This window comes from Mesoplodon bidens, assembly GCF_964165515.1.
Source record: "Mesoplodon bidens genome assembly, chromosome: 2".
NCBI lineage: Eukaryota > Metazoa > Chordata > Mammalia > Artiodactyla > Ziphiidae > Mesoplodon > Mesoplodon bidens.
The window spans coordinates 140,843,728-140,914,563 of NC_138177.1; the positions used below are offsets into that span (position 1 = coordinate 140,843,728).

A 70,836-nucleotide genomic window follows, 5' to 3' on the forward strand; every position below is an offset into this window, starting at 1 on the left:
CTATATGTATGTTCCTATTACCATTTTCTTAATTGTTATGGGTTTGTTTTTGTAGGTCCTTTTCTTCTCTTGTGTTTCCCACTTAGAGAAGTTCCTTTAGCATTTGTTGTAGAGCTGGTTTGGTGGTGCTGAATCCCCTTAGCTTTTGCTTGTCTGTAAAGCTTTTGATTTCTCCGTCGTAGCTGAATCCTTGCCAGGTAGAGTAATCTTGGTTGTAGGTTCTTCCCTTTCATCACTTTAAATATATCATGCCACTCCCTTCTGTCTTGTAGAGTTTCTGCTGAGAAATCAGCTGTTAACCTTATGGGAGTTCCCTTGTATGTTATTTGTCATTTTTCCCTGGCTGCTTTCAGTAATTTTCCTTTGTCTTTAATTTTTGTCAATTTGATTACTATGTGTCTCAGTTTGTTTCTCCTTGGTTTATCCTGCCTGAGACTCTCTGCACTTCCTGGACTTGGGTGGCTATTTCCTTTCCCATGTTAAGGAAGTTTTCAACTATAATCTCTTCAAATATTTTCTCGGGTCCTTTCTCTCTCTCTTCTCCTTCTGGGACCCCTATAATGTGAATGTTGGTGCATTAAATGTTGTCCCAGAGGTCTCTTATGCTGTCTTCATTTCTTTTCATTCTTTTTTCTTTATTCTGTTCTGTGGCAGTGAATTCCACCGTTCTGTCCTCCAGGTCACTTATCTGTTCTTCTGCCTCAGTTATTCTGCTATTGATTCCTTCTAGTGTATTTTTCATTTCAGTTATTGTATTGTTCCCCACTGTTTTTTTGTTCTTTAATTCTTCTAGGTGTTTATTCTTTAATTCTTCTAGATCTTTGTTAAACATTTCTTGCATCTTCTCGATCTTTGCCTCCATTCTTTTTCTGAGGTCCTGGATCATCTTCACTAACATTATTCTGAATTCTCTTTCTGGGAGGTTGCCTATCTCCACTTCATTTAGTTGTTTTTCTGGGGTTTTATCTTGTTCCTTCAACTGGTACAAAGTCCTCTGCCTTTTCATTTTGTCTATCTTTCTGTGAGTGTGGTTTTCCTTCCACAGGCTGCAGAATTGTAGTTCTTCTTGCTTCTGCTATCTGCCCTCTGGTGGATGAGACTACCTAAGAGGCTTGTGCAAGTTTCTTGGTGGGAGGGGCTGGTGGTGGGTAGAGCTGGGTGTTGCTCTGGTGGGCAGAGCTCAGTAAAACTTTAATCCACTTGACTGTTGATGGGTGGGGCTGGGTTCCCTCCCTGTTGGTTGTTTGGCCTGAGGCAACCCAACACTGGAGCCTACCCGGCTCTTTGGTGGGGCTAATGGTGGACTCCGGGAGGGCTCACGCCAAGGAGTACTTCCCAGAACTTCTGCTGCCAGTGTCCTTGTCCCCACTGTGAGCCACAGCCACACCTGCCTCGGCAGGAGACCCTCCAACACTAGCAGGTAGGTCTGGTTCAGTCTCCTATGGAGTCACTGTTTCTTCCCCGGGTCCCTGTGTGCACATTACTTTGTGTGTGCCCTCCAAGAGTGGAGTCTCTGTTTCCCCCCATCCTGTTGATTTGCAATCAAATCCTGCTAGCCTTCAAAGTCTGATTCTCTAGGATTTCCTCCTCCCGTTGCTGGACCCCCAGGTTGGGAAGCCTGACGTGGGGCTCAGAACTTTCACTCCAGTGGGTGGACTTCTGTGGTATCAGTGTTTTCCAGTTTGTGAGTCAACGACCCAGCAGTTATGGGATTTGATTTTATTGTGATTGCGCCCCTCCTACCATCTCACTGTGGCTTCTCCTTTGTCTTTGGATGTGGGGTATCTGTTTTGGTGAGTTCCAGTGTCTTCCTATTGATGATTGTTCAGCAGTTAGTTGTGATTCCGGTGCTCTCTCGCAAGAGGGAGTGAGCGCCCGTCCTTCTACTCTGCCATCTTCCCCCCTGCCCTCCAAGCCTATCACTTTCAATCTCAGGTAGAGAGTCTATCTGGGATAGAAGGAAAATTCATATTCCTCCAGCCGATCTAATCTGTCCTTGTCACCCACCCTTGCCTGACCTTCGTGACTCCCTGGGGCAGGGCAGAAAAAGGGAAGAACCACCTAGGTGTCTCCTTTTATGCAGGGGCAGAAAACCTCCAGGTCTTCAGGAAAGCAAAGTGAAGCTGGATCTAGATCCCTGGTCCCCCAGCTCCCATGCAGGGGCAGACAGGCAGCAGGTGGGGCTCAGTCTAACATCCTCTGCTGACTCTTAATGTGCTCAAAGGTCATTTTGAAGGTGGCAGGATTTTCTGCTTGACCTGTTAAGATCCTGGGAGAGAGAGAGGAGGAGGAGGAGGAGGGCGGGAAGGTAGGAAGGACTTTGGGAGCTGTCTTCTGGGACATTTTCCTGGCCTGCCGGGGGACAATTAGGTGCTGCTAAGGCTCCTGCCTCCCATCAGATCCTAGCTCTGAGAGCCTCAGGAGACTCTGCACTGCGAGCAGTGTGGGACATTTCCCAGAGAGGGTCATCATGGCCTGCAAGAAGGGGTGCTCAAAGTGGGCCCTTGTCAGCAGTGCCTGTGTGGCTCTGGTGTTCGCCATCGGGTTGATCCTGTACTTCTCGCTGCAGCAGAGCAACCTGCCAGGTAGGAGCTTCCCGGTCATGCCATCTGGTCGGCTTCCCCCATCCCTCACTCCTTGCCCCCAGAAGGTTCTGTCCCCATTGACAGCCCTGATGGCCTCCTCTCCCCTCCCTACCAAGACTCTCCTCCATCCACAGCTCTACCTGCCCCTCCCATCACCAACCCCACCAAGACTCGATTCCCAATCGACAGTCCCATTAACTTTCCCTTCCTTCTTTACCAGGCTTCGGTTACCTGAGGACCAACAAACCTTGGTCTTCAGCCCAGACCTCCTTCTGTGCCCCCAGATGAATATTCCTTCTTGGAGGGTCACGCAGGCATCTCATATTCAGCTGACTGAGCTGAACTTTCCCTCTCCAGTCTGCTCCCTCTCCCAGTGAAGGGACCTCCATCCACACAGGGTCCTGGGAGCAGCCTCCTCTCTTCCTCCTGCCTCATGCCTGTATCTTCAGTCCTGTGCCTCGAGGCTCTTCCTTCCCATCCTCTACCCTCCATCCCTGCCCACCATGACCTCTCAAGCCTCTGTCTCCTGCTGGACCCCTACAGCAGCCCTCCCCCTTCCACACAGTCTCTGCTGCCAGCCTGCTCACACCAGCCCATGCTTGGTCTGCCACCAAGGAGATATTTCCTTTTTTTTTTTTTTTAATTTTTGTTTATTTATTTATTTTTGGCTGTGTTGGGTCTTCATTGCTATGTGTGGGCTGTCTCTAGTTGTGGCGAACAGGGGTTACTCTTCGTTGCAGTGTATGGGCTTTTCATTGCAGTGTATGGGCTTCTCATTACAGTGGCTTCTCTTGCTGCGGAGCACAGGCTCTAGGCACACAGGCTTCAGTAGTTGCAGCACGTGGGCTCAGCAGTTGCGGCACACGGGCTTTGTTGCTCCACGGCATGTGGGATCTTCCCGGACCAGGGCTCAAACCCGTGTCCCCTGCATTGGCAGGCAGATTCTTAACCACTGTGTAAGGAGATCTTTCTAAACATAAACCTAGTTTGCTGTCTCCAGCACACACCCAACTCCTTTGCTGGCGCCCAAAGCAATTTACAACTGGATCATAGCCCTCTTCCAATCTTGCCCTATTCCATTTCTCTGCATTCTGTACCAGGCCAATGACCATTCCTTTAGGCAACCATATATTTCCTATGGTCAAACCTTTGCTTATACTGTTCTCTCTGTCTGAAATAACGTAGTCCCCTATTTTGGTCAAATTTACACACCCATCCTTCTAAGTCTCCCTTAAATGTTCCCTTATCAGTGAACTTCCCAACACCTGCAGGCTGGTTCAGAGCATCATTGTCCCCAGGACCCCACATATTTCTCTCTCTCCCAGCACTGATGAATCTGGGGTCCACTGTCTCTGCTAGATGGTGTGCTAGACACTCCCCAGGGCCCAAGGAGGGTTAGTAGGATGTACGGATGAGAGTCTTGGTCTGGGGCAAGAACTGATGCTGACAGTTCCCTTCGCCTTGATTCCAGGCTGTGAGCAGGATGTGGCCTGCCGCTCCGATGCAGACATGCTGGACTACCTGCTGAGCCTGGGTCAGATCAGCCAACACGACGGCCTGCTGGTCACCTGGTACCATGCTGCCAATAGCCAGAAGGAGATGAGGGCTGCCCTCAGCAGTAAGTCCAGTTGCCAGGACTGGGGCAGGCCGGGGCAGAGGTGGAGGCAATGGAGGGAGAGCAGAGGTGGGGCTAAGACAGCACTACCTATGAGGTGGCATTAGGATGGGTATCACCGCGTTCTTGCCATCCTCCACTTGAGAAAGTGGGGGCTCAGGGGTTAAGTGACTGGCTCAGGTTGTGCAGAGATATCTGGTTCCAAGGTCACATCCTGCCCCTCGCCCCAGGCCTTGTCAGGAGACAGCTTCCCTGCCAAGGAGGCCTTTGTCCTCAAAGTCTAAAGAGCCAGAAGATGTTTGAGTGCCAGCGCTACCAAAAACGAGCTGTGGAAGCCTGAGCAAGTTGTGTAACTCCTGAGCCTCTGATTCAGAATGATTACGGCAACCAGTCGGCAATCACTCCCTGTGGGGACACACACTCACATTCCACGTGGGTCTCCTGGGACTACCAGCAGCCTGTTTTGTGGGTGCCATTCGACAGAAGAAAAATGGAGGCTCAGAAAAGTTAGGTGACTTACCTAACTTCACTAAGGTCACACTGTTTGAAAATGGCTAAGCCAGCACTGGAGCACCCAGTGGTCAGCTCCCATGCTCTAAACCGCTGCATTATGCCTGGCCCAGTTCAAAAGGGAAGATCACTCTTCCAGGACTATGGGGAAGCTCATTAGATCATGTTCATGTATGTGCTTGTAAACTCTAAAGCAGTGATTATTCAAGATGAAAGGAAGGGTCCCCAAATTTGAGCATGCTTCAGAAAACACATTGCTAGCCCCGCCCCTGGAGTTTCAGATTCAATGGTTCTGGGGTGGGGCCTGAGAATTTGCATTTCTAATAAGTTCCCAGGTGACATTGATGTTGCTGGCCCCAGGATCACACTTTGAGAACCACTGCTCAACCAAAATCCCTCAATTTTAGGAAAGTGAGATCCAGAGGGTCTTGTCCAAGGTCACACAGTAGGTCTGAAGCAGAGCAAGACCTAGGTGCCAGGCCTCTGGCTCTTACTCCTGCAGAGTCACCAGCAGAGAGCCTGGGAATGAGCATCTGGGAAAGGTTTGCTGAATGAATGAATGAGTCCTTAGGGAGACTTCCTGGAGGAGGCAGGCTTGGCAGTCAGCAGAGGAGAGGCCACCACAGGCTGGGTGGAGCCAGTTTGCTGCTGCTTCAGGATCGGGAGGCTAATGGCCAGACTTGGGTGATAAGAGGCCAGAAAACTCCCTGGCAAGAGGGAGGGCTCTTATCTGGCAGATAAGGCCTGAGGGAAAGCAAAGAGGATCTGCCAGCCCCAGGCTCATCCCAGGTCAGCCCTGGGGCAATAGGTAAGGGATCAGGCCCCACCAAGTTGGGACCTTGGCCAAGCAGAAAGCTAAGGACCCCAACCAGGCAGTGCCCAAACAGCATGGAGCGTGCAGAGGCACCCCTTAGCATAGCTGCAGGGGTGTGGAGGACCCCAGGCCCAGTTTTCTCCCTGAGGGTCCTGCTAGGTCCCTGGGGTAGGCCTCCGGAAGGAGGGTGGCTCCACAACTGAGGTGGGGACCCTCGGGGGGAGCCAATAGTAGGCCAGGGTTAGGCCAGTGAAATCACCTTGAACGTGACTGGACACCATGTGGAGGGGAGGGGCAACAGCAAAGGCCTAGGAGGCAGACAGACTGGGTTCAAATTCTACCTTTTATCATTTACCAGAGGAGTGATTTGGGATAGGTGACTTCACCCATCTGCAGCTCAGTTTTTCCCTCTGCAAAATGTGGGCTAGTAGGGTGACCATATCATTTATCATCCAAACCAGGGCACTTTTGATAGTGAAAGAGGTCATTATTAATAATTATGCTGAAACAACAGGAATACACCAGACTATCCCAGGCAAACGGGGACATGTGCTCACCCTAGTTAAGTGAGCTGCTCCACGTAAATGATAATTAATACTTAGTGAATGCCTAACAAAGGGTATTTTATTATTTACTTCTAGTAAACGAGGGGACAGGAAGCACAGAGAGGTCCAGTAACCTGCCCAAGGTCACACAGCTTGAAAGTGTTAGAGCTGGGACTGGAAGCTAGCAGCCTTGGGTTCAGGATCTGCACACTCAACCACAGCGCCCTCCTGCCAGACGTGATGCATAGAGCTCCTGGTGGGTGGGGGAGGGGAAGGAGGGTCTGGTAACTTCCTGTGGGCTCCCTCTGGAGAGTATCACTCCTTCCCACGTGACTGCGCCCCTGAGGACCAGGACTCTTACTGTGGCTGTGGAAACCTGATCCTTTCCTCATCTCCTGTTCCTTCACACCCCCAACCAAGGAAGTTGGCCCCCCAGATTCAGCATCTGGAAGGCGCACAACAGGTGTAAACGACAAGGGAGAAGACTTCGGGAGGAAGCTGGATCCAGGTGTCGATCGCAAGGAGGCAGTTTAGGTCCATCAGCCTTTAGTCCACTTCACTGAGTGTTGGCTGGGCCCCTACTCTGCACCCAGCTCAGGAGGAGGTTTAGAAATGAGTGAGATGTGGCCCTGTGTTCAAGGGGCTCACAGTGTCTCAAGGAAGGCAGCTGGTGAAAGTCAAGCAAGGCAGCAGCATCGGAGGTTCACCGGGCCTCAGAGACCTGGGTTCCAGCCCTGGCTCCCTCCCAGCGTGCCCCCACCCTCCCCAGACCGGAACGGGCTCCCGTTAGATGGGGAAGGAGACCCCTCAGTATCCATTCTCTTGAACTACCCTCTTATCTGCCCAGCTGCCCCCCTCGGGCCTGGCTTCTCTGGGCCTTGATGGGCCCCAAACCCTTTGGACCCCTCCCTTTGCATTCCCAGGTAACCAAAAGTTAAGGAAAGAAAGGGCTTTGTGTTCAAGCCATAAAAATAAAGGCTACACCGGGCTTCCCTAGTGGCGCAGTGGTTGAGAGTCTGCCTGCCAATGCAGGGGACATGGGTTCATGCCCCAGTCCGGGAAGATCCCATGTGCCGCAGAGCGGCTGGGCCCGTGAGCCATGGCCACTGAGCCTGCACGTCAGGAGCCTGTGCTCCGCAGCGGGAGAGGCTCGCATATCGCAAAAAAAAATAATACATACATACATAAATAAATAAATAAATAAATAAAGGCTACCTTCATATAGCCCTTCACAGTTTACAACGTGCCTTTATGTCCATGTCCTGTAGTCACGGCCCAGGGAGGCTCATCCCCATCTTGCCAGTGAGGACTCCAGGGAGTCCAGAGCTCTGGGCAGGAGGTATAATATGAGGATGAAATGGGACAATGCAAAGCGCCTGGCTCAGTGCTGGGGACAGCCTGGCACTCAGCTTCCTCCCCCTCCTGGAAATCCAGACAGCTACATTTTAAAGAAATCTGCAAAAATTCTCTGCGACTTTGGGCAAGCTCTATCACCTTTCTGAACCTGCGCTGGTTGATCTAAACTTTTCTGTCACCCATTCATTCGGTCTTTTATCCTCCAACAAACATTTTTGAAGCTCCTTTTTTAGGCCTAGTATTGTCTTGGCACTGGGAATCCAAGTGATGGGCAACACAGACCCGGACCCTGCTCCCTGACACTTACACTCAGGAAAGCTGGTGCTAAATGAGTGGTTACGTGGGGGCTGAGCACCCAGAGGAGAAGCTGGCAACCTAACTTAGACTGGATGTGTGGCTTAGGGAGGGCCTCCTTGATATTTTAAGCCAACACCCACGGATGAGCTGGAGGTGGCCTAGTGAAGCTGCGGAGGGAAGTGTTGCCAAGACAACAGCCATGTGTAAGAGCCCAGAGAAGGGAAGACAAGATATTTGAGCATCCATACTCAAAGTGTGGGCCACGGACCAGCAGCATGGGCATCACGGGGGAGATTGTTAGACATCTTGGGCCCCACCCCAGACCTACTGAGCAGAACTTGCATTTTAACAGTTCCTGGGTGATTTGTGCACACAGTAATGCTGGAGAAACAGGAGTGGCTGGAAGCTAGAGATTGAGGGAGAGAGGGACTCGAGATGAGATGGGAAAGTTTGCCAGGCCTGGTCATGCAGGACCTCACAGACTACGGTAAGGCATTTAGCTTGGACTCTTAGGACAACGGGCAGGGACGTTTTGATTTTTTAACAGAAGTGACACGATCAGGTACGTGTTTGGAATACTCACTCTAGTGGCCATGTGCAGAATGGACTTGGAGGGGAGCAGGGCTCGAGTCACGAGGCTGCGAGTGTCAAACACAAGAGGCCCTCTGATGCCAACTATCTGTGGTGGGGCAGGAGCTGAGAGCAACCCCGCCTGCCCTCCACTCCATTCCTTAGACAGAGACCCTGGCCGGCTCTTCTGGCCTGCTTCTCACTGAAAGGCCTCAGCTTCCTCCTGGACTGATCTCTCGGAGCAGGCGTCACACAGCCACCTAATGGAGTTAACTGTGTGCATTTAAAAGATAAAAATAACGATGCTCAGTGCTGTAAGTGTGCCGGAGATGGGCCAGCTTACGTGTTTCTGGCAGGAACATGAGTCAGAAGAATTTTTCTAGACAGTAATTTGTTAGTATGGGCCTTAAAAACACCCTGCATGGCCCTGACTCAAATTCCTTGTCAGGATAAAAAATAATCAGAAAATCAGAATAAAACATGCATCGTTATTTGTTAGTAGCAAAAATTTAGAAACTACTAGGATGTCTCAGGAAAGGGAGAGTGGCTAACTAAAGCAGGGTGAGTGCCCTCAATCAGGGTTTTTGCAGGTTTTTTTTTTTTAATGAAACATAGAAAAGATTGTAAAAAAATGTGTCACTATTGAAAGAAAAAGATTAAAATTATAGATGCAGAGTATTCCCAACTGTGTAAAAACTACACCTAGATAAAAGTGGAAGAAAATACATCAAAAAATGAACTATGATGGAAATGCTTTCCTCAAGTCAGGATAAAAAATAATCAGAAAATCAGAATAAAATATGCATCATTATTTGTTAGTAGCAAAAATTTAGAAATGTGGGCAAATATTCCTCTTTCTGCTTTTCTGTATTTTCCAAATGTTCTATAATAAATGTGTAATACTTTGATGATGAGAAAAATTGCTTTAAAAAAGGAAATGATCTGGGAATTCCCTGGCGATCCAGTGGTTAGGACACGGCCCTCTCACTGCCGGGGCCCAGGTTCAATCCCTGGTCGGGGAACTAGGATCCCACAAGTTGTGCAGCAAAAAAAAAAAAAAAAAAAAAAAGGAACCAATCAAGATGGAGTTTGTCCTCTTGCACAGGTGACGCTATGGCCCTGGAGGCAGACGTCACGGTAGAAGGGCTCGGCACAGTCAACGAGACAGGGGTCCCCATCATGGCACACCCCCCAGCCATCTACAGTGACAACACCCTACAGCAGTGGCTGGAGGCCGTGCTGGCCTCTTCCCAGAAGGGTAAGGACCTCTCTCAGCCCCTCCCCAGCTGCCCAGCCCTCTGGTCCTCAGGCCGCATTTGCAGGGGTCCTTCCACTAGGAAGCTAGTCCAGTGCTCGTCAGGAGTTGCTCGTTGCCTTGGCTTTCCAGCCCACCGCTCTAGAGGCCTGGGCTCGGGGAAGATCAGTGAGATGAGGGATGAAAAAGTGCAGGGTAAGCTGCAAAGGGCCAAACATGTTTGGGCCCGAATCCGTGGAACTGGATACAACATGCTCAAAAGCCAAATTCCACCTTCCCCTCCCATGTCTCTTTGCCAGTTATAGTCAGAATCCAGGCATCACCCTAATGTCTCTCCCTCATCCCCCACATCCGCTCAGCTGCTGCACCTGCCAATTCTAACCCTGAACCCTACCCCCTGATCCAGTCCCAGTCACATCATCTTTCTCCTGGACCTCCTTCCTCACTGGCTTCCTGCTTCCAAACTCAGCCCCGACCTGAGTGAGCTTTCCAAAATGCCAATTGTCACGTCACTCCCCTGCTTTAACCCTCCATGGCTCCCCATTGTCCTCAGGACAAAGTGTGATCTCCTTGGCCTGTCTTTCAACATCCTGCTCTAACTTCTCAGCCTCATCTCCTGCTGTTCAGGCTCAGGTGGCTTAGGACCCCCTGAGCCTGCCTGTCCAAGAATCACAGTCCCTTTTCATCCGACGCTTGACAACCCCTGAACCTGCCCCAAGTCCCAAGCCCTTACCCGTCATCTGCTTCCTCCCCTTGGTGATGGGGGATGGGAGCTCATTCCTACAGAGGCAAGTCCTTTCTCTCCAGGTTAGCTCTGCCTGTTTGAAAGCCCTTCTTCACACTCAGCGAGAATCTGGTCCGTCTTCCCTCCCTGCCCCCAACACACATACCATACCTGCTGTTTCTGTCCCAGGAAGTCATGTCTTCTGTTTCCTTCTTCCTTGAGCATGAGGGACCAGTTCCCCAAGCCCTTGGCCCTCTCCCCACAGGCATCAAACTAGACTTCAAGAGCATCAAGGCCGTGGGCCCCTCCCTGGACCTCCTGCGGCGGCTGACCGAGGAGGGGAGAGTTCAGAGGCCTGTGTGGATCAATGCCGACATCCTGAGGGGCCCCAACATGGCCATCCCGATAGAAGTCAATGCTACACAGTGAGTGTTCGCCTCTCTGCCCCAGCTGTGTCCAATCCTCTTCCATCAACATCTGGCACAGTAGGTGCTCAGGGGACCTTTGCTGAGTTTGCTTCCAGCCACACCATGCAGTCTGACCTCTGAGCCTTCACACGTGCTATTCCCTCTGCCTCGAATGCCCTTCCCCCATTTCCTGATGAACCTTTGCCCAGTCATTACCTATCCCAGAAACTTCCCTGACATCCAAGGCCCCTGAGGGCCTTCACTCACACTTTCTCCTGACAGTCCTGATTTCGTTGGACTATCACCGTCAGATTACAGGTTTGTCACCCTTACTACAGTGTTTATTCCTGGAGGGCAAACAGGGCCTAGTCCAGTGACAAGGGCAGCACTTGGCCTGCTAGAAAAGTCTAAAGCACTGACTCCTTCCCTAACCCCCCATGAAATCCCAGCACTGCCACCAACCTGTATCACGTAACACCAGCTGCATGGTGTGCTCCAGTTTACAAAGGGCCACTTAAAAGGAGAGCATATATCTGAGTTGATCTTCACGTAGCAATGCCAGGTTAGGAGCATTTTTTCTCACTATTTTGCAGATGAGAAAGCTGACGATAATTGAGGCACAATCTGTTGAATGTTTATTATGTGTTACAGGCACTGTTTTAAGTACTCTAGTTGTAGAATACCACTTAACTCTTACTTGAGAATGAGGTAGGTAATATTATTTTCATTTTATTAATACAGGAAATATCTCACTGAAGCTAAATGACTTGCCTAAATCTAGTAATTGGCAGAGGAATGATTCAAAACCAGGCCTATCTGACTCTAACCTCCATGCTCTTTACCGTGCATCCATCCATCCGTCCATCTTTCCAGCCAGTCAGCCAACAAGCCATCCATCCAATATTTATCACGATTCTCAAACTGAGGTGCATTTGGAAAGCAGCAGTTTGAAAATGTAGTCACTGGCCCAAGATAAATAATGGTTCACCCTCTTGGAGCGAAGAAAATTACTCAATAATTTGGGGAGAGAGAGAGAGGGTAACATTATTTGCCTATTAAAATTTGCATCAAGGCAAAATTTGAATGAAATTTTTAAATAAAATATGAAAGTTCAGAGACTCTCACAGCTGGGAGAACCCACATTCCACACCTGGGGCTTTAGATTGCATCACCCCCGTCCATGTGGGTATGTTTACGAAGGCCTGTCCTGCCTGAAAGGATACCATCTTTGAGAATCAAAGGGGCTGGGTGAGCTGCCCAAGGTCACAGAATCAGGACCCAAACCCAGACCTCCCCGACACCAAAGTCCATGCCCTACTGGGGGACTTTGAGCAAGCCATTTCTGGTCTTTAGGACTGTGCCCTTATATCATAGATGCAAGAGATCCTGGGCTTTCCTGGTGGCGCAGTGGTTGAGAGTCCGCCTGCCGATGCAACGGACACGGGTTCGTGCCCTGGTCCGGGAAGATCCCACATGCCGCGGAGCGGCTGGGCCCGTGAGCCATGGCCGCTGAGCCTGTGCGTCCAGAGCCTGTGCTCCGCAACGGGAGAGGCCACAACAGTGAGAGGCCCGCGTACCGCCAAAAAAAAAAAAAAAAAAAAAACGACCAGCGTCTCTGATTCTCTGCAGGTTCCTGGCCTTGGTCCAGGAGAAGTATTCTAAGGCAACCCTGTCTCCAGGCTGGACCACCCTCTACCTGCCCCGGTTCCGAAACAGGACGTATACCCGAGCCATGGTAGAGAAGATGCAGGGGCTGGTGGAAGGACTGCCACAGAAAGTCACCTTCCCTGTGCGGGCTGTCATGGTGCGGGCTGCCTGGCCCCACTTCAGCTGGCTGCTGGACCAATCTGAGAGGTGAGGACTCCCAGGCCCCTGCCACAGCTCCCACACCCTCCAAACCCGCTCCCAGGCACTGATGCCCCCGGAAGATCCCAGAGGCTCATGGCTAGAAGCGTCTTATTGATCATCTGGTCCAACCTCTGCTGGTGCTCACATGCTCTACAATGTCCCTGCTTTCTGCTTGTATGCCTCTGGTAATGGGGAGCTCACTATCATCTGAGGCAGCCCGTCCATTGGCAGACAACTCTGCCCGTTGGAAAGTGTCTACACTGAGACACAATTTGCCTCCCACAGCTTTCTCCCATGGAAGCCAGCTGTTCCCTGGGGCTGCACAGATTGCACCTACAGCCTCTGCCCCAAGATAACTCTGTAGGGACTGAGGAAGCCCCATCCCCACCCCTGCACTCTGTCCCCAGCTGCCCAGCACCACCTTCCTCAGCCTCTCCCCACTGGAGGCCGCCCCCTTCCCCTCTTCATACCTGACCTCTAGCCCCACCCCCTGTGCCCATCTCTTCTGTCCTTGTCTCCTTCCTAAGACAGGACCCAGAAATAGACACTCCAAGTGAGCAGGCAGGGCAGTCCATCTCCCCTCCTCAGCCTCTACTCTCAGTCATCGTTCCTGAGGCCTCTGTGGCTTCTTCTGCCCCCAGGAAGCAGGGTAGTGTTCCCCCCCTGCCCAGCTCGGGTCCAGCTCTGAGTACAGGAGTGGGGCTGAGGGCTGCTGGGCCCAGGCAGGCACTGAGCTGGCTCTCTGGACCCCAGGTACAGCCTGACGCTGTGGCAGGCCACCTCGGACCCCGTGTCGGTGGACGATCTCCTCTACGTCCGGGATAACACTGCCACCCACCAAGTCTACTATGACCTCTTCGAGCCTCTCCTGTCACAGTTCAAGCAGCTCGCCAGTAGGGAGGGGTCTGGGCAGCGTGGGAAAGGGCGGTGGGGCTGGATTCTGCACAGGGCAGCACTTGGTAGACACGGCAGCAGAGTTAGGTGGGATGGGGCACTGGAAGGGGAAAATCCTAGGAGGGATAGGAGGAAGGAATTGTTTTAAGCATCAGTTGTATGCCAGACCCCAGTACGGTATGCTAAGCTTTATAGATCTGTGAAGCAGGGATTCCATTTTACAGATAGGGCAACTGAGATTCAGAACAGTTAGGTAATTTATACAAAGTCATTCAGCTTGAACATGGCACAGCTCCTACTGGAACCAGCAAATTCCAGACCCCATATGCTTCCCCTTGCAATACAGTTCCTCTAAGGTTTACTCTAGCATTTCAGAGAATGGCCCCTCCACTGTACCTGCTAATCAGTGATGCAGACACTACCTTGTCCAAACACCTCACTCCCCTGACTCCAAACCTAGGAGAGCCTGCAGTTAGTATCTCAAAGGGGACCCATCAGACCCAACATTCCTGCCTTGGGAGCCATCTTGGTGAGGGGGAGGAATACCAGCTTTGGGGCCAGACGGACCTGGCTCCATCAGGTTCCAATCCCAGCAACCCTGCTTACTGGCTGCAGGACCTTGGGCAAATCACCTGTAATCTATAAAACAGGGAATTACAGCTCCCAGGAAGCTTGCTGTGAGGCTTAGAGAGGATGTGCGGTGCACAGAAGGGCTCTGTGACCAGCGGCCTCTTCATCCTGGCCATTTGCCCCACAGTGAACGCCTCACGGAAGCAAAGCTACTACACGGGAGGCAGCCTGATCCCCCTTCTCCAACTCCCTGGGGGTGAGGGTCTGAGCGTGGAGTGGCTGGTTCCTGACATCCAGGGCAACAGGAGCACAGGGACAGTGCGACTCCCAGGTAAGGTCCACCTGCAGCCCCTGTGCTCCTAGCTCAACCACAAGAGTTTCCTACACTTGGGGAAGCTGCCTCAGATCTCCGTTACCATAGCAACACAGCTGCAAGGTAGGGAGTACAGTGCTGTCAAAAGTGCGGGGCTCCGGGCCTTCAGCACCTGTGAGCCCTCAGTCACATCACGCTGCAAGAGAGGCGGGCATGGGCCCCAGGGCTGAGCCACAGGCAAGGGCCCAGAGCCTAGCTAGCAACTCATTGTATCATTCTCACGAGCCCCGGGCACATTCATAAAGCAACCCTTCCACCTGGAACCCAGATCTGATCGACAGATCCCATTACCCCGCTGCGGCCTCCATTGCCTCTTCCAGACAGAGAAGGCATGATTCTGCTGAAAGTTGGCCTCCAGGAGCCTGCAGCTGGGGACCCCGTGCCCGTCGTACGTGACCCGGATGGCCGTGCCCTGACACTGGAGTTCTGCCTGCTGCAGCTGGCCACGCGCCCCGGACGCTGGGGCATCCATGTGCACATAGCAGAGCCCACAGCCCTCCGGCCATCCCTGGCCACACTGGCCACCCTCTCCACACTTGGCCACCTGCCTAGGCCTGTGTGGGTCGGGGCCACAATCTCCCATGGGAGTTTTGTGGTCCCTGGCTACGTGACTGGCAGGGAGTTGCTTACAGCTGTGGCCGAGGTTTTCCCCCATGTGACGGTGGCACCAGGCTGGCCCGAGGAAGTGCTGAGCGGTGGCTACAGGGAACAGCTGCTCACAGATATGCTGGAGCTGTGCCAGGGCCTCTGGCAACCCGTGTCCTTCCAGCTTCAGGCTGGGCCGCTGGGCCAGAGCACGGCTGGAGTCGTGGCCAGGCTGTTGGCAGCCTCCCCCCGGGCCACTGTCACAGTGGAACACAGCCCTGGCTGGGGCAGCTATGCATCTGTGCGAGCAGTGCTGCTGGCAGCCAGGGCCGTGGAGAGGACCCGAGTCTACTACAGGCTACCCCAGAGTTCCTACCAAGACTTGCTGGCGGATGTTGGCAGAAAGTGACCACCCAGGGGTGCTGGGCTGGTGGAGCCCTGGGTCCAGGCTTCCCACAGGGGTGGCAGGAAGGAATAAATGCCTCTGCCTTCCTCAGTGCACTGCGTGTGTGTCCTCAGGGCAGGATGGAGTGGGAGTTGGGCGTGAGGTGGCCACTGAAGATGCCTAGAGAGTCTGGAGGCTGGGGGCCAGATCGTTCCGGTTGTCCAAGAGGAACTGCTCACAAGCCTTGAAGGTGGTGTAGAACTCAGAGGAGAGGCCAGTCACATTGGTGGTCACGTACCTGAGAAAGCCTGGGGTGGCCTGGTTATAGTAGGACACCTGCAGGATGGGAAGCCACACTCAGGGAGGCTGGGCGGTGGGAGGGGTGGGAGCTGAGTGGACATGAGGTGGGCGGGAGGCAGCCTTGTCACCTGCTAGGAAGGCAACAAATATCAGCCAGCACCTGGGGCCTTAGAAGACTGCGTGACCGGCGGGTGTGACCTCCTCCAGCTGGTCTCCCCCCACCCCGGGTGCTGACAACCCTGGCTTCCCTCTGTCACCACACACTACTGTCATCACGTGTCTCCCCTGTCAGCCGGGAGGCCCTGGAGGACCCGGGCTGTGTCTCCGGAGCCCAGCATGGAATCCCTTTTAAATGAAGGTGCTCTAGGGCCATCCGCAAGTTAGAATAAGCCCAAGGATTGCCCTGAGGAGTTCGTCAGTTTAGATGTGTTAAGTTAGCTAGCATTGTCCAAGTCCCTACCTGGGGGAAGTCTCATAGCCACTGTGAGCTGAGGAAGGGGCAATGGGCATCCCCAGCCCAGCCACTGTCAGCCTTCTCCCCTACGCTTTAGTTAACACTGACTGCCCTGCTGAGTTTTATGGGCCCTGAGAGCCATATAAAGCCTTCCTAGACAATAAGTAAATGAGGAGATAGAATTTTAGATCAGAAACCAGGGCTTCTGCCCTCTGTGTCCAGTGCTTTTTCCAAGACCCTGCAGTGGCCTCGGACTTAGCACAGATTAGGTCTTAATGAAGGCTCATTTTCAGCCCCTGACACTCCTAGGCTCCCCTGAGCTGGAAGAGAGAGACTGCTAGCAGGCAGGGGAGCCTGGGTCTGGAACTGTCTGAGCTCGACAGTGCTGAGTTTGGGACACAAGTGTGGCTTTGGGGTGAATCTGGGTGGGAGGGGGAAAGGAGACACCCAGCCTCACCTTGGTCAACTGGTCCCCCTCGTGCCAGAAGCAGAAGCCTGAGCAGATGGTCTCCCCACGCCGGTACTCCGAGGTCTCGAGGTGCGTGGGCAGCGTAACTGACCTCATTGCAATGACATAGGGGTCCCTGGAACGGAGGAAGGGTGTGGAGGGGACACAGGAGAGGGTGAGGGCCTGGTTCCAGAGCCCTCCTCTGGCACTGACCCAGAGTTTGAGGCACACAGAACCTGGCTCTGGCCAAGCTGGAGAGAGGAGATGCCTGTGGGTTAGCAGCTCTGAACTCACCAGGAGCCAGCGTGACTGCACTGTGGACTTTCTGGAAAAGACCCTCCATTGCAGACACTCAGGAAGCAGTGTTGCGCTTTGGGATTTTTGTGCTTCATCTTTTTGCCTGTCTCTAGCAGAAGTGGTGCCGTCTCTCCAGCATCCCCACCATGGCACAGCTGACAGCCTCACCACCCTTCAGCCAACACGGGGCCTTCAGAGGCTGGAGGCCAAAGAGTTGGCCATGTGAGAACTGGCCTGTCTGTGGCCTGGGGCAAGGCGCCCTCACTACCCCAGGGACAGAGACCACCCCGCTTTAGAGCATGAGTGACTAGAGGGGCCATGCATCCCCATGTCCTCCATTCTACCCACAGTAAGACCACTGCGGCCAGTAGGAAGCAGAGGGCTGACTCTAGGCTGATGTCCCCTCCCTGGGGAGGAAGATGAGCCCTGCCCACCTCCCACCCCAGAAGGCAGGCACACACCTGTTGTCACAAGGCTTCCGCCGAGAGGCCAGGATCACAAAATCCTGGGGCTTGGGGTCACCACCGAGGGCCGGGCTGATGATGTGGTAGATGGCATCATCCTCGTCCACCTGCTGCACTAGCTCCACGCTCCTGTACAAAACCCACGGGCGTCACACCAGCTCCTCGTGTGAGAGCAGGTCTGACCCAGGCCCTCCCATGCTTCAGCTGCCCTGAGCAGATGCTTGGAGGATATTTCACCCCCAACACTGCTCAGCAGGGACCACAGGAGGGCAGAAAAGGCTGGCAAGATAAACACACACACAGACACATACACAAGCAAATGAACACACACACCCGTGGGCACACATGTGCACAGATACATAGATAGACACCCACCGATGCACACACAAAACTATGGGTGTCTGTCTATGTCTGTGCAGATGCACATACCCTACACAGATGTGTGATGATTTAGTAGTTGTACCGAATATTTAGTGAGTGCCCACTGTGTACCAGACAGTGTTCTAAGAGCGTTATGGGTACTATCTCACTTAACCCCACATCAGCCCATGCAGTTGGTACTCTTAGTATCCCCATTTTATAGATGAGGGGGCTGAGACTCAGAGAAATAACTCACCTCCGGCCACAGAGCTAATAAGGAAGCAGGTGTGGGATGTGCTTGGGCTGTTGGGCGCCAGAGCTGTGCCCCTCAGGCCCGGGCACACTGCACGCATGTGCCCAGGTAGACACACGTAGGCTTACACCAACATGCGCACACACACAAGGACATCCACGCAGAGACACACACAACGTCCAGACCCGCCACCTTTTCCCTGCTCTCCCGCCCACCCTGGAAGCTGCCTCAGGAACAGGGCAGCTGTGGGCAGGATGGAGGAAAGCTGCTAGGGCCTCCCTTCCCCTCAGGACACACCCCCCAATCCCATCAAGCATCAAGATCTGATCGGACCTTCAAGGCCCACACCAGCCCGCCTCCTCCAAGAAGGCTTCCTACCTCATGCCCAACGCCTTCTCCCCAACATCCACCACCAAATCACCTCTCAGGCTTCCAGGGTGGCATGGCCGACAGGCCTGGGGCCAACCTAGACCAGGGCTTTTTAAAGCAACTCAGCCCTTTTTTGCAAAGAAGCCTTATGCAGAAAGCCTGTGTGTGGACAGCTACAAGCAGGCCTGCTTTGGTGAAGAGAGATGGGGAAAGGTAGGGGAAGGCCAATTTGTCAAATATCAACTCACCAAATGACCTGCTGACTGAATTTCCAAATACACACAGATCCTCCTTATGGATACACTCAGGAATATAGGCTCCTCTTAATAAGCCATTGGAGAAATGATCAAAGAACCCCCAAAGGAGGGTGTTGGCAAAACAGAAAATGACTTGAAAAAATACCAGTTTCAACTTTAACATTCCCACATTAAACACTGAAATTTTGGCTATTTTCCTAAGCAAAAAAATTACATGGAGAGTCAATAAATTTGGGGAACAAATGCATTTATAGGAATAACATTTATATTCAGTAACTCACTACATTAAAAAATAACATTCCTGTACATATCCATACGAAGAACTGGCAAACTTGGTAAATTCAGCAAATTGGCCGTTCTCTGAGTTACCCTGAGTCTGGGAGGGGTTCCCACCCACCCCCTCCACTTCCAACTACCACCCCAAGCAGTCCCTGAGCCCCCTCTGGGAAGGCAGAACTCCACAGAACACGCTTTGAAAATCACTGATCTATCCCTGGGTGCAAATCTACAACCCACACCTCAAGTACCCACTTTAAGAGGAGGGAAACCGAGGCCCAGAAAAGACATGACTTGCCATGGTCACAGTTAGTTAGGCCAGGAACAAGACTTAAACCCAGGCCCCCGACTCCAATTCCAGGCTCACTCTCTTCCCTGAGGGCTCAGACTACCCTTGACTCTGACGCTCACCTAACACATAACCAAGTGCCCCACCCCCATCCTCCCTGCTAAAGGCCGGCAGGGGCTGAGCACAGTGGGGGGACGGCTCAGGAGGAGACACCTGAGGGCCCACCTCCGCACCCCACCCCGCTGCCCTCACCGGTAGTGCTTGTCCCATTCGGGCCTCCGACGGAGGTCTGAGAGCAGCAGGAAGGCCTGGGCGGCGTCCACGTGCACCAGCATCTCCATGTGGAAGGAGAGGAACTTGTCCTCCTCTAGAGTGTACAGGCGGACCTGCATGGGCCAGAGGGCAGCCTCGTTCCCGCGCCTCCTCCTCAGCCTATGCTGGGGACTGGGGCTGGAAGCTCAGGGCTGCCACTGATTGCTGTGTGACTGTGAACAAGCGACTCAACCTCTCTGAGCCTCGGTCGCATTCCCATGAAAATGGGAGATTCAGCGCAAGTGGATAGGAAGGTGTCTGAAGGAGCAGTGACTGCATGCATAAGCACAGGATGGAATGGTACTCACTATGAAATGGAACAAACTCAAACAAGCACTCAACACAAGTGAATGCCTTGTGCCAAGAGAAAGAAGTCAGATTGAAAGGTTATATACTGTATGACTCCCCGTACTGTACATTCTCAAAATAGACAAAACTAAAGGGACAGGGCTTCCCTGGTGGCGCAGTGGTTGAGAGTCCGCCTGCCGATGCAGGGGACGCGGGTTCGTGCCCCGGTCCAGTAGGATCCCACGTGCCAGGGAGCGGCTGGGCCCATGAGCCATGGCCGCTGAGCCTGCACGTCCGGAGCCTGTGGTCCGCAACGGGAGAGGCTGTAACAGTGAAAGGCCCGCGTACAGCAAAAAAAAAAAAAAAAAAACTAAAGGGGCAGAAAACTGATCCGTGGTTTCCTGGGGCTGGGGGTGGGAAGAGGCTTGACCACAATGGGGAATGAGAGAAACTGGGGGGATTATGGAAATGTTCTGTATCTTGATTATGGTAGTGATTCTGTAACTTTATGTGTTTTCCAAACTAGTAGAATTATACACTAAAAAGGGGAAATTTTACTACATGTAAATTATACCTCAATTTTTTTAATGTGGAAAAAAGTTTTTAAAAGAAGATAAAGAAGCAGGGGCCGACACAGCAACAGAATGAATCCTCAGAGCCAGGTGCCATCCAGCCCCCTAAGGTCACAGGCAAAAGTGGCAGAGCTCAAGTCCTCCCTCAGCCCGCGCTGGCCCCAGGCCCCCGTCCCAGCAGCGCCTCACTGTAGAAGGAGCAGAGACAGGGAGGACGCGGTGGGGGAGGATGAAATGGGGGGCAAGAAGGTGGGTGGGCAGGAGAGGATCCAGAGTGGGGGACCCCCACTCCAGGCCCTGGGGGGCAGGTTTGCTTCTATAACTGGGCTGGTTTCATGACCTCATCCAGTTCCTTTTAGGGAATCTCCCTTTGGCTGGAGTGCTTTGAGAGGGTTTTTGTGTCTCACAGTCAGCCACCTCTGGTGGCTCCGAGGAGGAAGGAGAGCTGGGAGGGTGGGGTCAGCTACCTGGCTGATCTCTGAGGACAGCACCCAGTTGTCCCTGGCCACGAGCATCTTCAGGGAGGAGACGTTGTTGTAGCTCAGGTACACCTGGACAGAGCACACAGAGAAGCCTCAACTTCCGCCTTCCTCGAGGGCTCCGCGCCGGGCTGCGCTGGGGCGGGGAGAGGAAACTGGACGTGAAGGAAGGAGCCCTTGGCTTTGGGAAAGGAGGCCGGGGCTTGGCAGACTCCTCCTCCCCTTGGGGCCCCAGCTCCCTCCTGCCAAGCAAGGGGACACAGGAAAGCCCTTGGCTACCTGTGCCAGTCTTGTGGCAGCAGGTATCCTGTCCCCTCCGGGTCTACCTCCAAACCCGCTCACAAGAGGGGAGGATCGGGGATCCCAACAGGCCTGAGAACGGTCCGCTCAGAGCAGAAGGCCTTACCTGGTTGCTAGGGTCCCAGGGGACAGAGAGGGGCATTTCCGCCTGCTTACAGGACACGATGTACTTCCTGGGAGAGAGGGAAGACAACAACCTTGTTCCCTTGGGAGCCCATCTCTTTCCACAGACTTCACTGCTGGCTTACCGTGTGCCAGACCCTGTGCTCAGCCCAGCGGCGTGGGAGAGACTCCTGTCTGGCTAGGGAGACTGGATGGGCACACAGAAAACCGCAGCTGAGGACATACACACTCAGAGGCGGGGACGGGCTGGGGGAAAGGTGCAGACCCCCAACACCCTTGCTGAGCGACTTCACTCCAGCTAAAGCAACTTCACCCTTATGTCTCAGTGTCCTCAGCTGTAAAATGGGATCAGGGGTCACACCTGCCTCCTCTTGGGGTCATCAGAGGGAGAACAGTGCTTGGCATATGGTAAACCCTCCATACATGCACATTGTTCTTATTAACATCAGATGGTGAATCCTGGTGCCGTTCACAGCCCTTTCAAGTTTGTAAAGTGCCTTCACAGCAGTCATTCACACGTGGATTTGCTTCTTAAGCAATTGCATCTCCTCTCAGAGCCTTTCTTTCTTCATCTGCCAAACGGGCATCAGAATCAATGGGAGCAACACAAGAAGTAAAATTGGTCACACCTGGCCAGGTTCAAATTCTCATTCTGCCCATCATTCCTGTCTGAGTGCCCGTGGCCACCTCATCCCTCTATCCTCGCCTGTACAAGGGGCCAGTAAGACCACTGTGTCATGAGGCCAAGACCAGAGGCTGCCTGGATGTAAAGGCCCAGCCCCGGGGAAGCACCGAAGAAACACAAGTTCCCAGGGCCAGGGAGCAGACAGGAAAGCCCTAGAGCCGTGTCCGTTCCCACCGCCCGGCCCCCACTTTCCTGTCCAGGCGGATCTTCTTCCTGGCACTGGCCTCTCGGTACCGCCGCTCACCATCCTGAGGAGAGGAGCAGAGACAGACTGTGGTGCAAGAGGGACAAACAACTTGCCCCCGCCCCCATTACTGCCTGCCCCCTTCCCCAAAGGGCCCAAGGAGACCCTCCCTGCAGCCCTAAAGTGAAGTTCAGATCTCACTGGGGCAGCCTGCACAGGACAGTGCCCCATCACTGAGCTCCAGCCCCAGCTTCCCCTGAGGCTCCCTGAGTGACTTTGGGAACACCACCTGCCCTCACTGTACCTGCTTCCTCCTCCATAAAAGGGGATCCCCAAAGCGCACTTACAACGCTAAGAACCCACATTTATTGAGCACTTGCTATGGGCAGGCATGCTTCTGAAGTGTTTTCCATGCAAAACTGCATCTAAGCATTATGACCACCCTCTGAGGTTGGTACTAGTACTATCCCCAATTATTTTATTTCATTTCATTTCATTTTATTATTTTAATTGCCTGCACCGTGCGGCTTGCGGGATCTCAGTTCCCCCACCAGGGACTGAACCCGGGCCACAGCAGTGAAAGCCCAGAATCCTAACCACTAGGCCACGAGGGAACTCCCAGTACTATCCCCATTTTACAGAGGAGGAAACTGAGGCACGGAAAAGCTAAGTGGCTCAGCCAAGGTCACAGGGCTAAGGAGTGGGGACAGGAACAGAACCCAGATGGCCTGAACCCAGAGCCCACCCTCTGAACCACTACTTCTAACATCTCCCTACTAGTGAACATTAAGTGGCAAAGGCCTGAAAGGGCCTTGTGGACTGTCTACTGTCCCACCGCCTGCCAGGCTCCCTGCTCCTCCGGCCACCACCCACCTTGACTGCCCAACGCCCAGCTCTGGAGAGGGGGTCTTCACAGCCCATGCTCAGCCTTGTAAGGTGGGTGGGCTGGGTGGGTGACCTTCCTGGAGAGAAGGGGCCACCTCTCCAAGGTCACTCCCTGGCCCCCCAGAAGCAAGCCCGAGCCGGGCCCAAAGGAGGCACAAGGGAACATTGTTTAGAACCAGCCTTGAACCCAGGTCCCTGACTCTCATTCCTATGCTTTTTGCTCCCCTGTCACCATGGTCAGAGCAGTCGCCACTTACTCAGCCAGGAGCAAGGTCAGTATCTCCCCAACAGCCCTGCGAGGCAGGAACTGCAGATACCCCCTCTTTACAGATGGGGAGTGAAAGCTCGCAGAGGGCACCCACTAGAACGTGGCCAAGGTGGGGTTCCAACCCACCTCTGACCCCAAAGCCAGTGCTCTTACAGCTCTGCAGGCTCATGAATGCCTGTTAACACCCAGCACGTGGTCTGAGTTCTTCCAGGAAGCACAGGGTGCCTTCCTTGCACAAGGGGCATCCCCGGGGGCGGGTTATACCAGGGCACTTGGGGCTGGCTATGCCCCAGCAGACGGACAGAGCTGGGTCCACTCCCCAGTCCTATCACCCTGGGCAGAGAGGGAGGGGGGCTGGTAGTGGGGCACTCACCCCAGGCTGGGGCCGAATCCAGGGCAGCATCTGAGGCTGGTTATCTGCATCCAGGACCACAAAGGTCATGAAGGCACTGTTGATGTGCCGCCGCTGGGTCTCGGCCTCCTGGCGGTAGGCCTCCACACACACGCCCACCTCCATGCTGAGGGGAAAGGAGGGCTGGTCTCAGCTGGACAGACCTTCCCGAGGCCACCCCCTCCCCAACACGCACGCACACATGCACAGATGCATACACGTACTCCTGCAGTTCCTTCCACAGCCCAGATCAGAGTCCGATGGGCAGGAAACCCAGAACTGTTCCCTTTCAGCAATGTTTACAGAGTGCCCACTGCACCCCTGGCCCCATGCTTGTCACTGGGGTCACAGAAATGAATGAACCGGTCCAGTCCAGGTCCTCATGGGCTAACAGATAGGGGATGGGGCGACAAATGTCTATATAAAATATGTCACGTAAGCTGCAAAGGGTGATGGAAAGACATAAGAAAGGAGGAGGGGCAGAGCCTAATCTGAGAAAATGTTCACCGTACACCTCTTCACCAGCACTCTAATAGCCGTAGCCATGCCCTTGACAGCTCAGTCACTGCTGTTTCTGTATCTCCGACTGTCTTTATGAATTATAAAATAGCAGCCACCTCCATTCCCCCTCCCTTAGGAAGGTCTATGATCCCAGAATGTGGACATTATGCAGATGGGGAAATCAAGACCTAGAACAGGGCACTCACTTGCCCAAGGTCACACAACAGTCAGGAAGAGAACCCGCACTAGAAACCAGGCCTCACAGCTCCTAGTTCAGGGCTTTCCCCCTGCATGGCAGGAGAACGTGTGATAGTCAGACTGTGAATAGTAAAATAATAATAATAATTTTAAAAATAATAATAAGCAGCAGGAATGGCTGACCGTCACTGAACGTTTCCTCTGGCATTCTACTAGTAACCCCTCACTGAATCCTCACAACCATGAGGTAGTTGTGGTGAGCCCCATTTTACAAGTGAAAGAACTGAGACTCAGAGGGGTTAAGTAACTTGCCCAAAGTCACACAGCCGATAAGCCATGAACCAAATTTGAACCCAGGAAGCCTGGCTCCAGATCCCTCATTTTTAACAACTACGTTATCATTGAAAATGACCAAATCTTTGAAATCACCAAAAAGCTTTCATGGGGGTATCAGAATTCATTCCAAAGGTAAGGGCTCTGGGAACTAACTGCTGTTTTAGGAAAAGGGTAGGAAAGGGTTTGATAAACAAGGGAACACTGGCAAGAGGTGGCCCTGTGACCTGAGAATCCATAGTGTGGCAGGACCAGAGACAGGATCCGGGGAGAGAGACAGAGACACACCAAGCACATGGTGTGACCTGTGATGGCGGCAGGCACAGGGCTTGGGAGGCCAGAGAAGGAACATCAGAGCTGAATCTTGGTGATGGTAAAGGGACCCAGCAGCCAGGCAGAGTTCAGATCTCATAGACCTCGTCTACAGGGGAAACGGTTTCTGCAGTTTTGCAGTAAGGTCCCTTCTTAGGTCAGGAAGAGCCCTCAACCCCAAGAGGCCCCATCTCACCCATCCCAGCCCCACACCTGTGCTTGAAAGCGTTGTTCACGATGGCCTTCAGCACCAGGCGGTCCCCAACCTGGGATGGGCCCCGGAAGTGGAACATCTCAATGGCCTTCAGCGTAGGGTGGGCACGGCACAGCCGGCTGGAAGAGGCGGGGGTCAGGAGGACAGGACAGATGCCTCCAGTGCTTCAGCCACTGGCTTGGGCCAGCCTTCGCCTGCTGCCCCCATCCCCAGACCCAGCCCAGAACCACATGTACCACCCTCTGGCCCACCCACTCACCCACTCTCACCCAACCCAGTGACAGCTCTGCCCAGAGGAAGAGAACTAAAGTCCAATATCACAGCTTAGAATACTGAGGTCTATGTGCGTAGCTGGAAAAAAGCTGAATTTGAGGTGACATAGGAAAGGGCAGTAAATCTTTTCCTTCTAACTTTTATACCCTAGCACCTGCTGTTCCTACTATCTGGAAGCCCTCCCCTTACCCAAAGCTACTCATCATTCAAGGCCCAGATGAAGTACTCCTCCTCCAGAAAGCCTTCCCTGACTATCCACACTCTGACCCTCCTCTGAGATCTTGTTACTCTCATAGCCTGGGCTGCCCAAAATAGCATTGTTTATGTACTGTGTCCACAGGTTAAACACAGAGGAGGGGCCATTGGAGCTGGTCTCTAAAGGGTGAGGAAGAATTTGCCTGGCTGAGGAGAACGTGGGTTGGGGAGGGCACTCATGGCAGAGGGAACAGCAAGTACAAAGTCATGGAGGTATGAGAGTGTCGGTGAATGTCAGTTATCATAACTATAAAAAAAAGCCCCGATACTTGGAGCAGATCAAGACCCGGACAGGCACAGAGGTTATAGGAAAAGCAAGTAATTATTTCCACCTCTAGGGAGACGGGAACAGTGAAAGAGGCTTCATGGAGGAGATGGGCAGTATTTTAGCGACAAAGAATACTGGAGTTGGCATGGTGGGAAGTCAGCCAGGAGTGAAGGCAGGGGATGGGAGCACGGAGGATTGGAAGGGGAAAAGCAAATGGCTTGATGTGCAAGAAGTGTTAAGATCCAGGGAGCAAGCGAGCAGGGCCAGGGCAAGGGGAGGCCCTGGTGTCAGCCGGGGGGCTTGGCATTTCCCATGCCATGATGGGAACCACGGAAGGAATGGTGAGCTCACAGAAAATCATTCCTCTCTGGTTCTCTGGGTCTGAAGGCCCCAGGTTACCCTGAAAGACAGCCAAGCTTCTGAAGCCTTGAATGCCAGTACCAAGCTGGGGTTTCTCCCACAGAGGGAGCTGGACGAGGGAAGGAGGAAGAGAAAGGAGGGGAGGCACAGGCAGGGCACTGCCCTCACCTGGCTGCAATGGTGGCCACGTTCTCCATCCAGGCCATGATCTGGCCCCCGAAAGTATGGCCCTGGTGATTGGCATGTGGGGGCAGGACCAGCTCCACACTCTCCACTCGGGTCTTCTCGGCTGGCACCATGCGGCTACAGTCTCTGCTCTCCAGATCTGACCAGAGAGGTGCAGAGGGAGGGAGGCAGGGAGGTGAGAAAATTTCCAAAGACAGACCCTCCCCATGGGCAGCCCAGGACCCCCATGCCCACCAGTCCACCCCACACAGATTCTTTTATTTATTCAGCACCAGGGAGGTGCCGTGCATCTCCCATCTCCCGGGGTGAGAGAGCTCATCAGGGAAGGCCTGTGAAAGAGGTAGCCTTTCACCCGGATTGCAGGCTGCTTAGAGATGCCACAGGCAGGGATGAGGGGAGGTTGAAGGCCTGAGCCAAGTTCTGGAGACCAGACAGGCAGGACAGTCCCAGGGAGCAACGAGGCCTTGGCTTAGCTGGAGCCGAGGGCAAGTAAAGGAACAGCACCAGATGAGGCTGAGTGGTCAGCCAAGGGCCCGGATGCCAGGCTCAGGCATTTGGACTGACGCTTGGGTAGAAGGGCTGTCAAGACAGGAGGGATCTACAGGGGCTGCTGTGGGATGGATGGTTCCCGTGGGCCTTGACAACTGTAGGAAGAGCTGGGCCTGCCCAGCCACGGCCTCCAGGCCCAGCATAAATAACAGCACACGGAATTCAGAGCACAGCTCACTGCCTTCACTGGTGTTGGCTACTTCTGCCTGCTCTCTCTCCACTCTGGGCAGCTGAACTACCCTTGGTTGGTCCTAATATTGCCTCCTTTAGGTTTCAAGGATGACTCTGCATTCTAGTGTTCTGGACATCAGTGAACAAATCCAAGGTCACCCCTCTGGGCCTTTGCCCAGCCTGTGCCCTCTGTCAGAAAACCCTGCCTCACCTCTCCACCTGTCAAAATCCTCCCAGTCCAAAGTGGACCTCTGTGTGCTGGTACAGGACACTCTCCAGGATATGCTTTTAAGGGGAAAGGAGCAAGATACAGAGCAGTATGTACTGTATGTTTACTTTTGGGTAAAAAGAGAGGGCAAACTGGTAGGTAGTATGCTTAAATATGCAGAGAATACTTCTGGAAAGATGCCCCCAAACGACGAATAGTAGCTGCCTCTGGAGGGAGCCTTGGTTCTGGGGTAGAAGAGAGTCTTGCTTTTTACTCTATCTCTATGCCTACACCTATCTCTATCTACCTACCTACCTAGCTACCTATCTATTTGTTTTTTGAAAAGTCCTAGGGTTTCAAGGCCAAGCTCAACACTACCTTCCCAAATACCTTGACTCCTTGAGACCCAAATGCATTTAGCAGATTAAAAGGGTTTTCTGTATGTCCCAGCTCCATGTTCATGGCTCCTGGGAGCTGGGCGAGATGTCCAAATGCTCCCTTTTCCCTGAAGGAAACTTGAGGCCATCCAGGCCTGAGGCCACCCGTGGGTGGACATCCCAAGGAGACTCTCTTCCTCCCTCTGCTCAGTAAGGGTCCAGGACAGAAGGGGCCATGCAGGACATGGGCTACCCTCCCCATGCACGGCGCTCACCATCCTGAATGACGCAGTTGGCCAGGAGGTCCTTGATGGTGTCTGTGTAGACCATCCTCATGCGCCGGCGCTCGGCTGCCACGCTGTGCTCTGTCTTCTCCTCCTCGGTCCGCAGCGTGATCTGCTTCAGCTTCACCTGTGGCAGGGGGTGAGGTGGGGGTGCTCAGGACAAGTTTCCTGAAATAGCATGAGAGCCTGTCCCCCAAACGGCCATCTCACGCCTGGGGCTGCTGGATGGTTACAAGTCTTGTCCCCTCTTTGTCCCCATCTTCCATCTCCCTGTTGACTGATACATCACTTTCATCCTCCAGTGTCCCCGTCCCCATTCCTGGGCAAAGGCACTGTGGATGGGGGGTGTTGATGCAGGACATGGGAGGCAATGGAGAGAAATGGAGGATCCTGGGGTGCGAGGTGCACAGGGAGAGGTGGGGAAAAGCAGAGCGGGGAGGCGCCTGGGGTTCAACCACAGCACGGGGTGGGCCTTCTTCTGGGGATTCCCTGCTGTGCCCCCACCTCTACCCCTCCACCAACCCCCAGAATCACCACGTAGACAGGCACCCAGGTGGTCCGGCAGCATCGGGTGGTCAGGTGTAGCCACCTACCTTGGAGATCTCCCGGTGGGCCACAAAGGTGGCCAAGGCCTTGCACACGCTCCACTGCTTGTCAGAGCACAGGTCCTCGGAGGCCACCTGGATGCCCACCTGGAGAGGAAGAGCAAGGTGGACGACTGAGGAGGGAGGAAACAGAGCTCACCAACCCGAGGCCCCGCAGGTGGAGACAGCAAGTCCCACCCCAGGCCTGGCCTCTGGTGCTTCTGTATCACCTACCAAGTCCAGGGGGCTAGAGACCTGGGGTAGGTTCTGATTCTGCCCTTGGCTCCCTGGGACACCTTGGGCAAGTCACTTCCTTTCTCTGGGCCTCAGTTTCCTCATCTGTAAAATGGGAATGATGAGGCCCTCTTCCAGAGCTCATAGAGCCCCATGCATCCCCAAAGAGTCCTCCCATTAAACCTTCAACAACCCTGCCGCATAAGAATCATGTTCCCATTCTACAATGTGCAGACAGAGGCTGTGGGAGGTAAGCTAGTGGACGGAAGTCCAGCACCCTCCTCCACACCGCTGCCTTCAGGGTCAGGCACAGCAGCTATCTTCCCTGTATTCCTGAGACCACCTGGCTGCTGAAGAGAGGGTCTGAGACTAGGTATGAAGACCCAGGAGGCTGGAAGTCAAGGCTCACATTGGAATCTACATGGCTTGGTGACCTGGGGCAAATCCCTTCCCCTCCCTAGCCTCAGCTTTCCCTTCTGTATTGTGGGTATTGGACATTGCCCTAGGATCCCCCCAACCCTGCCAGCTGTTTCAGAACTCTGCTGCCTCAATCGGGGCACTGTGAGTGTGAGTGTGAGTGTGCGTGTGAGTGTGCCCGAGCTGGCGGCTGAGAATGAAGAGGAGGTAGAAACCCACCCACCCACCTGCTCACCTCCATACTGGAGTTGAAGGCCCGGTTCACCTTGGCCTTGATATTCACCACTTGTCCAACACTGAGGAGAGAAAAGCAGGAGGTAAGCCTTCCAAGAGGGGACAGAGGGAGAGAACAGGTGTCTCTGCTGAGAGGAACTGGCAGGAGAACGTCATGGCATACGGAGCATATTCCCATCTACCATGTCACTGAGTCCTCAAAGCAAGCCGGCAAGACAGTGTTTAGCACCTCATTCTACAGGCGGGGAAGCGGGGGCAAGAGAAGTGGCATGACGTCATTCATCTCCCCCTTTCCCCCGCTTCCCCTTGTCCAATGAATGCTCAAACTTCTCTTTGCTCTCAGCTCAACAGTCCTTCCTAAGGAAAGCTCTCCCTGCCCTCCCAGAGCCCCATAAGGTTCACCCTCCTAACACTTCCTCCAACAGATTGACCTCTGTCTCCCCCACAAACAAAGTGGCTTCTCTTTGTTGTGGAGCACGGGCTCTAGGCACGTGGGCTTCAGTAGTTGTGGCACACGGGCTTAGTTGCTCTGTGGCATGTGGGATTTTCCTGGACCAGGGCTCAAACTCATGTCCCCTGCATTGGCAGGCAGATTCTTAACCACTGCACCATCAGGGAAGTCCTGACTTGTTCGTTTCTGTTATTATTATTTTTTTTTAGTAGTTCTAGTAGTCAGGTAGGGGACTATCATTTTTAGGAGATGCACGCTGACATATGGAGGGATGAAGTGTCATGATATCTGCAACTTACTTTCAAATAGTTCACACAACAGTGATACTGTGGATTCCGTTCCAGACCATGGCAGTAAAGCAAATATCGCAATAAAGTGAATCACACAATTTTTTGGGTTTCCTGGTGCATATAAAAGATATGTTTATACTGTAGTGTATTAAGTATGCAATTGCAATATGTCTAAAAAGCAATATACATACCTCAATTAAAAAATACCTTCTTGGGACTTCCCTGGTAGCGCAGTGGTTAAGAATCCGCCTGCCAATTCAGGGGACACAGGTTCGAGCCCTGTTCTGGGAAGATCCCACATGCCACGTAGCAACTAAGCCTGTGGGCCACAACTACTGAGCCTGTGCTCTAGAGCCCGTGAACCACAACTACTGAAGCCCACACACCTAGAGCCCATGCTCAGCAACAAAGAGAAGCCACCACAATGAGAAGCCCGCGCACCGCAACAAAGAGTAGCCCCCACTCGCCGCAACTAGAGAAAGCCCACGCACAGCAACGAAGAGCCAACGCAGCCAAAAATAAATAAATAAATCTATTTATTTAAACAAACAAACAAACTTCAAGAGAAGACACATAGAGAGGGAGAGGGAGCGGGGAGGAGAGGGTAGATGGAGAGGGTGTTGCGGGGGAATGTAGGACCTATGGGTTAAAAAAAGACTTAAGAGGGAAGTCCCTGGTGGTCCAGTGGTTAGGACTCGGCACTTTCACTGCCGGGGCCTGGGTTCGATCCCTGGTCAGGGAACTAAGATCCTGCAAGTCATGGCCAAAAAAAAAAAACAACAAGATTTAAGAGACCTAGCAACCAATTGCAACCTGATTTGCATCCTGACTTGAGCAACAAAAATAACTGTAAAGCAAAACAAAATAAAAAAACAAATTCATGAGACGTTGTGGGCAACTGAATGCTGACTGGATATTTGATGTTAGTGAGAAATTGTTCATTTTCTTTAGGTGTGGTAGTGGTATTGAAATTATGTTTTAAAAAGTTCTTATCCATTAGAGATACATTTTGAGATATTTTAATTTATTTTCTTAGAATTTTAATTTAATTTAATTAATTTATTTGTTATTTTTTGGCTACATTGGGTCTTCGCTGTGGCGTGTGGGCTTTCTCTAGTTGCGGTGAACAGGGGTTACTCTTGGTTGTGGCGCGCAGGCTTCTCATTGCAGTGGCTCCTCTTGTCGCGGAGTGCAGGCTCTAGGCATGCAGGCTTCAGTAGTTGTGGCACACGGGCTCAGTAGTTGTGGCACACAGGTTCTAGAGCGCAGGCTCAGTAGTTGTGGCGCACGGGCTTAGTTGCTCCATGGCATGTGGGATTTTCCCAGACCAGGGCTCAAACCCGTGTCCCCTGCATTGGCAGGTGGATTCTTAACCACTGTGCCACAAGGGAAGTCCTTTGAGATATTTTTAAATGGCAAAAGCAAAAACAAACAAAAAAACCTTCCCCGGCTTTCCTCAGGTATGGCCAGGCCTTTCCTGGCCACCAATCATGCTCCAGGCCCCTCCCCAGCTTACCCTCCTTCCCAGGATCCTCTACAGCTTTTCCGCCCACCCACACCCTCCTCTGCCCAGACTCACCTCCACTCCACTGGGTCCCGCAGCGTGTCCATCCATCATGTACACACCCCACCCCAGCCTTCTCTATCCCTTGCTCCTCCAAGTACCAGATCCCCTGTTGGCAACAGAGACCCAGAGCTGGCCTGGACATGGCTCCACTGGCCTACAAATTGTCACTACACACAGTACTGGAGCCAGCTCAAACACCTCCTCCAGGAAGCCACTCTTGACTGCCCTCTGTGCCACTCACTATACCCACCCCCAGACATATAGGCAATGAGGCCTGTTTGTTAAGAACAAGGGCTCTGGGGCCAGACTGCCTGGCTCGTAGTATGTCCTGAGTTCTCCACCAGCTGTATGACTTTAAGCAAGTTACTTCACTTCTCTGTGCCTCCGTTTTCTCACCTGTAAAATGAGGGTACTGATAGCCACGACCTCATAGGGTTGTTCTGAGGACTTAATTAAAAAGACATTACAAATAATGCATCAATTTTGGCTCATTGTGACAGAGGTACCATACGAATGTAAGATGTTAATAATAGGGAATCTCGGTGTGGGGTATATGGGAACTCTGTACTATCTACAGTGTTTTTGTAAATCAAAAACTATTCTAAAATAAAAGATATTTAGAAAAAGTATTACAAAGCACCCATACGCAGAGATCATTGTTAGCCTGGAATTCACTGCTTTGAATTGAAATTATGTTTCTATATCTGCCTCCCTGCAGTCTGGGAGCTCCTGGGGCACAGGGACTATGTTCCAGTTGACTTCGTGGACCTCAAACCCAGCATGGGCCCTGGTCCACAAGCAGTGATGAATGACTAAATAAGTGAATACAGGGACTAGCCAAACTTTTTCCTTAACCACAACTCGTGGGGCACCAGGAAGTCCTGAATAAGTCCTTGGCACTTGATGTCCTAGGCACTGATAGTTTAAGAGCAGACCTGGAGGCCAAAGCACTGTATGCAGCTCTGCAGCCTGTCCTGGGCAGAGGGCTCAGCACGCTCCTTGGGTCCCAGCAAAGCTGTGCAGGGACAAAGCTCAGCACAGTGTAATGAAGAGTCTTCTAACCAGTACAGACGGTTAAAAAAAAAAAAAAAACCCGAAAACCCAAAAACCCAGGAGGTAATAAGTTCCTCATCCCTGGGGGTACATGAGCAGAGGCTGAATGGTCCAAACTTCTGGGTCAGGCTCTGCCAAGGCACCTTATCTAGGGACCTCCCTACAGTCTGATGACCAATGACCCACAGAGAATGTCCAAGCTCAAAAAGTCATTCACTGATTAAGTCTAACCCCTTCCATTTTGAAGATAAGAAAGCTGAGGACCAGAGAAAGAGACTGCCTTCCCCAAAGTCACACAGCACCCCATGATACGGCCTCAGCAGCACCCAACTCCAAGCCTGACTGAGGGAGCTGCCAGCCACAGGGCAGCTTCTAGCCCACTGCTGTCCCAGAGACCTTGCAGACGGGTCACTGCTCACCAAAGGCTGCCCCCTCTCCATCTGCAGAGGCCCTCAGTCAGCTGAGGCAGGTTCCAGGCAGCACACAGGCTGAGCAGGCAATAGACGGGGGAAGGGCTCTGGGCTCGTGGTGGGGAGACCAGAAGGAAGGGCAGGAGGGGCCACTTACCTAATGGTGTGCTCAAAATAGATGTCGTCCATGGAGGCTGTGACGCAGGGGCAGCCAGCATGCCTCTCCGCTGGCGTCAGGAGAAGAAAGCACGCGTTAGCAGCCTCCCCATGACCCAGGCCTCTGATCAAACGTCAGACCGCCTAGCTAAGGCCTGCCTCCTCGCCCGTGCTCCCACCCTTCTTTACTTTCCTCACCGTGATGACGACACCCTGACCCTGTCTTACATATCTGGGTTTCATCTGTCTAGTGCCTCTCCCTCCTGCTAGACCGCATGTCACTTGAGGACAAGGATTTTTGCCTGTCTTGTTCACTGTTGTGCCCCGGTCCTGGAGCAGCGCCTGGCACGCAGGAGATACTCAATAAGCAGCTGTCAAGCAGCTGTCGAATGAATGAATGATCACGCCATGCTATTCTACTTCCTGACCTCCTAGAGTGCCCGTACCCCTGTCCAGTCAACCTCGCCCACCTTTGTCTCCTTGCCTGAGTCATTCTTTCTCTGAGGACTGTGCTCCCAGGCCTGAGTCCTTCTAGAATCCCTTCTCTGCCCCCAGGGCTGGGTCAGAGCCTCTGGTCTGTTCTCCCAGAGCCCTGCTTCCACCTCCCTTTCCCAGCTCACATCAGGCAGTGCCGGGGGGCAGTCAGTCTCCTGTCTGGCCCCCCCATCAGACTGTGAACTCCCTGTGGGCTGGAGAATACTGGGGCACCAAAAGGCAACGAAAGGAGCTCAATCCAGCTCCACTCAACTCTACTCAATGCCACAGGCTTTGCTCACAGCCAGTCTCGGAGCAGCCACATTGAAGGCCGCGCTGTGTCAGAGCAGGGACTTTAGGTTATAGTACTCAGACCTCTGGGGGCCTCCGGGCAAGAGGCTGGGCCCGAGCAGAGCATGGAGAACTTGAAGAGGGCATCGCAGGCAGGTGGAGCAGCCTGAGCAAAGGCTGGGATAAGGGAGGAGGGTGGCTCTCGGGGACGGCAACCGTCTCTGAAAACTGGGGCCTCTCCTCTGGGTGTGTGGTGCCGGGGCTGGGAGGGCAGCGGTGCCGGGCGCGGCCTCACCGGACAGGCAGGCGGTGGTGTCAATCCACTTGAGCAGCTGCCCGACGCTCAGCTCGCCGTGCTGGTTGGTGTGGCAGGGCAGCACCAGCTGGCTCATCTGCACCTCCGTGGGGTTCCGGTAGCCCTCGTCCTCTGCCATGGTGCTGTCCTCCGTGCGTGAGGCCGACTTCCGGGATGCACGGTTGGAGAACACGGAGGCCAGGCCCTGGGGAACAGACGAGGCAGTCAGCTCACAGCAGGGTCTCCCAGATCTGCCAGTCCCTGAGACCCCAGGGCCACCCACCATAAGACCCCAACTCCAAGAGTGGCCACAACCTTCCAGCCCAGGGTCTCAGACCCCCAGGGGCTCTCTGGATGCCCTTATGCCCAGCTTCCTTTTGGCCAACAATTCCGTGTTAACATAACCTTGGACCCGAAGGAGGGGGCTGGGAGAGAGGGATGCAGCAGAGAATTAATTCAGCTGATGGGCCAGCTTATTCAAGTTTTGCCTCAGATTCTCCTTCATTCTGGAAGATTCTCCCTCACTCTTCAGGGAGGCCTAGTGAGCCCTACAGCAGTCAAGCCTGGGGATTTGCTCCTATTTCATCCTATAAGAGCCCCTTCTTTGGACCTCTCATTCTTCAGATGACCTCAGTAGCAGCATCTCTGCTGGGTGCTCATCCGTCATCAGCTCTACTGACTGGGAGGGCTCTGGGCGGTCACAGACCAGCTGGCTGATCCAGACCAGGGCTGGAACAGCTGCCAGCTGGAGAACCAGCAGAGAAAGTCCTCAAACTCATGAGTTAGAGGAGGAGTCTCTGCCCAGGGCCCAGCTTGTCTCACTGGCCAGGCAGCAGAGGTGGGGCGTGCCTAGCAGTGCCCTGATGAGGTGGGATGAGGAAGGGGAGTCAAACTGCCATCCTTTCTCTCATGACACTGTGAACAGAGGTGGGGACACCTGCCTGCATGAAAAAAATGACAGGAGGGACAGGCATAGGGGTTCCAATTTTCATGGCCAATGCCAATTGTGGTGATGATAAGTCACTGCTAACATTTATACAGTGCTTATTAAGTATCAGATACTCATCTAAGCACTTTACAAGTACTAATTCAAACTTTATCCATACAACAAACCTCTGAAAGAGGTACATTATTATCCTCATTTCAAAGATGAGGAAACTGGGACTTCCCTGGCGGTCCAGTGGTTAAGACTTCACCTTCCAATGCAGGGGGTGTGGGTTCAATCCCTGGTCGGGGTGCAGGGGGGGAACCTCGTGGCCAAAAAACCAAAACATAAAACAGAAGCAATATTGTAACAAATTCAATAATTTAAAAAAAAATAGATGAGGAAACTGAAGCCCAAGTAAGTGCCAAGCCCAGCTGTGACCCACAGAGTCTGAGGTCCTACCCATCACACTACACTGCCTGCAGAACCTCCTGGGGCCCGAGATGAGGTATCTAGGGCCCTGGATGCGGATTCAGCAGCAAAGAGTGCTATGACCCGATGCTGACCCTGCCACTGCTGCAGGATGGGGGCAGTGACGGCTCGGGGCAAGGATGGATCTCATTCTGGGAGTCTATACCCTTCGGATAACTCCCTTCACAAGGATCCCGTAGCTAATTCAGTAAATTCAAAACACACAGAGTTAACTTGTTTAGGTCACTGACCCCCTAAGAGGCAGAACTGGGATTTGAACCAAGCCAGTCTGACCCAGAACAGCCTGTGGGTTCCCAGCCAGGCAGCTCATTCCCAAGAGTCCCTGGGTACCAAGCTCAGTGCTAGGGACCAAAAGGAGAGAGAGGAGGGCAGCTGTGCCAGGAACTCGCAGCCTGGGCGGGGGCCTGCGGGTGACAGGCTGCCAGGCTGTTGCAGGCAGCTCCCAGGCCACTGCAGTCCAAGCATCAGGACCCATCACCATGGTAACCACTGCCAAGGCATTTCCGGCCGGGTGTGCATTGGGGGCCTGCTTGGATGTGGATGCGGGTGGCTGGCTTTCTGGGTGTGGGAGACGGTAGAGGAAGGAGGCAGGCAGACTCCGTTCACCCACACTTTTCCCAACCCCTCCCATGGCTAGAGGTTCTGGGCAGAACATTCCAGAAAGAAGCCCTGGAGAAAGCTAGGGCAATGGGGGAGGCAAGATGCAGAGGGTAAGGGGGCAGAAGAAAAGCAGAGCATGTGGAGTTTCTGGGCGGTTCTCTATGTGCACACAGGGAAGCCCCCCCCCAGCACAATGTCCCTGCTTTATAAGCCTCTTCTCCTCTACTGCCTCACTGGATCCTCATGAGGCAGGCAGAGGGTGAAAACCATTTACCCCATTTTACAGATGAGGAAAGTGAGGATGGAAAAAGCCCTAGACCAGCAGTCAGGACATCTGAATTCCAATCCTCTCTGCTTCCCACCTAGCCAATACCCACTCCTACCAGCCTCCTATTCCCTGTTGTGCAAAACAGAAGTCCCATCCATTGGAGTCTACATGCCTGGAGGCAGGATCTTTGCCTTACCCATTTGTTCATTCATTCATTCACTCATTCATTCACCAAGCACCTCCTCTGTATTGGACCCTCCCCCAAACACTGAGCATATAAGAGAAATTGGGCCAATCCTTTGCGAAGCTCCTACTCTAGTGCTCATGCTTAGAAGTACCTGGCACAGGGACTTCCCTGGTGGTGCCATGGTTAAGAATCCACCTGCCAATGCAGGGGACACGGGTTCGATCCCTGGTCTGGGAAGATCCCACATGCCGCGGAGCAACTAAGCCCGTGCGCCACAAATACTGAGCCCGCGCTCTAGAGCCCGTGAGCCACAACCACTGAGCCCACGTGCTGCAACTACTGAAGTCCGCGTGCCTAGAGCCCATGCTCCACAACAAGAGAAGCCACAGCAATAAGAAGCCCACGCACCGCAACAAAGTGTAGCCCCCGCTCACTGCAACTAGAGAAAGCCCGCGCGCAGCAGTGAAGACACAACGCAGCCAAAAATCAATCAATAAATAAATTAAATTTAAAAAAAAGAAGTACCTGGCACACAGTAGGACCTCATCAAAGGTTTGTAAAGGAATGTCTAGAGGCAGACTTGAGTTCAAATCCTAGCCCTGCTCCTCTGGTGCTATGTGATCCTGAGCAAGCCCATCCCCTCCTGAACCTCATCTGTCACTCACCAGGCAGAGGCAGGGGGAAACTGCCAGTCCTCAAGATATCCCACCCTTGATTCCAGGATTCTGGGATCTAATCCTGCAGGGCCCTGGCATGGCCAGCTGAGCTTTCCAATGAGGAAGCTAAGGAGTCCGGTTACCTGTCAGGCAGGAAATACTGTACTCTGAGCAGGGCTGAGCTCCCACCCCACTCCTCCCCCCAGGCAAGCTAAGGAACAAGCCCCACTGTGCTGTGCTCCCACTTCCCTCAAAGAGAGGAGTGCAGAGCCCCTGGGCTGGAGCATGCGCAGGGAGGCGAAGCACAGCCTCTCACACTCCAACTCCTTCCTTGGGCTCCAAGGCAGTCTGCCACGTCAGGGCAGGCAAGGCCAGACCTCCTTCTAATCCCATGGTGGGCAGGCATCCAGCCCGGGAGGCAGGGGCGTGTGTGGCCCAGGCAGTGTTTTGCCAATAAGGCCCCAGAGCCGAGCCATTCCTCTCAGGGCCAGTCACGGGGAGACCAGAGGCCCTGCTCAGAGTTAGGGCCTGGGGCGGCCAGGCAGGCTGAGCCAAGACAGCTGACAGGGAGGACAGAGCCTGCGCGAAGGTGGAGAGGGCATCTAAGGGCCAGGGACATGCGCTCTCCGACGGTAGCCATGCCAGGCGCTGGCTTCCAGCCGCAACAGACCCGGCCAGATTTGACAATCCCAGACTAGGCCCCAGCTGGCTACACTGTGGTCTCTGTGTCCCTTCTCCTCAGCCAGAGTCGTGTAACAGAACTGCTGGGTCAGAGCAAGAAAGGCCACTTTGCTCAATCCCTTCACACCTGGGGAAACTGAGGCACATAGAGGGAAAGGCTGGTCTTGGTAAAGCCCCCTAGGCCAGGGCTCCTTCTGGGCAATTTCACAACAGGCCCACACTACAGACTTCATCTGGATTTCCTCCCTCCCCCAAGTAGCCAAGTCTCAGTGACCCAACCTCCTTAAACTCTCAGTCTAGCCCCCCTGACCTGATGTGCTCAGGCCCCCGCACTGCTCACTCACTGGGTTATTTCCACAGCCAGTCCACAGGCCTCCAGTAGCTCCCCACCTCCTTCCAGGCCTCTATGCAACACCGGAAGGGTCTTTCCAAAACCCAAAGCCACAAGCTAGACAACCACAACCTACAGCGTCCTGCCTTGCAGGGAGGCTAGACCCAGTCCTTGCAACTGGGACTTGGTTCTGTGCCTTAGGACCACACAGACTTTTCTGAAGGGCAAGCCTGAGCAGGCATCTCTCCTGCTCAAGACTCCTCGATGGCTTCCTACCGCTCTCAGGATCGAGGCCCTACTCTGTAGCTGCTGCCACTGTCCCTGCAGCTGCTCTCCCAGCTTCAGACCATGCTCGGTTCCTCAGAGCACGCTCTCACCTCACCTCCGTTCCTCTGCCACATGGGCACTGCCTCTGCCTAGGATCCCTTCACCTGCGCTACCTGCCGAGTGACTGCTTCCTCCTCCTCCCTCTTCAGCACCTCCCCCCCGCCTTTTCCCCAGGGAGACCTAGGGCCTCCCTGGCCCCCACAGCCGTACTGTCTCCACACAGCACTGACCGAGCTGTGCAGTCACTGATTCAGAGCCGCCTGCCCCAGCAGACAGGCATTCCCACAGGACAGGGATGGAGACAGGCCTGGCACAGAGCAGGTGCCAAATAAACGCCTATGGGAGAGGAAAAGGGTGATGACAAGGGCGGCCTAGGAGCTGAGACTTGATGACGAGGACCATCTGAGGTACAGGGAGGACTGCAGAACAGCAGAAAGGAGAAGCAGGAACAGCGGGGACTCCAGTGACAGGAGTGGCCGGGGCAAAGGGAAGCAGGTGGGGAAAGTACTAGGTACCTGTTTGGGTACAGACAGAGGGAGGGGCTAAGGAGTCCCCAGAAACCACAGAAGACCCCTGGAGAAGGGCGTGGCCTGCAATGATTAGCGGGAAAATGTAGAGACCAGCCAGCAGAGACATCTTAGTGCCTTCAAGAACCATCTTGAAGGACTTCCCTGGTGGCGCAGTGGTTAAGAACCACCTGCCAATGCAGGGGGCACGGGTTCGAGCCCAGGTCTGGGAAGATCCCACATGCCATAGAGCAACTAAGCCCGTGTGTCACAACTACCGAGCCTGCGCTCTAGAGCCCATGAGCCACAACTATTGAGCCCACACACCGCAACTACTGAAGCCCGCACGCCTAGAGCCTGTGCTCCACAACGAGAGAAGCCACCGCAATGAGAAGCCCGCACACCACAACAAAGAGTAGGTCCCGCTCACTACAACTAGAGAAAGCCCGCACACAGCAACAAAGACCCAAAGCAACCAAAAAAATAAAAAAAAGAATCATCTCAAAGAGCAGGCCTAGAGCAGAAGAGGCCTACCTACCCTGGAGGGGAGGAGCTGGCCTGGGTGACCGCTCAGCTCACCCACCATGACACGGGGCTGCCCTTGGGCATCAGCCTGGCCTGGACTCAAGTCCGGTTCCATAACTAACTTGTGTGACTTCAGGCAGGCTGCTCAGCCTACCTCTGTGGACTACCTACACTTCCCTCAACTGTAAAAATGGGATTATAATACCTACATCCAGGGTCATCATGGGGTGAACTTAAACAAGATCAAATGTTCAAAGCTCCTAGCACACGCCTGCCACGTGGCTAACATTTATTGAGCACTTAGGTTAGCATTATAAACTGAGTTTGGGCTTCCTACAGCAATATAGCTGGGAGACACCTAAACAGAGCTCAAACCAGACTGTCTACATAGTACTTTCTCATGTATGAGTTCACCAGAAGCTCATGGCAACCCCATGAGGAGGCAAGACGGGTAGCCGGTTTGAGAGGTTCTGTGAGAACTCAGAAAGCCAGTAATAGTGGAGCAGGGATTCAAGTGCAGGGTGCAAGACCCCGCACGGCCCTGCCCCCGCCCCACTCTCCAGCCCAGCCTCTCCCCAGGGGGTGGGGACTGGAAGGCAGGCAGGCAGCAGGGAGAAGTGCCTTGGCCCACTGCCAGCCAGGCCTCATGAAAACCAGGCACTCCTGCAGTGTGAGGGAGCTGCCTCAGCCGGTCCCCTGTCCCCACAAAGGTGGTTCCAGGCTCTCAGAGCGACCAGCCACCTCCCAGTGGTTTTCCCACCAGCAAGGCAGGAGCATCTGTCAACCTCCTAAACACCCCTTCAAGTCTATTCCCTGTCTTCTTCCCAAAAAAGGCTCTGAGGCAGCCTGCACATGCACACAGACTGCACACACACACACACACACACACACATACGGCTCCATAATGCAAACAGAGCTAAGGAACAAAATAAGGGAGGAGCAATTATGTTAGGAATCCAGGTGCACAAAGATGCTGCCATAGAGAACTGCATTTGGCCTTGAGATTCCCAGTAGACAAGGCTATAAAGGACAGTAGTGAGAACCAAACTCTCGGGTAAAAAGAGGATCCACTCATCTGTGACACCAGCTTGAGGACTGGGAGGACATCGGTGGCCTGTTCCATAGGCTTTTGATAGTCATACATATCAGATCATACCTTCATTCTAGAAGATAAATAATGGTCTCCAGTGCCTTATGCACACATCCTCATTTTACTTCTAGCTACAGGGTGTGTTGGCACTTGACATTTTTCAAGATTTGGGGGTGAGGAAGGTAGAGAATTAAACCATTATTTTTTACTAAGCACCTCCTATATGCCATTCATTTGGTTAGCACTTATTGAACACCTACTATGTACCAAGTTCTACGCTAGGAGCTTCCATATGTATTATTTCAGTAATTCTCATATCTATCCTACAACGCACTGTTATTCTACCCATTTTACTGATGAGGAAACCAAGGCTGAGAGCCAGTTCATTGCTTCTGAACACCTGAGAAGTGACAGAGTTTAAGACAATCCCAGGGCAGTTCCCTGGCCTAGTGGTTAGGATTCTGGGCTTTCACTGCCGTCACCCGGGTTCAATCCCTGGTCAGGAACTGAGATTCTGCAAGCCATGCAGCACAACCCAAAACAAACAAACAAACAAACAATCCCAGACATACCAGCCAAAGCCCACATTTATATCTCTAAAGCACTTCCATAGGCCTTGGAGATGGAGAAGATGGAAGAAGTTCTTCCATCTGAAACTCAGAGAGGGGACGCAAACTACCCCACGTCATACAGCAGGTCAGTGACGGAGGAGAGAACAGAAGACAGTGCCCTGAGTCCCCACCCAGAGCTCACAGCCTGGGGTAGGCTGCTCAGGCGGTGGGCACTCCCCTCCTGACAGCCAGCTCTTGTGCTCTCCCAGTGTGGACAGAGGGGGATGGGAGGGTCTCCAACCTTCTCATCTTGCCCCTGACCCTAAATCTGTCAAAGAAGGGAAGTGGGGTTGGGGGCATAATTGAAATTCTGAGCTAAGCCTGCCTCCTTTGGAGGTAGAGCTTCATGAGGCATTTCCAGTTCAGTGCCTTCCTATAAAAGTGAATATAAGTGGAATTGGTATCAGCTCATCACCCCCAGGAGATGTTGGATGAGTTATTTTACCTTTCTGTGCCTCAGTTTCCTCGTATGTCAAATGGAGCATTTGACTAGAGAGTCTCCAAGACTCTTTTCAACCATGAAAGTGTTTGGCTTATGGGAGGACTTCCTTGACAAGACCCACGAGGCCCCCGGCAGATCGCCGGCCGCGCCTCCAGTCTTGATCACACCCGTACCGCCAGCCACACTGGCCATCTCTCAGTTCCTCATACCCATGAGGCCACTGCCCACTTCTGGACTCTTCTCACAGCGTCCCCTCTGCCTGGAGCACTCTTCCCTCTCCTCTCCACCTCCGTAAGACCTTCTCATCCCTCAGCTCCATTCTCTCTCCCCCCATCCTCATGCTCCTGGCCCCGTGGGCCTCTGCTCTAAATGCTCTCCACTGTGATAACGTTCATTTAATTGTAGGAGTATTTGGTGGACATCGATGTGAAGATCCACCAGGTAGGAGCCCTCTCTCTCTACACCTGGTGTCCACCGGGCCCAGCACGGAGACTGGCTCACCATGGACCAAATGAGTGAGTTTGTTCAGAGGGTCTCCAATTCCCACTGATGTCACCCTATGTAGGCAGGGAGAATACAGGCCATGAGGTCAGGAGAAGTTCTCCACTAGAGGCCCTGCCCCCTCACCCCATTCTATTTTTTTTTTCTTTTTTTGGCCACACTGCAAGGCATGTGGGACCTTAGTTCCCCGACCAGGGATCGAACCCGTGCCCCCTGCAGTGGATGCACGGAGTCAACCACTGGACCACCAGAGAAGTCCTTTTTCTCTCTCTCTTTTTTCCCCCCTTCACCCCATTCTAGAACAGAGAGTCTGAACATCACCTGCCTCCATCCACTCCCCAAGGGTAAAAATAGCTTGTCTGAAATCTGATACCTACCCTCAGCTGGGTCATCTGGAGAATTCCTCCTGCCCCACTGAAGAGCCAGCCAGGGGCCAGAGAGGGCAGGGAGGGCATTTCCTGAATGCTTAACCATTCCTATCTCATCTGATACACAGGAAACATTTGAGGTGTTATCATTGGCAAGGTACACAGGGGACCCAGAGAAGTCCCAAGTCCAAGGTCCCCCAGCTCTAAACCACAGAGCCAGGGCTTAAGTGCAGGCCTCCTGCCTCTATCTACAAGGTAGCTCTTGCCTCATCACCACAAGACTGAAAAGGGCTTAGAGATTGAATACAACTGCCTGCTGGTATGGATGGGGAAACTGAGGCAGTGGGTGCCGTCTGTCCAAGGTCTTAAGTGAAAGGGCCTGAAGTGGGGCAGACCTTGAGTAAGTAATTGAGAAGGTGAGGACAATCCCCATCCCATCTCCATCCAAGACTAGTGAGGGTTAAAGGAGATCCCGAAACTGAGGGCACCCGACTAACTGTGAAGTGCTGCCAGATGTGAGGGAGGCTGGAGATGACAAAGCAGTTGGGCAGGACCAGACTTATCTTTTCCCCAGCAGCCTTCTCACTCCTGGAAACCAGAATGTGGAGATGGGAGGAAATGTATGGAAAGTGCCTTGTAAACCACAGTGGCTCAGCCCTCCTTTTATTCCAGCACTTCTTGAGTCTGCGAAGGGCCTGCCCACAGGGACAGGACAGCCCGAGTGGATCCCCACCCGCACAGAGCAAGACAGGGGTTACCTGGGAGACACTGCTACACAGAGCGGGCGCAGCAGGGGCCTGAAAACAAGGCAGAAACTGCAGGGACTGGCTGCGTGGGACTGGGGTTCAAAGTAGCCTCATCGTCAGTTCTGCTTCTCTGCATTGTTTGGGCACTGTCCCCACAGAGTGTTGCAGAACTATGACCGATGGGACGTGAGCAAGTTTTTAAATGTCTCTGGCCCCAGCTTCCTCGTTTATAAAATTGAAAGGGTAGGTATGCAGGTGAGAATGAAAACAATCGTGCTCCCTTGTTTAATTATTTAATATGTGCCAGGTGTGGTGCTAAGCATTTTCTGTGCCTTTTCTCTTTCAATCCTCACACAGCCCTGATAGTCAAATGTTGTTATTATTCTCATTTTACAGATGGGAAAACGGAGGCTCAGAAAGGGTACGGTGCATGCGCGTGTGCGCACACACACATACACACACACACACACATACACACACACACACACAGCCAGTAAAGGGCAGAGTTGGGACTTGAACCCAAGTCTGTTTAACTCAAGGGCTGAGTCTGCTTGGGTACTTTGCTGCAACTGCCTCTCTCTTGTCTGACAGGCAGGATAGTTATTGCTGCATCTCAGGCATTAGTGCCAGGCACAGGCCCTTCCTTACCCACACATGCCAGGCAGGGCCCTCAGGGAAGCTCTCTTCCCCATCGACCCTCACATCCTCTGCAGGAAACAGTGATGGTATCAGGAGCTCCTCCCAGCACAGTCCAGGGTCCAGGCCCTTGTCCTACTGGATGCTCAAGGCCAGCAGCCTGTGAGGGAGTGAGGTGCCACCACCAGTGCAGAAACTGCAAGCTGTCTGTCAGCTGAATACTGTACTTTCTAAATCCTTAACTTTGGGGAGTGGGAGGAAACCTCATGGACAGCTAGATAGGCCCCTCTCAGACGCAGGCATGTCCAGCTACCCCTGCCCCTCCACCACTGACAGCTGCCTCCCTGCAGCTTCCTTCCTTGGAGCTGTTTGCCACCTCTCACCCCCTACCTCCAGCAGACCCCAGAAAGGGGCAGGAGGGGTCTGCACACAGGCAGTCTGACCCCAAGTGTGACTGGCCCCTCAGGCAAGCCTGGCCCCTCAGGCAAGCCCCTCTGATAGTATCCAGCATGGAACCCACATTCACGGGGAAACGCCACCACGCGAGCCCCTGGCAGTGGGGTGAGCCCTTCAGGATATGTGAAGAATAGGGCCAGCCTCTCTCTTCATCAGAGCCCTCCATGCCCTGCCTGCCAGACTGCCAAGGCTGCTGCCTGACACCGCATCTGAGTCACCGTGGCAACGGGTGGCCAGGCGATGGGCCAGGTCCGGCCATCCTGCAAGCAAGTCCATTTACCTTGGAGCTGGAAACAGTTACAGGGACCATTTGTCCCCTCCAGGAGAGCACAGGGGAGAGGGAGAGAGAAAGAGAAGAAGGGAGGGGGGAGGAGAGAGGGGTTACAGAGAGAGAAAGAGGGAAAGAAGGGAGAGAGAAAGGGAATAGAAAAACCATGAGGTCAAAGAATAGACGCTGGTAGGGAACAGAGCAAGTGGAAGAGAGGACACACACACACACACACACACACACACACACACACACACCAGAGAGAGAAGTGAGGGAGGCAGGAAAGGGGCCCCCTCCCAAACTCCCCCACTGATCACATTCCTCAGGCTGGAGCTGCTCTCAGCCCTTTGGGATTCTGGCCACAGCTGGGCCTTCCTGCCCCAGGAAGCTGGCAGCCCCGTGGCCCCTTGGAGGCCCCAGTCGCTGCTCCAGTCCCTGCAGTCCCCTCCACTGAGGGATGGTGTCTGCCCTCCCCAGCAGGTGGGGCCCCTGCCCCAACCCCTCAGGCAGCACCTACAGGCTCAGTCCCCTGCTTGGTCCCCACACTCCCCCAAGGTCCCAGCTGGTCACCGGTCAACAGTTCTCTCGTCCTCTCGCCCAGCTCCCGTCCCCTCATACAACACACCAACTTCTTTCCTCCAAAGTGTTCAAGAAATAATTCCTAAGCAGAGCAGAGTGTTGAGAGTGGGTGTGACTTCACCCACAGAACGCATTCCCTTACTCCGCAGGAAGAGTGGGCCTCAGGAGGCCCAGCAAGGGGACACCAAGCCTCGAGGGGCTGCTTCTAAGGCCCCGAGTCGCCAGGTGGAAGGCTGGGACCCAGAGCTGGGCCTGGCCTGCTCCCTGGCAGGGGCTGCTGAGTTGAGCAGATGCACCAGTGGTTCTCTGCTGGGCACTCACCATGTTCCAGGGCCTTCCTAGGCCTCAAGCTCTCTGGCTGCAAGGTGGCCTTATCATTCCTGCCCTAGTCCCACTCCCACCCCCATATGCCCTAAACTGTCTCAGAGGAATCTGAGCCCACAAGAAAGGCTTGTTGAAGAGGTGATGAGCAGGGCAGACAGAGAAGAAAGAAAAACAGGAAGGCACAGGGGGCTGGCAAGTGGGACACAGCCTGCATTGGAATCCTGGCACCACCTCTGTCTCCCTGGATAAACTTAGTCACTTACTTGAGCCACTCTGAACCTCACTTTCCACATTTGTAACATGGGAATAATAATATCGTAGTGAGTATTCAATGAGATTATATACAAAGTGCTTAGACCAGGATCTGACCTATAGAAAATGCTTGAAAAGTGTCAGCTCTCCATGTTGTTAAAAAGCCAAGGCATGGGGACTTCCCTGGTGGTCCAGTGGGTAAGTCTCCACGCTCCCAATGGAGGGGGCCTGGGTTCAATCCCTGGTTGGGGAACTAGATCCCGCATGCATGCCGCAACTAAGAGTTGCATGCGGCAACAAAGAAGCCCGCGTGCCGCAACTAAGAAGCCCGCGTGCTGCAACTAAGAAGTCCACATGCTGCAACTAAAAGGTCCTGCATGCTGCAACAAAGATCCCGCGTGCTGCAGCTAAGACCCAGTGCAACCTAAATAAATAAAAATAAATCTTTAAAAAAAGAAAAAACAGATGAGGCATTTATATCATTCTTTTAGATTCCATACAATACATAAATAGACTCGTAGACATAGAAAACAAACTAATGGTTACCAAAGGGGAAAAGGTGGGAGAGGGAGGGATAACTTAGGAATTTGGGTTGAACAGATACATACTACTATATATAAAATAGATAAACAACAAGGACCTACTATATAGCACAGGGAACTATATTCAATATCTTGTGATAACCTATAATGGAAAAGAATCTAAAAGAATACATATATATATATATATATATATATACACACACACAAGAATACATATATATATATATATCACTGAGTCACTTTACTATACACCTGAAACTAACACAACATTGTAAATCAACTATACTTCAATTAAAAAAAAAAAAGCCAAGGCATTGTTGAAGGATACAGGAAATCGTCCTAACCAGGAAGGTCCTGCACTGGTCCCTGGGGTAAGAGATCCCCGCCGCGACTGGCCAGGCAGCACTGGCAGAGCCCACGCCAAGCTTGAGGACGAGTACCCAGGCTTCGGGTAGACAAGAGAGCTGCAGGAAGCTCCCAGTGGTGGCAGACAGGCCTTTCTACCCAGTTCCAGGACAGACACTTCCAGGTAAACATGCCAACTGGCTACCACCAGGGCTTCATTTCATCCATGGATCAAGATGTTGAACAGGCTGGAGTCTGTGGTACTCCAAGGAGGCCTCCCACGGATGATCACTCACAGTCTAGCCAGACTCAGCAACTTCTCATCTCCCTGGCCCCTGAAAGGCTCAAGATGTCTCACTAAGGAAATGGCTTCTTGGTATAGAAGGCAGTGATCGCAAGAAACCAGCTCGGGTTCACAGGGAACAAGGCATTCCAGGCACAAGGGAAGAGCTCACTGGGGCAGGAATAGACATATTTTGCGTTTGCACAGATCCAGAACACTATGGGTGCTCAGTAGACATGAGTTAAATTGAACCTGGGAGCTGTCTCCCACGGAGTCCCACATTTGTCTGCTCTGTTCAACTTTTGGTCAAAGGGCTTGAATGAAGACACACCTGGTCATGGATGGCCACCTGAAAGGTTGTAACTTTTTTTTTTTTTTTTTTTTTTGCGGTACGTGGGCCTCTCACTGTTGTGGCCTCTCCCGTAGCGGAGCACAGGCTCCGGACGCACAGGCTCAGCGGCCATGGCTTATGGGCCCAGCCGCTCCGCGGCATGTGGGATCTTCCCGGACCGGGGCACGAACCCGTGTCCCCTGCATCGGCAGGAGGACTCTCAACCACTGCGCCACCAGGGAAGCCCAAGGTTGTAACTTTTAAACATAAAACCAAGCAGATGAAAATGAACATGATTCACACTGTCAGGCTGCATTTAAGTTTTTCTGTTGCCATCACTTTGTCCTATGCTATATGTGTGCTGGCGTGGCTCTAGCTTAATGGTTGTTTATACAAAAATGGCCTCATGGTTTTCCCTAACCACAAGCACAACAGTGGCAACTCCTGCTGCATCCAAAGGGGGCCCTGTGGTTGCTGAAGGCCTCTGCGGAGGTGAGCGGTGGGGGCAGGAGTGATTGGGTGGCAGGGAAGAGACAGCCTCTAGCTGAGGCACAGCAGGCAGTGTGAGGCCCAGCTCTGTAAGGGGGAGACAGAGGGGACAGAGAGTGGCACAGGACGGACAGCCAGGCAGTAGTGGGGACAGCGAGGGGGTCAGGCTACTTGTGGCTTGGGTGACAGCCCTCTGACTGCAAATGTGAGGGCTGGCGGGGTCAGAGGACAGGAGGGTCCTGGTAAGGAATAAAACCAAGACCAAACAGGAGTGGACAAGGTTAGAAAGAGGCTTATTCTGGCCGGGGATCAACATCAACATTTTTAAAGACCCAGACTCTCCACTCATGAATAGACAATAAACAAAGGAACGAGATTGTTTTAGAGTGAAAAGTACTATAAGAAGAAAAACAGTGGCACTATTCACAATAGCCAAGACATGGAAGCAACCTAAATGTCCATCGACAGAGGAACGGATAAAGATGTGGTACTGTGCTCGCTTCAGCAGCACATATACTAAAACTGGAATGATACAGAGAAAATTAGCATGGTCCCTGCGCGAGGATGACATGCAAATGCGTGAAGCGTTCCATATTTTTCCAACAAAACATTGTGAAGCAACTATACTCCAATAAAAATTAATTTTAAAAAAAGAAGATATGGTACATATATACAATGGAATGTTAGCCATAAAAAGGAAAAAAAGAATGCCATTTGCAGCAACATGGATGGACCTAGAGATTATCATACTAAGTGAAGTAAGTCAGACAGAGAAGGACAAATATCATATGATGTCACTTATATGTAGAATCTAAAAAAAAAAAAAATGATACAAATGAACTTATTTACAAAACAGAAATAGACTCACGGACATAGAAAACAAACCTATGGTTACCAACAGGGATGGGGGAGGCGGTGGGGATAAACTAGCAGTTTGGGATTAACATATACACACTACTATATATAAAATAAACAACAAGGTCCTACTGTATAGCACAGGGAATTAAATTAATATCTTGTAATAATTTATAACGGAAAAGAATCTGAAAAAGAATATATATATATGTATAACAATCCCGTTGCTGTACACTTGAAAGTAACACAACATTGTAAATTAACTATACTTCAATTTAAAAGAATTTTTTAGAAAGAAGAAAAACAGCATATGTGATAGAGACAGGAGGTGGTGGACCTGAAGGAACTAATTTAGGTTGAGTAATCAAGGAGACTCGTGGCCACGATCTGAATGAATGACAAGCAGGAGAGATTGGGCAAGGTTCTGGGGGCACAGAGTCCCAGGCAGGGGAGCAGAGGGTGCAAAGAGTGCAAGGAGGAACGGGAACAAGCTTGGCTGCCAGAGGAACAGCAGGATGGCCAGAGTAGCCAGGGCAGTGTCAGGGAGAAGGGAAGAGACCGGGAAGAGTCCTATGTCACCCAAGGCCTAAGGTCTCAGTGGAGTTTGGATTTTACTCAAGGTGTGATGGGAAAAACTGAAGTCTATGAGTGGGGAGAGAGTGATCTGACCTGCATTTTAAGATCACTCTGTGGGGGACTTCCCTGGTGGTGCAGTGGTTAAGAATCCACCTGCCAATGCAGGGGACACGGGTTCGAGCCCTGGTCCGGGAAAATCTTACATGCCGCGGAGCAACTAAGCCCGTGCACCACAACTACTGATCCTGCGCTCTAGAGCCCTGCAAGCCACAACTACTGAGCCTGCACCCCTGGAGCCCATGCTCCGCGACAAGAGAAGCCACAGCAATGCGAAGCCCATGCACCGCAACAAAGAGTAACCCCCGCTCGCTGCAACTAGAGAAAGCCCGCACGCAGCAACGAAGACCCAACACAGTCAAAAAATAAATAGAATTAGTAATATAAATAAATAAATAAAATATCTTTAAAAAATAAAAAAGATCACTCTGCTGTTGTGTGGGGGCGGATTGCAGGGTGAGAGAGAAGCAGCGAGACTCCTCCGTAGGCCCCTGCAGTCTGAAGAGAGATGATGGACCCAGGAGTATGGGAGGTGGAGCCAGCACAACGTGCTGAAGGCTTCCACGTGTGAGAGTGAGAGAACAGGAGGTCGTGGGGAGGATCCAGACTTTGGACAAATGGTTGGTAGATGGTGGTGATGGTTACTGAGTTGGGAGAGACCAGGGGAGAAATAAGTAGGGGTGGATTCAAAATTTTTTGAGATCCTATGAAACACTTAAAGAAAGATGTCAAGGAGGATGAATGTTCAAGTTTGGAGTCTGCTGGAGAAGAGGCTGCAACTGGGGACATGAGAATACTTGGGCTTTTAAGATCCACAGGATTCTGCAACCGTGTTCAGTCAAGGGTGGCTGCCAATTCTTTCCTACTCCTCCCTAGATCCCAGGTTGGGTCTAATCCCCTCCTCTTGAATCTGGATCCCCCTTAGTGACATTTCAACTGGTGACTTCTTTTTTTTAATATGTGTTGGGACTTCGTTGCTACGTGTGGGCTTTCTTCTAGTTGCAGCAAGCAGGAGCTACTCTTCGTTGCGGTGTGCGGGCTTATTGCGGTGTCTTCTCTTGTTGTGGAGCATGGGCTCTAGACATGCGGGCTTCAGTAGTTGCAGCACCCTGGGCTTAGAGCACACGGGCTTCAGTAGTTGTGGCACACAGGCTTAGTTGCTCCATGGCATGTGGGATCTTCCCGGACCAGGGATCGAACTTGTGTCCCCTGCATTGGCAGGCGGATTCTTAACCACTGTGCCACCAGGGAAGTCCTTAACTGTTGACTTCTAAGACCAGATCATGAGAAGCCTGGCAGCTTCCACCCAGGCCTCTTGGAACTCTTGCTCTGGTGGAGCCCACTGCCAGGTGGGAAGTCTGACTTCCCACTGAGAACTTCATATGGAAAAGGCCCCATGTGGCTGCTCAGAATGACAGTCCCAGCTAGAATCAACCTTCCGACCATTCCCACCAAGGGGCCAAATACCAGTGAAGCCATGGTGGCCTCCATAGTCCAGCCCATCCACTGGCTGAACACCACCAAGTAACCTCCATCAACACCACATAGAGCAGAAGAGTCACCCAGCCAAGCCCTGCCCAAATCCCTGACCCACAAAAATCTCAAGATAAAATAAAACGGTTCTTGTTTTAAGCCACTAAGTTTGGGGTTAGTTTGTCACACAGTCATAGTAATAGAACAGATATCATCCAAGGAGAGAGCAAAAGAGGTCGGCTGGGAAGGAGGAGCCTGCAAGGGAGCCAGAGAAGGAGCCCTGAGGTGGGAGGAGCACCAGGTCTGGGAGGATCTGCAGGAGGAGGGGCGCCTGCGGGTCCAGGGTCAGAGAAGCTCTAAGGGGGCGAGAGGAAGGGCGAGAGAAGAGCCCATTAGAGTGTATCAGGAAAAGGATGAGAGGAAAGAAGTGGAAGCAGGGACCACAGAAAACTCTTTCAGATTCTTGTGGGAATGGAGAGCAAAGAAACAAGGGAGTATCTGGGAGGGGACATGGGGACAAGGGAGGGGTTCTGTTTGCCTAGAAGCAGGAGAACAAAGAGCTCATTTGTCTGCTAATGGTACAGAGCCAGTTGTGTGCCTGAGAGCCGCCTACAGCACGGGGACTGCCCAAGAATTGCTTTCCCAGAAGCTCAGAAAATCCCCTTTTAGAAATCTATGGCTGCCATTTACTGTGCACCTACTATGTACCAGGCCTAGTTCTTGGGGGTCCTTTAATTCTCAAGTCTGCCCTGAAGCAGGAGCCCTCATTTTATGGTTGAGGAAAAGGAAACTCAGGGAACAGGGAAAGATCCACTCAAAGAAACATGACCAGTAAAAGGCAGAGCAGAGACTGGACGTGGGCTCTTCTGACTCCAGAGCCTGGCAGGGGTGCTGCAGGGGGACCAGTCCTGGAGGGAGATCAGATCCTGCAGCCCACGGGACTTATGAGACAGAACCTGGCACTTGGGAGACCCTCCATCGGTTTCCTCCCTGCTCTCCTGCCTTCCAGGTGATACGGAGAAAGAGTTGGAGGGGAGTGGTCCCTGGCCAGTCCATCCCCCACTGGGCTGTGGGGATCTCACCACCTCCCACCATCTCCATCCCCCCATGCCTCTGCAGAGGGCCTAGCAGGCTCAGAAGTGCCTCCCTGAGAACCAGTCTGAGCAGGGGTGAGACAAACCTTCTCTTAGTCTTGCAGCCTGAAAGCTCTACTTTTATCTTCCAAAGTAAGGGCAGGCGGGTGGGGACCAGGTAATCTCAGTCCCAAGAGGCCCTCAGGGTAGGGGTGGAGGAAGCAATGCTGTACTTGCCCCTTCCCTTGCCCCAAAGTCATTCAGTCGTTGGGCCCCTTCCTCTCCCCAGGCCCATGTGTCCCACGTACCCCACTGCTCTCAAAGCCTGTAGGCAGGCCGTCCAATCTCTAGGTAAATGCATCATGACACTAACCTCCTTGGCACAAAGCAGGCTCAAATGACAGGGACCATTATTACCCCCCTGTCCACGTGTTTCGGATGAGGAAACTGAGGCTGGGAAAAGGTAGTCGCTAGGCACTAGCCCAGAACGAGCTGGAGCCTTCTGACTCCAGACCACCATCCCTCCCACAGCTCTGGGGGCAGTATCCCCAGAGAAGGAGAGGAACTGGGTCTTTCCACACCCTCCCTAAGGGATCAAATGGAAATTGAGACTCACCTGGTTTGGCTCAGCCCTGGAGTATGCTGGAAATCTGAGGCTGCTTTAGGAAGACTTGAAGGCCACTCCCCTTCCAGATGTCTGACCGGATTCCAGGCCTGGGAACAGGGCCACACCTGGCTGGGCCGCACCCCCAGGGAGGATCACAGCCTGTTCTAGAGGTGGAGTTCAGCATTGCCACCAGCACTGAGCATCCCATTCCAAATGATGGGCCTCCGTGTGGCACCACAGAGGTGCTGCCAGCCAGCCCGCTGACTCCCTGGACTTCTGAACAACCAGACAAGGTAAAGCACATACAACCACTTTCTAGACTGTAAAGTGGGTGTACATATGAGGAGATAAACTCCTTGAAAACAGGAGCCAGGCCCATGTCTCTCTAGAGTCCCAGGGCCTCACTATTTTTTTTCCCAGCTCTATTGAGATATGGTTGACAAATAAAAGTTGTACACATTCAGGTTGCAAAACACAACGTTTTGATATACGTATATATCATGAAATGATTACCATAATCAAGCTAATCAACACATCCATCACCTCCCAGTTACCCTTTTTTGGGGAGAGTGGTGAGGATGCTTGAGATCCACATTCTTAGCAAATTTCCAGTACATAAGACATTATTGTTAACTACAGTCACCATGCTGTATTTTAGGTCTCCGGAACTTATTCATCTTATAACTGAAAGTTTGTACCCTTTGACCAACATCTCCCCTTTCCCACCCCCCATCACCCCACTATACTTTTTTGAGCACCTACTATGTTCCAGGCATTTCTATACATTATATAATGGCTTCGTATCCATAACACCATTTAATCCTCACCAAACCCTGTGAGGGACAACTATCCCTCTTGCACAGAAAAGGGAACTGAAACCGGGCTATCTGAGGGCCACGTTGCTCTGGTTGGTAGAGCTGGGATTTTGCTTTTCTCACTACCACAGTTCTTTCTGCTCATTCACTAGGCTTCCTCTCCAAAAGAGGTGCTTAATACTTAATGTCTACTGCCATTAATTAATTAATGTCTGATTTGCTGAGAGAAGGTTATTACTATTGAAGAAGGCCCAGGCAGGATACATGTGTTACATGGGCAAGGGGGCCGGGGAGAGACACCTCAAGGGGTTACTGCCAAATGCTCTCCCTCTTCCTTGCGGAAAGAGCTTTTCCCACATCTCACACACAGGTGCCTCTGCCGGAACCATGCTTCCTAACCTGGAAAAGTTTTCAAGGCTGAGCTACCCCATCACCTCTTCCAGGGAGACTGCCCTGTCCCCTAGGCTAGGAGGGGCCACCTCTGGACTTCCCTCTGTCACAGCCTGGCCACACTGTGCTCTCACCACTGGCTTTTACCACTCTCTGTCTCCCCACCACCTTGGGGGAACCTGAGGACAGGTCCAGTCTGACTCATCCCTGTGTCCCCAAAATGCCAGACTCTGGTCCTTTCCATCACTGCCCTTGTGCTACCTCCTACCCACAAGGAGGCTGCTTCTAGGAGTGGCAGGAACACACAGGTCTGCAGCCAGGGAGCTGGCAGAGGACCCAGCCGGCAGCACCATCTGTCCCTGGAGGCACAGGACAGAGCAGGCACAAGGCAGAGGTGTCAGTTCCTCGGCTCAGCCAGGTCAGCCCAGGACAAGGCCCAGCTGTAGCTTAGGGTCAGACGAGACTTCAAATTCTCTAACTAGCTCAAAGTGACTCAGTGCCAGAACCTTGGTTTTCTTAGCTGTAAAGCTAGCTGGATACCAGCAGCCTTGCAGAGCTGTTGGGAAGTTTAAACACACATGACACTCTGTAGGTGCTCAACAAAAAGCTGGCATTTACCATCTCATCTGACCCACTGACCCTATCGTTAACCCACTGAGGAAACTGAAGTCCAGATGAGACGGAAATAAAAGAACCAACATTTAATGTGGCCAGTTATGTGCCAGGATCTACACTCCTCCAATGTCTTTAACAAGATCTGCAGGAACAGACTTCGTTCACAGATGAGGAAACAGGTCTACAGGGAGTGAAGTGTGTGAGTGTCTCTAAGGCAGTTATCTGGACTCTTACCACTGTCCCACTCGGACCCACCTGGACCAGGCACAGGTGAAGGGCAGGGGTGCAGCCTCCCCTAGGCCCTAGGAGGTAGAGGCAGGAGGTCAGCCCTGAATCTGCATTGTCAGTGTGTGAAGGTGGGCAGAGGAGGCTGGCATGGGGTGAGTCTGGGTGTGAGATCGAGGCCACTTTCTCGGTGGCCAAGACAAGGGCTGGAAAAGGGGTCCCAACCTAGCAGGTAGGGGTTCCGAGTCTCTCACCAGTGGTACAAGCCCAGGCACATCCTCTCACTTCTCTGTGCCTTGTCTGCACCAGGGCGCTGATCCTATGGCCCACCTCCCTATTGTGAGGGGTCAGAGGTGGATGGGAAAGCAGTGGGGACCTTCATGGCGCTGGAGGAGAGGAACTCTAATGATGTGTTCTCCCGGGTTGCTGAGCTCAGTGTGCAGGGACCGCACACCTTGGCACCAAGACTGGGGACCAGAGAGTCCCCAAAGAGTGCACAGTTTGGTGGGCAGAGCAATAGGGCCCACAGCACTCCAAACCCCAAACCCTGCCTCCGGGGTCCAGGCCCCCAGCCTGCAGCACGTTGTAGCCGTGTCTCAGCCCCTTCCAGCTGCTCTGCCCTCACTCTCCATCCCAAGCCACGCCAGCCTTCGCTCGGCAGCTCAGATGCACCAAGCTCCCCCAACCTCGGAGCCCATAAATGAATACTATTCCCTCTGCCTGGAACGCTCTTCCCCCATCTCCTCCCATGGCTGTCTCCTTCTCAGCCGCTGGGTCTCTGCTCAGTTGTCACCTGGTCACAGAGCTCTCTTGTGACCTCTCTCATTATTCTCTAATAGTTCTCTGTTCTCCAGACAGCCTGAGTTTAATCTCAGCAGTGCCACTTACTAGCTGTGTGACCTTGGGCAAGTTACTTAACCTCTCTGTCTCGGTTTCATCTTTAATATGGGCATGGCACCACTATCTACTTCACAGAGTTGTTATAAGGAATATATGAATTAATGCATGCTTGGCACATAGCTAGCATTTATATGACATTTGTTATTACTATTCACAGCTCTTATCACAGATTTTCATTGTATGTTTCTTTGACTACCTTTTCACTGTGTCTCCCTCATTAGCTGTCAGCTCCACACAATAGCCTGGGCTCATCACAGAGTACTCAGCGCTGACACAGGCTAATCCCTGTAGAGGGAACAACTGAGGCCAGTATAACATCCCGAGGAAGCACCATTAATTCTGGGAGCAGCAGGATGGGGGTTTGAAGGGGAATGATGGCTGAGCCAGGTTTGGAAGGATGAAGATGAGTCCTCCAGACTAAGAACACCAAGGCTATCTGCCCATGGCTGAGACTGGGGCTCAAATGTGGCTCCCAAATAGGCTGAAGCTAAGTGTCTGAGTCCCATCTCCTCCTCCAGGAAGCCTTCTGGGACCCCTTCAGCCCCCTCTGAGCTCCCATGGCCGCTCATTTGTCCACAAGTTTTTGTGCTCCTGCTACATGTGAGGCACATTATTTTACGTCTAGGGGTCTCCCTTCCTCCACCACACAGCAGGGTCCTTGAGGGAGCTGGGCCCCTACTTTTCACTGTCAGGACCAGCCTCAAGGTGGTGCACAAACCCTTCACAAACATCCAGACCCCCAGGATGTCAAGGATGATGGGGACCTCAGAGAACAACCAGGGAGGGGGAGCGCCTGGCCCAAGGTTACATGTCAACGATGGGGTGAAGATGAGATTCTAATCCAGAGGTAGGCAAATGGTATGCCCTAAGCCTCCCCACACTCTGAACTAGACCTTGACTGAGGCTGGCGCTGGGGGCTGGGGAGCAGCACCTCCAGCTGTCCTCGGGTTCAAGGTGAAGCAGGGGGATGGCCACAGGGGGTCAGGAACGACGTGTAAGTCTGTGGGTGTGTGAACATGTGCACAGATGCTCACGTCTGTTTCTGACCTTCAGCCACCCTGTTGGCAGCACTACCCGGTGCAGAGCTTCTCAGGGGGAACTGGGACAAACAGCTCCATCCTCATTCCCAGAGTAAATGAAGTTCCTGGGCCCCCTTGGGAGCTGCCTGGACCAGGCTAGAACTCAGGCAGAGGTTCCCAGCCTCCCAGCCTCCCACAGGGTACCAGCCCAGGAGTGCGGGACTCAGACTGACATCTTGCGTGGGGAAGGAGAAGGGTCTCCACTGAGAGAAACAGGACAGGTGACCCTTCCAGCACCACCACACAGGCACTCAATGCTCCGCCAACCTCCCCCCCCCACCCCAGCCTGGCAGGAGGCTCACCATCTCATTCATTCACTCACATGTGCCGGGTGCTTGCTGGGTTACCCAGTGATGGGTGAAAGCAAGAACCATCCGACTCCAAAATGCTCACTGTCTGCAGTGCCATGGGATACTGACAAGGGCCCCCAAACCCTATAAAGCAGGGTATGTGGGTTATCTGAGGCCCTCCTTTAACCCGGTTTTCTTTGTCCCCAGTGAAGAGTTTGGTGGGTGGGTTTGCTTGCTTTTCATTAACAGCAGCTTCCTGTATTCCAGGGGAATTTGGAGAATTCAGGAGGAAACAAGGGGAGCCCAAGGAGATCTGCCATGCAGGCAATGAACCAAAGGTGGTGATCAAGGCCAGTTATACAGATAGAGGGAGGGGGTGGAGAAGAGATGTCTTTATTTGTCCCTGCCCCTTTTAAAAGGCTTTTCCCAAAAATGTCTTCAGAGGATGGTAGCTCTACACCCAGCATAGCACGTCTGCCAGTCTGTCCCGAACGCTTCTCCATTCCCCAGATCAAAGGCTCCCAAGAGGGACCGCTGAGCACTTGGGTCTGTCTGGTGACTCAGCATCTAATCTCAGCTCCAAAGTCCCTGTTAGGAGGTTTCAGGGAAACGTTCTCTGCGAGGTCACCTTGCAGAACATCTTTCCAACAGCCCTCATTTGGTCCTGCACGTGCTCTCCCAAAGAGGTCATTGTCCCCAAGAACCCTGGCTTCAGCCTGTCACGCTCACTCACACGCACACCCCTAGCCTGTATCTTCTAGCAGCTCTGTGGCCCTCAAGCCCTGAACTCTAAGAGTTAAGCGCTACAGAGCCACAGAGCTCAGCCGTCAGGCAGAAACCGGCACAGAACTCCATGGGGAGAGACACACACCCCCAGAATAGAATTCCAGACGCAAAGAACTTGCCGAAGATGATTCCACTCAACATAGCCAGCCCTCCTAATGGCCCCTGGGGCTTGTTTGGGGATTGTTGCTTATAATAAACCAGCCCAGGAGTTCTGTGATTTCTCCTTGCAAAGACAGCTAGAAAATGGCCCATGGAAAATGAGAGAGAAGATGTAGGACTTCTGACTTAAAATGGAAACTTCAGTTCTCTTTCGGGATCCCCAGCCTCCAGTCCCCTCCCCTCTGCCCCCAACCCGCCCCCAGCCCACCCTCCATACCCTTCGCAGGTGATTTCCAACATTCTGGATCATCGTTGCCGACACCCCGCTAGCTGTTCGCACCCTCCTCGGAGAGACACTGGTCACCTGAGCGACAGCCCGGCTCCAGCTCCAAATGAAGCCGGCCCGCCTCTCCTCACACTCCTCCTCCCCGGCTCCCGCCCCTCCTGAGCCAGCGGTTATCAGTTATCACCGTGTCCCGGCCTTTCCTCAGACTGCCCTCGGGGGCCCCCCTTCCCCTAGAGCCCCGCACGGAGGCTCCGTGCCAGCCCGCCTGCCTGCCCAGTGCAGAGCACAGAGGGAGGTTGCCAGCTGAGCCACAGCCACGTCAGGGGGCCCTATGCCCACCCACTGCGCACCCAGCCGGACACTCACTGCACCTCCAACCACAGCCAAACTTCGTCACCCCCACTTCCAGCCCCTGACATCCTCCCCACAGGGACTCTGGCTCTGGGATGGCTCCCGGCCCCAGCCAGTGACACTGGCAAAACAGGCACCGGCTTTCCATCCGTCCACAAGGGGTCAGGCTGGAAGGTGGCAGGAGTCTGGGGAGCTGCCAGCAGCCTCCCAGAGAGGTACCAGACCCACCTGCTAGGGCTCTTCACCCTGAGGTGCCGTCCGACGCTCCAGCCCACCAGCATCCAGCAGCTGTTGGCCAGCGATGGGGCACACCCCCTCACTTCCTTAAAATAGGTGGCGTGACTTTTCTAAAAGTGACACCTGCCAAATTCCACCCATCCGCTCCACAGAGTTCGTCCCCCTGGGCTCCCACCCCAGCCCCTAAAAGACTAAAAGACCATCAGGGCTTTCCCTTCTCCCTCTCACTTCTGCAAGGCACATCGTGAGGCAGCTTTTTTTTTTTTTTTTTTTTGCGGTACGTGAGCTTCTCACTGTTGTGGCCTCTCCTGTTGTGGAGCACAGGCTCCAGACGCGCAGGCTCAGCGGCCATGGCTCACGGGCCCAGCCGCTCCGCGGCATGTGGCATCCTCCTGGACCGGGGCACGAACCCGCGTCCCCTGCATCGGCAGGCGGACTCTCAATCACTGTGCCACCAGGGAAGCCCACGTGAGGCAGCTTTGACACTCACATTGGATTTCTCATGACAAGGCGATAAAATCAAGTGCTTGGTGTTTAAGGAAAGAAGGAGGGGAGTGGAATGCAGGCAGGGGAGCTGGGACGGACAAGTGGATGGTGAATAATAATGAGCACCTCACAATAACCCAGCACCCACCGTGTGCCAGGCCTCACCATGTCCTCATTCCAACCCCACCTGAAGGTCGCTTGGGGAGGGTAGGTAAGGTGCTCCAGGTGGCACAGCTATTGAGTGCAGAGCTGTGCTGGAACAGAGGTCAGTCCAATGTGAGGTCTCTGCCCTTTCCTCTGCCCCTCTAGTTCACTCACCACATTCCTAATAATGTCTCTTCCTGGGCCTAAGACAACTGGTTTCTGGGCCTGTTTCTTTCACTAATGTGCTATGTGACTTTAGGCAAGTTTTCTCCTCTCTCTGGGCTGCCCTGTTCTAGGAGTCAAGGACTCTAACGTCCATCACTGTGAGCTCAGGCCTTACCTTCAAAGAGTTTATGGTCTGTCCGTACTTCAGTGTCTACAAATGCAAAATTAAAGTCACTCCTTAAAAATGGCAAGATGATCCAAGGATGGCACTGAAGATTGGGGCAAGCTGGGAGGCCTTGTGGGGAGGTAGTGCTAGAGCCGCACTGAAGACTGAATAGGCTGACAAGAGGGGTGAGGTGGGAGGCCTTACGGGAACAGAACAGGATGCAGTCGTAGGCAGTGAGGGCCCTCATCTTGCAGGAAAAAGCTGGGAGTCGATCATGGAGGACCTTGAATGCCAGGCAACAGGGTTTAGGCATCAAGGAGGCCCTGAGGTTGAAGAACACTCTCAGTATGATAAAAGCCATGTGAGGTGAAGAGGACAGGTGTCATGAGACCTTTCTGGACAGGTAAGAAAAATGGCCTAGAAAGGGGATAGCTCAACCCACTGGATCCCCAATCTCACTGGGTAAGGCAGGCGGTCAGTACAATTTCAGGGTCATCACTATGCAGATGAGGGGATAGAAACCCAGAGTGCTTCTGGTCCCCAACCCTACCCTCTCTCCAGAGCTGTCTGGACTCAGACTCACTGGACTCAGTCTAGTGTCCCCATCTTACAGATGAACACATCGAGACACAGGGATGAAAAGTGAGCCAACCAAAGTCACAGAGCAAGGAAGTTGTCTAGAATCATCACTCCTGGCCTCATGTCTAGAGTCCTGTCCACCCCACACAACAAGGCATAAAATATGAAAGACATCATTCAGTTAGACTTATGAGAAGAATTCCAGCAAGGCTGAATCAAGATACTATAAGGAGCTAGATCTTTCTGCAGAGGCCCCTCCAGCCCACAAAGGTCTCCCTTCCCTTTGCTATTTGTTACAGAATTGACTCTTGTGTCTCTTTAGCAGCTCTGTTTGGTCTGTTACTCCAGTGAATATTTCCAAGGGTGTCTGTCTCCCCTTTCCAACTCACTTGGGAGCCCCCTGACGGCTGATATCACATCTTACTCATCTCTGTGCCTATACCACGAGCCCCCAGACCAGGGCCCTAAATGCAGAAGGCATGAAACACACCTGATGAATCATAGTCCTGGAAAGGCGAATCCAGAATAGGTCTTAAGTGATAGCTAGTCAATGGTTCTCTTCAGCCTGCATCAGAATCACCCAGAGGGCTGTTTTTTTGTTTGTTTGTTTTGTTTTTTTGGCCGCTCCGCGAGGCATGTGGGATCTTACTTCCCTGACCAGGGATCAAACCAGCACCCCCTGCGGTGGAAGCGCAGAGTCTTAACCACTGGACTGACAGGGAAGTCCCCAGAGGGCTTATTAAAATACAGATTTCTAGGATCTACCTCCAGCAGAGCTGCAGTAGAGCCCAAGAATCTGCAACAAGATCCCAAGTGATACTGATGCTGCTGGTCCAGGGACCACACTTTGAGAACCAGTGAGCTAGGTCAGTCCTCCCATTTTAAGCTGGGGAAAATGAGGCCCAGAGGTTTTAAAGGCAGCAGTTGACAGTATATCACTATACTGTATATCACTATCATCATCATCATAATCACTGTCATCGTCATCATTGTCATTTTAGCCCTTCTCACCTGCCCAGCACTGTACAAGCACTTCATGTTTGTTACCATCTCTGGGCCTCACTCTAAAAGGACAGTATTATGATTAATATTCTCCTGCAAAGGAAAAAACAGAGGCAGAGTCATCTGCCCAAAGTCACGGGCTTCCCTGGTGGCACAGTGGTTGAGAGTCCGCCTGCCAATGCAGGGGACACGGGTTCGTGCCCCGGTCTGGGAAGATCCCACGTGCCGCGGAGCGGCTGGGCCCAAGAGCCATGGCCGCTGAGCCTGCGTGTCCGGAGCCTGTGCTCTGCAACGGGAGAGGCCATAAGAGTGAAAGGCCCGTGTACCGCAAAAAGAAAAAAAAAAAAAGTCACACAATTGATAATAGTTAGCACCACAACTTGCACTCTGAGCTAGGTCCAGAGCCCAGAAGCTTAACCACCACTCTACATAACCTGCTTACAGCTTATGCTGACCAAGGAATTATCTAGAGGTTCTCAAATCCAGCAGGCTCATTTCCGGTAAGGGATGAGGTTGTGGTGCCCTCAGCCCAAAGGCCTGGTTCTCGAGTGGTCCATGTCTGGAGGAAGATTGCCTCTTAAGCCCCATGAGCCCAGAGTATTTTCTCCCTCAAACACTTCTTTTCCCACATTACATCCTTCATCTGGCCCCACGCATGGGGCCTTCCTGGCTGGAGGACACATATCTGCATTAATTCTTCAGGTCCATGTCCCAGCTCTACCTCCCACTCAGTGACAAAACACAATAAAACAATCTCCATTCCTACTCCACGATGATACTGGGTTGTCACTGTCAAGTGCGGGTCTGCTCCCCCATCTTACTGGGAGCTCACAGGGGCAGAGACCTCATCTGTGTCATCTGAGTCCTCAGCACAGGATCTGCCCAGACCAAGGGTTTGGTGACTAAGTGATGAATGAATGAATGGATGGATGATTGGGTGTAGGGGCAAATGAGGGAATAAATGAGTGAATAAATGACCAAACTCCCAGGAATTCCCTCTGCTGGACCTTCTAGCCTTCCCAGATAGGACCACAGACCCTCTAGGTGGGAGGGGACCTCTGACATCATCCACTCCAACTCCCACTTTCAGCACTGTCCTAGCCGAACCCCTCCAGGGGCCAGAACCTGCAGCTCTCCCATCTCCACACACATGCCTTGTGTCCCAGCCTCCATTTACACACCTCTAAGATTGAAGAACTCACTCCATCTAAGGTTGCCTGTACGATTAAAGAGCTCTAATATCCACAAGGATGTTACCATTATCCTTAGCCATGAGGATAAGGCCACTACCTCATGGCCTTAGACACAGACCAAGGCTCTGTGTCACCCAGAACAAGGCTGCTCCCCTAGCCTGTGACAGCTGGCAGAGACATGGGAGCACATGGCCTGTCCTCTACTTGCCCTAGTCTCCCTGTCCAGACTTCTTTTTTTTTTTTTTTAATCTTTACAATTTTTTTAAAATTTTTTGGCTGCACCACACAGCATGTAGGATCTTAGCTCCGTGACCAGGGATCGAACCTGAGTCCCCTGCAGTGGAAGCATGGAGTTTGAACCACTGAATCGCCAGGGAAGTCCCAGACTTATTTCTTCTAATCCTCTTAAGTCATGAACAAAGCTTCCCACTGTTCCCTCACACATCTGGATTTTCCCTTGTTCCTGCTGTTCCGTTTACCCTGATGCCCTCTAATAACTCAACATCCAGACCCTGCCCCCAGTCAAGGCCCGGCTCAAATGGCACCACCTCCAGGAAGTCTTCTGGGCTCCTCCTAAGTGGAAATTACCTCCTCCTCCTCTGTATCTTCACTCCCCACACATAAACACACAGCCACAGTTCACAGCTCTTTATTTCTCTCTCACATTGCTTTTTCTCTTAAATTGGACTGACTTGTGCTCATTTCTCCTTCTTGACCTTGAACAAGCAGGTAGAAGGGATGGTGTTGATTCCTCAGAGCATCCTGCCCCTCTCCCACCAAACACTCAGTTACTAGAACACAGTAGATGCTCAGTAAGTGTCGAGAGAATGAGGGAGTGAGTAATGGAATGGGAAAGAACAAGGGAATGTGTGAGTGAATGGAAGTAAATCCATGTGTAGATGAATGATCAAATTTGATCAAATGATCAAATGATCAAATAAGCTAAGACTCTCAGTTCCTTCTGGGAGCCCCTTGGGCTTGGCATGGCAGAACAAAGGAAGTTGTGGGATAAATGGGGAGGGGGCAGAAGGGAGGAACAAAGGAAGTAGGTAGTGATACCAGCAAGAGAGGAAGTAGAGATGACCTCATCGTTGCTTCAAGGCCAGGCCCCCCCTTAGAACTACAGCCGTTTATGGAGAAGCCGGGCAAGGAGAGCAGTGAGAAGCCCAGTGAATGGTCCAGAGGGGAGAAGATACAGCATGGTGGGGATGGAGAGGAGGGAATGCCTACAAGTCGTGGAGGCCAGATTCAGGATGTGTGAGCAGAGTACTGGACTTGCCCAGCCAGCCCTGAACTCTCTCCTGCCTACCGGCTCGAGTGTGCTCTCCCTCTCCCTCTCTCACCACCTCCTCCTGCAGGAGCTGAACCCCCTCCTTGGCCCAGCTGCTGCAGGTCTGAACCCAGTCCAACTTCCAGGATTGGACCCTTGCCAGGGAGTGGCTCACCCACGGGCTGGTGCTCCCCCCACCCCACGCCTGGCCTGAGTGAGTCAGCACTGGCTGCACCCTCTGGACTCTGAGTCTTGTGGCCCTAGGCACTGCCAAGGGCCAGCCTCCTCATCCTCGTGAGAGGTCTGCCCATCCCAGGACGCCTCATGCCCCAGCCTGCCCACGCAAGAGCGCTGCCAGGCACCACCTGGCTTACCCGGAGCCCGCTCCTGGGGTAGAGGCAGATTTGCCTGGAGAGGGCGCTGGAGCCGAGGAAGAGCCAGCAGTAGGAGGATCTACAGGAATTCGGCCCTTCCGAGATGGGGAGGTGGGGGCGGGCCTGCGGGCGGCACGGGTGGGCCTGCGGGCGGCACGGGTCTTACCCAAGTGGTGGGGCGCTCAGGACCCAACAGCTCGCAGAGCCGAGGCTGGGGACGTCGGAGAAGCAGGTCCGTGGGGCGAGGCTCAGCGACTGGGCATCCGAGGTCCCAGAGCAGAACCTGATGGGGGAGGCTGCGGGAGGCTGGAGGGAGGCGCAGGAAGCGGGCAGAGGCACAGGCAGGAGCGGCCCAGGCCAGTTCCCAGACGAGTCTGGTCCCCTCCCCTCCCCTCGCCAGCGCGGGTGAGGCGGCCCCGGGCTGCTGAGCAGAGGGCAAGGGCTGCAGGCCGGGCGCCAGACACTCCGCGCCGCGAGGCGGCAGAGGCGGAAACGCCGGTGACCGGACCTGACAGGCTAGAGGTGGAGCCAGGCGGGCGGCGGGGTGCAAAAACCGTCTCCCTGTCACTGCTAAACCAGCCCCTCACAGTCTTGAAAAGTAATACCTGCTAGTCGTTCACACCTTATTGAGCACCTGCTATGTGCCAAACACAGAGCTGGGTGCTGGGATGAGGTTTTGAGCAGGACACACTGGCCTTGGCCTTATGGACAGTGGTAGAAAAAAATGAGAATGGACAGTTCAAGAGAACAAAGAAAATGAATACCACCGATGATCTCTTCACTCAGAGAGAATCACTGTTAGTATTTTCCAGGTATGTGCTTCCAGCTACGCTAGAGCTGAAAGAGGGAAATATGCTGATAGGGAGAGATGGGGACTCCCCTCCCCCTCCCCCATGTGTAAATACATATGTTATGTTATATAATATGATGTGATATATGACGTGATCACAGGCATGAAGGAGCCGCCTAGAAGAACCTCCATCAGTATTCACATTTCGGATACAGGCTCACTGGCAGACTTGGAAGAGACCTGACAGAGAATGCTGGTGGTCCCTGAAAGACAACTGTCACAGGAAGAGGAACTTGGTCCACACCAGGACCAGAGAGTGGGAGGGATCAGTCATTCCAGACACCTCACAGGGGCTGGTGGTTGAACTCACCCTGCCCCAGACTCTCTCAACAAAGAGAGTTGCCATGCTGAGCTCACCACACCTGGGGCCCAAGCAGACCTCTGGTGGGGACCCCTGGCTGGGTAACAAGATGCGGGACTTCCCTCATCACTCTGCTCTTGGAGCACCCTAAGGTGTGAGTGTCAGGACAGGAATGGTGGGCATCCCATGCATGGGGCTTTGGCAGCAGCCTGGGCAATAACACAGGCCAACCTCTGGCTCTGCTAGCAGCATTAATGCAGGAGCCTCAACTCAGCAGAGGCCCCAGGTGCCAACAACAGCAAATGACTTCGAGACTGCTTTCCAAGTACAGTGAGACACATTAGGGAGCACCCAGAAACATATGGGACAGGTGGACTTTGCAGGGAAAGGGAATTCCCACACAGGCAGGATGGCTCTGAACTGACATAAGCCGTGGTTTAATTTTTTATTTTATTTTTTTGTCTGTGCACAAGCTTTCTTTAGTTGCAGTGAGTGGGGGGCTACTCTTCATTGCAGTGCGCGGGCTTCTCATTGTCGTGGCCTCTCGTTGCAGAGCACGGGCTCTAGGCACACTGGCTTCAGTAGTTGTGGCACATGGGCTCAGTAGCTGTGGCTTGCGGGCTCTAGAGCTCAGGCTCAGTAGTTGTAGCGCACGGGCTTAGTTGCTCCACGGCATGTGGGATCTTCCCAGGCCAGGGCTCGAACCCATGTCCCTTGCATTGGCAGGCAGATTCTTAACCACTGTGCCACCAGGGAAGCCCGTGTGGTTTAATTTTAATGAGACATTATTCGTAACCAAATGGTGAATCCTGTAGATATTCAGGTTATCTAAAAAAAAAAAAGTGACCATACTGGATATACTGTTTTGTAATCTGCTTTTTTTTCTTTCAACAATTATCATAAACATCTTTCCATAATTTTTATTGCTACATAGTATTTATTTCCTTATGGGTCTACTCAAATTTATTGTTTTTAATCACTTTTTAATTTTTTTTTTTTTTTGTCTGCGTTGGGTCTTCGCTGCTGCGCACGGGCTTTCTCTAGTTGTGTCGAGTGGGGGCTACTCTTCGTTGCAGCACACGGGCTTCTCATTGCGGTGGCTTCTCTTGTTGCAGAGCACAGGCTCTAGGCGCGCGGGCTCCAGTAGTCATGGCTCTTGGGCTCTAGAGCGCAGGCTCGATAGTTGTGGCACACGGGCTTAGTTGCTCTGCGGCATGTGGGATCTTCCCGGACCAGGGCTCGAACCTGCGTCCCCTGCATTGGCAGGCAGATTCTTAATCACTGCACCACCAGGGAAGTCCCTACTCAAATTTATTTAACTAATCTCTTCCTGCTTGCTTTTGTAAGCTTTACTGAAATATCATTACATACAATAAACTGCACATATTTAAAGTATACAACTTGATGAGTTTTGTCATATATGTAATATGTATATATTTATGACAACATCACTACAATCAAGGTAATGAACATATTCATCACCCCCGAAGTTTCCTGATGGCCCTTTATAATCTCTCCCTTCTGCCTCGCACTGCCCCTCCCCCACACCCCCAGGCACCAAATAATCTGCCTCTGTCACTCTAGATTAGTTTGCATTTTCCAGAATTCTGTATAAATGGAATCATATACTATGTGTTCTTTTTTGTCTGGCTTCATTCACTTGGCATAATTATTTTGCAGTGAATATATACTGTTGCACACATCAGTAATTTGTTCCTTTTTATTGCTGAGTAGAATGTTATCTTATGGATGTACCACAATTTGGTTATTCATTTACTTATTGATGGACTTTGAGTGGTCTCTAGGTACTGACTACTATACAGATAAAGCTGGTATGGACATTCATGTTCAAATCTAGGTGTGCACGTATACTTTCATTTCTCTTAGGTATTTACCTAGGAGTGCAATAGCCAGGTCACATGATAGATGTAGGTTTAACATTTTTTTTAACTGCCAAAATTTTTCCAAAACAGTGGTATCATTTCACATTCCTACCAGTAGTGTATGAGAATTCCAGTTCCTCTATATCTTCACCAGCATTGATTTGGTCACTCAGTTTAATCTTAGTCATTTCAGTGGATTCATAGCAGTATACCACTGTGGGTTTGAGTTCTATTTTCCTGTTCATTGATGTTGTTAAGGATCTTTTTGTATTTGTTTTTGCCATGATCTTTGTATCTTCTTTGGTAAAATGTCTATTCAAATCTTTCCCCCTTTTAAAAAAATTGGATTGCTTGTCTTATTATTGAGTTATAGGAGTTCTTTGTATATCCAAAAGAATTGAAAGTAGGCTCTCCAAAAGATATTTGTACACCCGTGTTCACAGCAGCATTATTCACAACAAGCAAAATGTAGAAGCAACCCAAATATCCATCAACTGATGAATGGATAAACAAGAAGTGGTATATACATACAATGAAATATTCATCAGCCTTAAAAAGGAAGGAAATTCTGACACATGCTACAACATGGATGAACCTTGAAGACATTATGATTAGTGAAATAAGCCAGACACAAAAAGACAAATACTATATGATTCCACTCTATGAGGTACCCAGAGTAGTCAAATCCATAGAAGCAAAGTAGAATGGTGGTTGCCAAGGGCTGGGGAAGGGGGAAATGAGGAGTTGTTCTACTGAGTGTAGTGTTTCAGTTTTGCAAGAAGAAAAGTTCTGGAGATTGGTTGCACAACAATGTGAATATAATTAACACTACTGAACTGAACACTTAAAAATTGTGAAGCTGGGGAATTCCCTGGCCGTCCAGTGGTTAGGACTCTGCACTTTCACTGCCAAGGTTGGGGGTTCAATCCCTGGTCAGGGAAATAAGATCACACAAACAGTGTGGTGTGGCCAAAAAAACCACAAAAAATCATGAAGTTGGTACATTTTGTTATGTATATTTTACCACAGTTAAAAAATGTTTTAAATAAGAGTTCTTCACATATCTAATAAATACAGTCAGCTGCTCCACATCTGTGAATTCTGCACCCGAAGACTCAACCAACTGCAGATCAAAAATATTCAAAAAAAATTCCAGAAAGTTCCAAAAAGCAAAACTTGAATTCGCTGCCTGCTGACAACTATTTACGTAGCATTTATACTGTATTAGGTATTATAAGTAATCTAAAGATGAGTTAAAGTATATGGGGGGATGTGCCGAAATGTAAAATACTACGCCATTTTATATAAGGGACTTAAGCATCCAGAAATCTTGTTATCTGCAGGAGTCCTGGAACCAGTCCTCTGAGGATACTGAGGAGGACCATATTGTCAATTGTCTTTTATATCGGTCTATTGCTAAAATTTCACATGTGCTGATGCTCCTCCTTTCCAGCCTTTTCATTATTGTGGGTTTGTACCTTTTTATTTCCTTTACTGGCATTTTAATGGACTCTTGTTAATGAGGGGACATTTAAAAAATGTATTAAAATGGTCAGTCCACCATCTCAAACCCTGAGTTAGTAATAATATTATTAAAATATCCTAAGATTATGTTTTTGTTGTCTTAAGAAAACATGGCATTACATGTTGTTTCCATTTGAGCTGACAACCAACAGAAACTCCCTATTAATCTCTGCATTCTGTTTATAAGGTTGATAGCTGGGCACAGACCATAGGACTTTACTTTTATTTCGTCATGTTGGATTTGTCTGGGTTCTAGTCCAGGACCTATTTGTCTTTGATTAACTTGTTTGTTTTTTAATAACTCTCAGATGTGCAGAACTGGATTAATGATAATACTTGGCTCAAGACACCATGGCTATCTTTTATAATTATTTATTATTCATTTATTCTTCATTTGTTCATTCATTTATTTTTTTAATTAATAGACTATTTTTTGAGCAGTTTCAGATTTACAAAAATATTGAGCGAAAAGTACAAAGAATTCCCACCTGCCCCCTCCCTCCCTCAGTTTTTTTCCCCATTATTAACATCCTGCATTAGCAGAACAAGTCGATGAGCTAATACTGATAAATTATTATTGACTAAATTCCACAGTTTACATTAGGGATAACTCTTTGTGTTGTACATTCTGTGGGTTTTGACAAACATCCATTTGTTTGTTTGTTTACTTATTTATTTACTTTAAGACTTCTTGAGGACTTCCCTGGTGGTGCAGTGGATAAGGCTCCGCACTCCCCATTCAGGGGGCCTGGGTTCGATCCCTGGTCAGGGAACTAGATCCCACATGCATGCCACAACTAAGGAGCTGGCAAGCCAGAACTAATGAGCCCACCTACCGCAACTAAGACCCGGCTCAACCAAATAAATAAATAAAAAGACTTCTTAAGAGCAGTTTTAGGCTTACAACAAAATTGAGAGGGAGGTACAGAGATTTCCCATATACCCCTATCCCCACACATGCATAGCCCCCTCCATTATCAACATCACTCACCAGAATGTACCATTCTAGTAATGTACCATTTTTACCAAGGATGAGCCTACAATGACATATCATAATCACCCAAGGTTCATTTTTTACCTTAGGGTTCACTCTTGGTGTTGTACATTCTATGGGTTTGGACAAAAGTGTGATGACATATATCCATCATTAAAATATCATACAGAATATTTTCAGTATCCTAAAAATCCCCTGTGCTCTGCCTATTCATCTCCCTACTCCCCAGCCCTGGCAGCCACTGTTTTTCATTGCCTCCATAGTTTTGCCTTTCCTAGAATGTCATATAGCTGGAACCATACAGTACGTAGCCTTTTCAGATTGGCTTCTTTCACTTAGTAATGTGCATTTAAGATCCCTCCATGTCTTTCATGACTTGATAGCTCATTTCTTTTCAGTGCTAAATAATATTCCATTGTCTGGATGTACCACAGTTTATTTATCCACTCACCTACTGAGGGACATCTTGGCTGCTTCCAAGTTTTGGCTATTATGAATAAAGCTGCTATAAACGTCAATGTGCAGGTTTTTGTGTGAACATAAGTTTTCAGCTCCTTTGAGCAAATACCAAGGAGCATGATTGCTGAATTATGCAGTAAGAGTATGTTTAGTACTGTAAGAAACCAAACTGTCTTCCACAGTGGCTATACCATTTTGCATTCCCACCAGCAATTGATGAGAGTTCCTGTTGCTCCACATCCTCCCCAATATTTGATGTTGTCAGTGTTTTGGATTTTGCCAAATCCAAAAAAGTCTTTGGATTTGCCATTCTAATAGATGTGCAGTAGTATCTTGTTGTTTTAATTTGCATTTCCCTGATGACATATGATGTGGAGATTCTTTTCACATGCTTATTTGCCGTCTGTATTTCTTCTTTGGTGAGATGTCTGTTAAGGTT

The 70,836-nt window shown here is 52.0% G+C and overlaps 2 protein-coding genes across 2 annotated transcripts; one reads left to right on the plus strand and one right to left on the minus strand.

Moving 5' to 3' along the window:
- The first annotated feature begins 9,182 nt into the window (after window positions 1-9,182).
- On the plus strand, window positions 9,183-15,362 carry FAM151A (family with sequence similarity 151 member A). The gene is made up of 6 exons (XM_081226601.1): window positions 9,183-9,550; window positions 10,537-10,696; window positions 12,308-12,532; window positions 13,280-13,419; window positions 14,178-14,321; window positions 14,684-15,362. Exons 1-6 carry the CDS (start codon window positions 9,406-9,408, stop codon window positions 15,355-15,357), a joined length of 1,488 nt encoding a protein of 495 aa, XP_081082727.1. The 5' UTR covers window positions 9,183-9,405; the 3' UTR covers window positions 15,358-15,362.
- A 151-nt stretch (window positions 15,363-15,513) lies between these two features.
- Window positions 15,514-58,443, minus strand: ACOT11 (acyl-CoA thioesterase 11; the record flags this gene model as incomplete). Its single annotated transcript, XM_081226600.1, has 16 exons — window positions 15,514-15,669; window positions 16,545-16,671; window positions 17,294-17,425; window positions 19,353-19,486; window positions 20,740-20,823; window positions 21,158-21,220; window positions 22,048-22,107; window positions 23,570-23,714; window positions 25,145-25,264; window positions 26,470-26,626; window positions 28,068-28,203; window positions 28,670-28,768; window positions 29,547-29,607; window positions 33,474-33,543; window positions 34,533-34,737; window positions 58,411-58,443. 16 exons carry the CDS (start codon window positions 58,441-58,443, stop codon window positions 15,514-15,516), a joined length of 1,782 nt encoding a protein of 593 aa, XP_081082726.1.
- Between the last annotated feature and the right edge of the window lie 12,393 nt (window positions 58,444-70,836).

What these genes read in the sequence shown, in the direction of transcription:
- FAM151A (XM_081226601.1), top strand. Translation starts at nt 9,406, where the DNA reads ATGGCCCTGGAGGCAGACGTCACGGTAGAAGGGCTCGGCACAGTCAAC. An exon ending in ACAGTTCAAGCAGCTCGCCA is followed by an intron (nt 13,420 to 14,177) that starts GTAGGGAGGGGT and finishes TTTGCCCCACAG; the next exon opens with TGAACGCCTCACGGAAGCAA. An exon ending in AGGGACAGTGCGACTCCCAG is followed by an intron (nt 14,322 to 14,683) that starts GTAAGGTCCACC and finishes TGCCTCTTCCAG; the next exon opens with ACAGAGAAGGCATGATTCTG.